General features: G+C 45.2%; 1 protein-coding gene across 2 annotated transcripts; it reads right to left on the reverse strand.

Annotated features, from left to right (window-relative positions):
- Positions 1-7,043: 7,043 nt before the first annotated feature.
- Sh3tc2 (SH3 domain and tetratricopeptide repeats 2) lies at positions 7,044-60,738 on the reverse strand. 2 transcript variants are annotated; one of them, XM_057789299.1, is made up of 17 exons: positions 60,635-60,738; positions 53,394-53,492; positions 49,256-49,383; positions 46,600-46,705; positions 44,584-44,727; positions 43,367-43,565; positions 42,405-42,478; positions 40,470-40,665; positions 31,611-31,744; positions 28,978-29,019; positions 27,166-28,854; positions 26,892-27,072; positions 14,856-15,006; positions 14,068-14,190; positions 11,104-11,254; positions 9,142-9,338; positions 7,044-7,838 (listed from the first exon to the last, which is right to left on the reverse strand). In XM_057789299.1, the coding sequence occupies exons 1-17, from the start codon at positions 60,684-60,686 to the stop codon at positions 7,647-7,649; spliced, it is 3,858 nt and encodes a 1,285-aa protein (XP_057645282.1). In that variant the 5' UTR covers positions 60,687-60,738; the 3' UTR covers positions 7,044-7,646. The 2 variants fall into 2 exon arrangements, with proteins under 2 accessions (XP_057645282.1, XP_057645283.1); XM_057789300.1 differs by lacking the exons at positions 7,044-7,838; positions 9,142-9,338; positions 11,104-11,254 and having other exon boundaries at positions 14,074-14,208.
- Positions 60,739-60,948: the final 210 nt, after the last annotated feature.

A 60,948-nucleotide genomic window follows, 5' to 3' on the forward strand; every position in this document is an offset into this window, starting at 1 on the left:
ATGTGAACATATTATGTTCACATTCAGCTCGATAAAAATCTCCGTCCATATCATCTCTGCACACTACAAGCTGAAATCATTACCATCTTGACTCAAAAATGCTATTATAAAATGGCTGTTAATGCAGCAGTAATGGGCTACACGTGTTAAAAATATATTAACTCATTTGGTTTTCACAGCAATCTCATCAACGCTTACCAATGATAAGCTTCATGACTGATGTGCAATGGAGCTGCTCAATGGCACCACTAGACAGGGTAGACAGATGAACAAGATCTTTTAAGCTTGCATTCCATGCAATTAAACGAGAGTCTAGTCTGCATGTTGGGTAATACCTACAATATGGTCCAGGTTTTGTTTCATATTCTCCCTCTATCATTTTTCTACCTGTGGTGCTGTGGACAAGAACTCGTCTTTTGTTTCTTTATATGTACCAGATGGCCGACTATACTATGCAATTAATTCCTGGGAAGATGTTAAGAGGACTCAGTGTTACAGTAAGTACAATAGATAGTACAGTGCCTGGGACATACAGGTTCAAATATAAGTTGTCCTGGAGATAATGATAGAGTCCATCAGAGGGTCCTGGCCTGCCCAGGAGCCCACAGACTCCTGGAGGTCAGTATCTGCCATTGTCGTTCTTGCTCACTAGAATATGAGCCTAACACACAAGATATGTTGAGTATTTGTTGGTTAGCTACTTAGTTGTTGACTGGCTGGCTGGCTGACTAGTTAGCTAGTTGACTAGCTGGTTAGTTGGCTGGCTGGCTAGTTGGTTGGTTGGTTGGTTGGTTGGTTGGTTGGTTGGTTGGTTGGTTGGCTGGCTGACTGGCTGGCTGACTAACTTGTTGCCTGGCTGGTTGATTAGTAGGTTAGTTGTCTGGCTGGCTGACTGGATAGCTGACTGGCTGGCTTGCTAAGCAGCCTGAATACGGTCAACTAGAATCATATTTTATTCTAGGGCCTCCTGAAAAATTTGTTTCTCCCAGCTGTGTTCTTGGGTCATCAAATTTTTGACCTGGCGACAGAATCACTGACTTGCTTTCCACCCAATGTTGCAAGCCATTGAAAACTTTCAATCTGTGGCCGTATCCCTCATGCTGTCTCTTCCAGCTCCCTGTCAGAAGCATACAAGCATAGAACAGCTTAGTTCTATGATCCTAGCAGTAGAAGGACATGGGTTCAAATCTCATCTCAACCACTTTACTACTATGGGCTTAGAAGAGCCAGTTCTGTTCTCTAAGTCTCAGGGTAACTAAAAACAATAGCATCACCATCAAAAATGTGGAGTTCCAGGAAGGGACCCTAACTAGTGTTCTGTATGACACAGAATATCCACTCCATGTCAACTGTCATTGTACACACACTTTAGTCTCAAAATGCTGTCCATCAAAAGACATACAAGAATAAAACCAGTCCTTTCTCACAAGAGACCCTATGACCAAATGACAGGTCAATACATGTCAAACTAAAAAGTAATCTAGTTAGCATATTATGTGTTTTTTTATTTCTGTATGTGTGCCTGTGTGAGAGATACAGAGAGAAACACACACACACACACATACACACACACGGGGGGGGAGAGAGAGAGAGAGAGAGAGAGAGAGAGAGAGAGAGAGAGAGAGAGAGAGAGAGAGAGAGAGAGAGAGAGAGAGAGATTTGGAGTGTTCTTGGAAACCAGTTCCCCTGGAACTGGAGTTACAGGTGGTTGTGATTTGGATATTTAAATACATTATACTGTCTTTGGGTACCCTGTATAGATAGAGTTGGAAAGACACTGCTGCCCCCTGCTGGACATCTTGATTTCCACAGAGAATGGCCAGCAACTGTCTTCTATGGAAGCTCCACGGGAAGAGGATCTACTTGATGCCCTGGCCACGAGTCAGAGGCAACCTTAGGAACAGAATGTGCAATTACACCTTTTAAACTACTTTTAAATCACAGTGCCCTCCTCTGGCGCCTTCAGACAGCCCGAGAAACCAAATAGACTGGCTGCATCACGGAGTCTTAGCCATGTGTGCCGTTCTTGGCCCTATCTCTGGCAATCTCAGTTGGACTGAGTCTCCAATCCAAAATTCCCACTCCCCTCTGCCTCCCTGGGGCAAAGACATGCCTCTGAGGTACACAAAAGTTCTCAGAGCCAGGGTGCCCAGAAGCCTCCATCTGCTCACCCACTGAGTTCAAAAGATGGGTGAGGGCTGTGGGTGCCGTGGGATATACGCTGAGAAAGATGATAACTCACAAGGCAAGACTGCCGTGGCATAGGTACAGAAGCAAGGAGTGCCCATAACACACCTATACACCGGGGGCGGGAAAAAACCAGATACACCAGGAACCTGTTTAATCCTGCTTCCCTGTAGCAGTCCCTGGAACAGAGGGCTCATACCAAGTCACCCATACATGATGCTGTACCCCAAGCTCCAGGCAGAGAAACGGACTGTTTAGAGGTGTAACACAGCTTACTCTGGTCCCCCTGTAAAGCTGTCTTTAGTCTCAAGTGTCCGCACACAATGGACCAGTGTCCCCAGCCACAGCTGGAGGGTCACGGCGCTTCTTAATGTCAAAGTTTAGGGCAGAAAGAAAGAGGTGCATAATCCAACTGCAAAGTGGCTGGAAAAGCTCAGAAAGAGAACAAATTCAAAACTTAACTTTAAAATAAACGAACCGATGGGTGGAGTCAATAGATTCCCTTTAAAAATAGCCCCATTTGTTTGTGTTCTAGATGGGGTTTCTTTGTTCCTTAGGTAATGAGCTGTCCCAACGATAGATCTGCTTCAGCCATTTCCTTGTCGATGAAATGAAGAAGGCAAACAAATCTTTATCAGCTCATCTAAAGTTTACCCTCTGTGCCAGGTACTACATGTACTGGGTACTTTTACATGTACTGTCTGACACAGTTTGGCGGCTCTTAGTTTAGAAACGTGGTTGCTGAAGGTCACACAGCCTGGAAGAAGCAGATTTGATGGGGTTGGTTAATACCACTCTAAACCCTACCCCTCACTCCACCCTTGCTTCCCTGTAAACCAGTCTCATGCTGTTTCCGAAATCTGCTTTCTGAACCACCATGTCACTCTCATCGAACTCTACCCTTTCCACAGCTTGCTCCTGTCCTCAGGGTGAAGCCCAAACATCTTCAGAGCAACTCCCAACACCTCCTGAGGGACTTCTGCTTTTGATGTTCCTCCCATTTCCCTCATTCTGCTCCAGTCTCCTAATGGACTCCTCTAGTGATGCTGCAGATCCTGAGGCTTGCACAATATGGCGCATGCCCCTTTCCTCTCTCTCTGAGCCCGGTCCCTGCTTCCCTGCTTCCCTGCTTCCCTGCCCTGAGAAGCACGGGCTTGGATGGTACTGACTCTAACCATGAGGAGGGGAGTCCTTTTTGCTACTTCTTTTTCTCAGATAGTTCAGAAAGAACCTGATCCAAGCTAGGTTGTCTTCTACGCTTTCTCATTTGTCAATTTCTCTATCTTTTGCACAGTGAAAGATTGGGCTTTAGCAAGGAACTTTCAGTAAGCTACAGGACTGGGTTTGAATTCAGTGCACTTTTTTGCTCATTTTATTTATTTTTATTATTTGTGGAATTCTGTTGAAAAGCAATACAACTCTGTGTGTGCATGTGTGTGTGTGCATGTGTGTGTGTGTGTGTGTACAACAGTCATCCTTTATAGATTTAATTTGTGAGAGCAAAGGAAATGAAGGGGGGAGGGGAAAAAGGCCAACTAAAGACCCCAAACTAAGTAGGTATCAATAACTTGACAAACGGCTCTTCAAGTGATAAGCACAGACTTAAGCGTATGTGTGGACACAATGACACACTGTAAAGGGGATTCTGAGTGGCATCTAAGCCCTTGCTTCAGAAACCTTGCAGCACTGCTGTGTGTGTCATTACCTGTGTGGCTGGGAGAATGACATTTTGTCTCAGTTTATTCACCTGTAAAAGGAAGAATAAAGTCAGGGTAAACAGAGATCTGCTTTCCTCCCACGGACGACAAGATGACATCTCCAGACCTTCAGGACAATGACAGCAGCCTGTGGGAAAGGAGCTCTCAGGGGAACTGATCTTGGAGGTCAGAGGTCAGAGCTTCAGAATCTCCCCGCAATTAACATCAGATTGAGGTTTCTTATTCTTCTGTGATCTGTTCCATTTTTCTTCCTTCACCCTTTCATATTCCCTCCCCAAATAAACTGCTGAGAATCGAGTTACATTATATACATAATAGGTATATACATGTACACACATACAAATATCTCTTTCATGACTCTTAGACATAAGAAAAGCTCAAGAATGGTAGTTGACCTCAGAATAATAGTACTATTGGACAGGGAAAGGGGCTCTTCAGGAACAATTCGGCCTTTCTTGTAAGAGATGAGGGACCTGGAGTCAGGCAGCCCACAGTAGTTTCAGGAGGTGGTCTAGGCTAACAAGGAATCTAAGCCATGGCATACGCAGATCAAACCTGCTTCCTTCTAATGCCTGTGGATAATAGGAAAAAAGAAAAGAAACAGAAACACAATTCCAGAAGAAACTACCCCTATTGCTTAAGACTTCACACACACACACACACACACATTTAACAATTGTTCGAACAAGTAACTTGTACATAATATATAGCTATTGCAATTGCCTGGTACAATGTTTTGCTTGTTTAAAAAAATGGCCGGTGTCTTAGGGTTTTTATTGCTGTGAAGGAACACCATGACCATGGCAGCTCTTCTAGGAAAAACATTTAATTGGGGTGACTTCGCTTACAATTTCAGAAGTTCAGTTCCTTATCATCATGGTGAGAAGCATGGCGGTATGCAGGCAGACATGGTGGCTGCAATAGCTGAGAGTCCTACATCTTGCAGGCAACAGGAAGTCAACTGAGACACTGGGCAGTATCCTGAGCATAGGAAACCTCAAAGCCCGCCCCCACAGTGACACACTTCCTCCAACAAGGCCAAAAGCACTCCAACAAAACGGAGCCTCCTAATAGTGCCACTCTTATGAGATCATGGGAGTCAATTACATTCAAACCACCACAGCCTGATTCTTGGGAAATATAGTTATCATTATATGTGACCTGGTTACAAGCAAATTTACTAGATTTACAGATAAATCAGAATGCACAGAGAAAAAAAAAACTTTGGCCAAAACTTAGGAGATTTAAAATCAGTATCCTGTCCTTCATGTACACATGTGCAAATGCATATGTATACGTGTAGCATTACACTAGAAACCACTGAGAAATAGCTGATGGGACAAAAAGCTTCATGTAGAGAATAGGACATGGCTGCTGAGGAGATGAATCTTAATAAGGCTTAAAATGTAACATCAAATCATATTAATTACAACAACACCCCTTTACGGTCTTCAGATCCCAGTCACCATCAAAGGCCTCAGCAGCTCTGAAACTGCTCCAGCTCTGTCCAGAGGCTAACGACCCATCAGTGGGAAAGGGGAGAGATTGTAACTTGAGTCAGATGGGGAATGACTGCGGCACAGCTTCTAGGCCAAGATAGTCTTCTTCAAATATAAGATGTGTAACTGCTCCGGAACGCGTGTGCCCTGACCATCCCTCAGGAATGTTTTTGCAAGGACTCTGCATGGGGAGATTAGACCAGCTAGCCTCAACCACAGCATTCCTCCCAGCCTAGGGAGTTTTACAGCTTGTAGCGGGAGCAAAACTGCATGTATTTCACACAAGAGTAGATCAAATCATTCCATTTCCTTTCTGGGGAAGAACACTCTAGAGTAGAGAACTGCTGACTGGGATTGAGTCCCTCAGGGGGGAAAAATGTGTTGATATATCTATAACCTTGGTAAGCAGATGTAATGGTTACTCAGTGCACCATCCCTTCCCACTCCCACCGCACAGACAACAGCATCTAGTCAACCCCCAAAGTCTAGAGACAGTGGCATGTGGTCAGTCAGTCAAATCTAGGCTACTGCGTGCAGGTGGAGAGAGTGATGGTCAGACCTCCTCAGTGTGTTGTGCTGCCGAGAGCAGGCGTGAACCTCCTGCCTCCCAATCCCTGGAGCCGCTCTCACAAAACGCATGCTACAGGAACATGTGACTCACTGAACCAGAGTTATGAGAAGCAGGAACCAAGAGTTCATGGTCAGGGAATTCGCCTGAACACTGCCTGGAACACTCCCCACACCTCAGTACACACTTGAACGGCTGGGGGAATTTGCAAGAGGTAGAGAGCTGAGCCCCAGGGGTTTCCACTCAGAAGTCTCAGGTGCAGACTCAGAATTTACACTTCGGATATCAAGCAGTTGGCATTGACACTGTGGTCAGTAGAACATAGTTTGAGCTCACTGCCTAGTTCCGAATCACCAAAGAACTCAGCTACCACGACGAGAAGTTTTAGAAAATATCTCAGTGATCCCTCCCCTACTGGCTTCTGTGTTTTTGCTGGCCACCCACTCCTTTTTTTGTGTAAGCTGATCTTCTCTGAGGAGCACCCCAAATGATTGCTATGCTCTGGCAGATGTTGTCTTATAATGGGCACAATACACAAAGCTAATGGGTACCACCTCTCAATTTGATTATGGTCTCTTTTGCTTGGTCTCCTTTGCCTTTCTGCCTTGCTCACTCTGATGATGGGAGTTATCAAGGGATGGCCTGGTCTACATGGCACCAGCTGTGGCTAGCTTCTGGCCAACAGCCAGCAACCACCAAGCCAACTCCTGCCAACAACAACCTTGTGAACCAGTTAGAAGCAGTTTCTTCTCTAACTGAACCCAAGGTGACTCCTCCCCCGGCCAACACCTTGGTTGCGGTCTTGTAAGCCATCCTGAGCCTGAAAACCCAGCAAGGTCACACACTTGGATCACTGCCCTTCAAGCACAAGGAGATGAACACTCAGTGTTGTTCCAAGTCACTTGGTGTGGTGTGTGGTTACAGATAACTCACAGAGGTGTTTTATAAAGGAACCGCTCTGAATTAATAAGGCATCTTGGTATTTGATCCATACTTCAAGCTATTCGGTTCATCTCCCCCTCCCCCATGGTAAAGAAGACAAAAGGCGTATATAAATGTAAATAGCCAATATTTAATGATATACAGTATTTACAATTAATGTATGGCATAATTCTCAAGCCTCACCCCTGGGGGAGTTTCACTTGATTCTCTGGAAGGCTGCACAAGAGCCCTGCTTCCAGGTAGAGTGGAGAATATGGGTCCCAGTTAGACCTCTGTGCCTTTCACCTGGTCCTCCTGGGGCTACATCCCTTGAGCTACAACTATGCTGAATTTCTGTGCCTACGGTCCCTATGAGCATGGAGTACTGACTCCTTTGGTTCCTCCACTGGAACTGAAGAGTCTTTCCCTGAGAACACTGATGAGGGCACCAGGATGAACCTGCTCAACCTTTCCCCCAGCACAGTGCCGGCCTTCCTCACTGTCTGCAGAGCTGGGTTGAGAGAAGGCATCTTCGAAGCTGTCTGTGTAGGAGTCACAGTGACTTGGGTAGAAATCCAGAAGTGAAGCGTGGGGCCAAGATGCTCCTCCCAGAGCCCCTCTCCTTCCAGGCGTTGCTGCTCTTCTCCATAAAATGAGGGGAAAGCTTGAACCCTCCCAGTTCAGATCTAAGAACGTGGGTCAGGAAGGCAGCATCTCTCCACAGCAAAGTGGTCAGAAAGAAAATGGATCTCTTCAGAGGGCCAGGCTCCCGCCACTGAGCCACCGTGCCCTCTCTGAGGAGCACCCCAAGGGATTGCTGTGCCACAAGGGACTCTGACAGATGTTGTCTAGCCTGTTCTTAATGGTGTCCTGCAGCTCCTCATCACCCAGCAGGACCGCAGCTGCTAGCGCCAGCAGGAAGTATTCAGTAGCATCATGAGCATCCTAATCCCACGGGGCAAAGAAGAGACAGACATATTAGCAGCACTTTCAGGGCAGGGTTAAAGTATATGCTAAGAACAGAAACACTTTTCAATTACTGCTTCCCCACATCCCAAGGCCTCATGGAAGTTCTTTATCCTGCTGTACTCTGCCTCCAGTGGCACTGTCAGTCATGGTACCCCTCCTCCTTGGGCACAGAAGTGGCGTCTTCCCCATGTCATCCAATCATGACGCAACATTGCACTGGACACAGCATTTGAATGGCGTTTGCGTGACCCAAACCCGCAGTAGGACCCAACAAGGAACACTGTCCATGTCCTTTTGGAGATGGGATGTGGCAAGGAGTGAGGCCAAGAGACACAGAGAAGTAGGAACACACGGTGTCAAGAAGGAGATGAGAGGAATCCATGAAGCTGAAGGCAAAACAGGGTCCAGACGAACCCAAAACTAAGTCTATACTTCAGCTTCCAGTTACAACTGCTTCCAGTCGTTCAAGGTTTTTCCCTTTGCAATGCCTGGAGTCCTTGGCTGATGCAACCAGGTGGCACATTCTCTGTCCCTGAGCCGCTTACCACGGCACTACAGTGTGATGGCTAAGTGGGCCTTTACTATCCTGTCCCTCTCTACACAGTAGGATGAGAAACGATGCTTCCTCACGCAAAAAGAGATGCAAAGGATGCGAAAAGAGACACCTGGTTCTCGTTATCCTGTATAATTATTTCAGGCCAGAATCACAGTTTCACCAGTAAGGTCAGCAGAGCTGCCCTGAGTCTCCCTTTGAGGTCAAAGTTAGACAAAACTCACAAGCCCCTGTATTAGAAGATTAGGGGTTATGCTGGGGTGACAAGGACCTTTGGAAGGGGGAAAAAACTTAAGGGTACAGTTTTGGGGTTAGAGTTGTGACAGGATTGCAGGCTACCAACTCACTTCCAGAAGGAAGGAACTGGGTGTTGTAGATTGAACTCCAGGAAGAGAATCAAGACAAGAACTTTCTCAGGGCTTAGAGATCCTTATATCCAAGGTTCCATACATGATTATCTCAAACATACTTTAATGCATGTGTGTTTCTTATACAAGGTAATTTCCTACAAAATGTGGGGCACTGACTTAGAACATTTGATAGACTTCTCCAGTGGGGCTTAACAGAAAAAAAAACCTCATGTCCCCAGTGAGACCACCCCTTCATTCATATCCTCTGAATGAAGACTGATCATCTCAGTCCACTGGTCCTCTCACCTTTACTCCAAGGTCCCCGTACTGTCTTTCTCAGCAAAGAGCAGCTGAACCATGGAAGACCAGTTCTTACCTTCAACTGGTAGAAAGTGAGGCGGCCCAGGCGATAATACACCTTGACATAGTATAGGGCCTCCCTGGGACTCTGCAGCCATGCTGGGCAGAGGGACAGAGTCCTCAGGTAGCAGTCTTCAGCCATCTCATACATGTTGAGAGAGAAGTACACAGTAGCCAGGCGGTGAAAAGCCACCAGCTCCTGCTTCTGATCTCCTGGGAATTACAAGAGGAAGGGGGAAGTCCTGTAGTCAGCACTGGGCATTGCTCACTCATTCAGCCCAGAAGACTTTCTGTGTCGACTAGATGTCACAGACAAGGAGCATCAGAAAGAGCACAGAGGAGGTCCCTGCCCTCGTGGGCTCAGTGTTTCAGAATGAGGAACTCCTTAAGTGATTCCACAAATAAATAGACCATTGCACCCATGGAACGTGCTACCAAGAGAGCCACAGAAATGCTGAGCTATCTGATTTCTGGAAGAAAATGTTCTCTGTGCTGCTGATACTGTAATTCAGTACTTGGGGGGGGGGTGCTTCTTAAAACCCGTGATGGGTTGTGATGAGAGGACAAGCTTAATTAAGCAATTAGGAATGGTTTCCAGTGAATAACACTGGATAACAGAGTCATTTCCACATGAAGTTTCTCCAGAAAACCCAGTCACCTCCCAGCTCCTCACCAACTCTCAGTTCTGAGGACTCTACAAAGTGCCACTCTCTTTCAGTCTAAGCTTTCATAGAAGTGGTTTTGTGTGCATTTGGGGCTTGAGGTGTCTGTTTCTGTGAGTTCATACTTTTAATAAATGACCATTTTAATACAAAGTCATTTTATTAATACGGAGAACAAAAGCTCCTCATCCAGTCCTGTCTTTTGAATGCTTGCAAGGTAGCTATTTGATGACATCTTTTAAAAAAACCTTTTAAAAAAAACTCTTAAACTTCAAAGAACCAAAAGTCAAAATTATAAAACACACACATACACAAAACAAAAAGAACCCACAATCCCAAAGAGAGAAAATTCTCTGTTCTGGGAGATGTAATTACACACACACACACACACACACACACACACACACACACCTGTGTGAGGTGAGGCCAGCCTCCTTAAGCTCCATTCCAGGAAGCAATAGAGATAGAGTACTCTGACTGAGCTGCCCAAGGTCCCTCAGGCCCTTCCTGAGGTCAGGGACAAAGCTCTGATGAAGTTTCGTACAGTTGAAGAGGAGGAAAAGGACAAGCGTCCTCTGGCTCAACAAACAGAACCCATTGCCCTCCTGCACCGGTTGACCTTGAAAATGGCTAGAAGTCCCTTCGAGAACCACGGAGGAGGTCTCCACCCACTCCAGCATCGAATCAAGGCTTCTCTGATCCACACAGCTTTTCCTGATGTGTGCACACTCAAGACTGAGTTTTTTCAATCGTTTTAATTTACCCTTCACTCCCTGCCTATTTCCACTATTTCCCACTAGCTTTCCCTGTAAGTGAAAGCTCTGTCAACTGTGTCCTGAGTTAGGTTGATGGGAACCTGACTTTCATTTGCCTTTCTGCTCAATGAGGAAAATGTGCTTTTGCCTATCAATCAATTAAAATTTGGTGCAAAGCGTCTTTATGTGATAAAGATGTTACATATGCTTAGACTAAAGTACCATTTACCTCATAGGGGAATGTTACCAACTGTGATACAATAGTTAGCATTGGCAATTGACCTCAGAATGAGGACTTGTGCCCCTTACCCCATGCTGCCATATGTTTATAGACAACCATTGCTCTTCATAACAGAATTGTAGACACTCATTTGAAACCTCTGTCGATGAGGAACAAAATTTGTGGAAATTAAATCTTGCTCAATTACAGTTTTAATTGCTGAACCTGGGATTAGAACCTCCAGAGCCTGAGTCCGGAGCTGGTGCCCGCTGCCTTACTAGCAATGCCTGCATAGTGCTTGTTCCTCCTGCACCAGGCACCTATGGGATAGAACCACCTACCTGTGAGGACACTCAGCCGGGCAGCCAGGGTGGCAAATTCCAAGGCTTTCTCATAGCTCTCCAGGCTGATCTGTAGCTCAGTCAGTTTGTTGAAGATCCGTAGCTCGGTTCTCACCGCCTTCATTCTCCTCGCTAAAGGAACGGCCCCAGCCTGAGAATCGAGACACACAGAGATCTTAATCCACAGACACACCACACTCTACAGGCCTGGCTTCTCCTGGAGTAATTGGGGTGACCACTGGGCTCCCACTGCTACCTTTTCTCAGCTGTTCTACTCTTGGTGTATTACCTAGGTATAACTAGTTTGAGAACTGGAGGCCATCGGACCTTCTATAATAGGGGGCAACTGAAAGCAGAAAGGAAGTCAGCTTCCTAATGATGAGGATAGGAGATTTTTAAAAAATGGCTAGGCAGGGCCCCCAAAAGTGAACAATTCCATTCTTGCCCTTAGCCAAAAGCAGGGCATGTCATCCTTGTCTCCCAGCCAGGATATCAGAAGGCAACTCTGACTTGTCACTTCCTGAATGAGTATCTACCTGGGGGCCATCTTAGGGGTGAAGACTTGCAGGCACCAATCCCTTCCGGTGAACAACTCTGGAATGGGATCTCTAGATTTTCATGGTGAAAATGGGTTATATCCACTCCCCAATTAGAGCCCTATCCTAAATGATTTTAAGGTCTCAGCTCTTAGGAGGGAATGGCCATTGAGAATGCTAAGCTCTGCTGAGGCCCCATTAAAGAATGGAATCTACCTCTAGCCCTGGATGAAGACTTGACATCCTAGCCTGCTCCACAAATTAGGGTATTACAAACAATTGTCTTCCCCCTTAGGAGTTAATCCATCTGAGCCGACAGTCCTCCTCACCCCAATTAGAGAGCTAATGTACTTTCCCTTCCCAGGCAGCCACCTGGGGGTCTTCCCTCAGACTGCCAAGCCTCTGCCTTGTAGTCTGTTCACTTTTCTAAATCCTAACTCAGAAGAACATAATGTTCTCTCTCTCTCTCTCTCTCTCTCTCTCTCTCTCTCTCTCTCTCTCTCTCTCTTAGCTATTGGGAAAACTTGGACTTACTTCTCCTGGGGCTCTGATCTTTCTCAATCTTTCACAAAATCAGGCCCCTCCTCCACCACCAGGCCCCTCCTCCACCACCAGGCAACTTCCCACCAGCACAACTTTCTCTCTTCTTTCCTTTCTCCTCCTGGTGCTGCCAGGATTTACAGCTTGCCTGCCTTGTTTTTCTGTTAAACTTTAATAAAGCTGTCTTTGAGCTTCTTTCTAGGTCCATTTCCACATTCTTTTATTAGCACAATTAATAACTCAAAACAGGGAACTTCAGTTTCCCCAATAACATATGGCACCCAGTGTGGGACTCCCCAAAATGTCTAATAACTCTGAGGTCCCCTGGGGAGTCATTTATAGCAACTGATATATGGAATACTTAAATGAACAGGTGTCTGAGAATCTTCAGTAAACGATGCTTTCCACTGTTTGCATAATGCTGGAAGTTTAGGCATGTCATTTCATATCTTTAAGCCTTAGTTTTCTTTTTAGTTTATTTATTTTTATTTTATGTGTATGAATGTGCGCCTGCATCTATGTGCACCACATGCATGCAGTGCCTGAATGTGCCAGAAGAGGGCATTAAATTTCCTGGAATTGGAGCTGCAGGCAGTTATGAGCCCCCATGTGGGTGCTGGGAACCAAACACAGGTCCTCTACAAGAGTAGCAAGAGCTCTTAAACACTGAGTCATTTCTCCAGTCCCAACAGACAGACAGACAGACACACATATATGCATGCATGTATGTCTTTTGAGACAGAATTTCTCAGTAGCCAGTCTAGTTCCAACTCACTCTGTAGACCAGGCCGGCCTTGAACTCACAGAGATCCGCCTGCCTCTGCCTCCCAAGTGCTGGGATATTAAAGGCATGTGCCGCCACCACCTGGCCATAATCTTTTTATAACCCACAAAATCCATATGAAAATAAGTATCTTGATGGTCAGTAATGTGTTTCTTGCTCTCCTGCCTACTCTCATTTTTCTGTCTAGTCATGTGTGGTGAAAAGCAAGCAACTGAGCAAAGACTGCACACCCAAACAAGCAAAGTTTTAGGGCCAAATATTTCCCAAACATCAGTCAGGTGACTAACAGCAATTCATGTATCTGCTAGATCTGGACATTTACTTAATTAGTATTGTTCACTCTCTTAATTTTCTTGCATCATCATTTGAAACAATAACTGTAAAATCGTGATTTGATGAGTTGGAGTTGTGCACCTTAATTGTTAAATACACTTTAATACATGCTTATTAGACACACACTAGCATGCTTTTTAGTGTCTGTGGTGGTGTGAATGAGATGTCCCCAATAAGTCTCAGGCATTTGAATATTTGGTTTCTAGTTGATGGCTGTTTGAGGATGACTAGGAGGTATGGCCTTACTGGGGGAAGTATGGCCCTGAGAGTGGACTTTGCAGTTCCCAAAGAGTCACCATTTCGAGTTTGTTGTCGCTTGTAGTTTGCAATGTGAGCTCTCAGATGTCACTGCTCCTGTGCCTGCCTGTGGTCACATTTCTCTATTATGACGTTATTCATTCCTTTGGAACCACAAGGCCAAAACAAACCCTCCTTTCTATAAGTTACTTTGGTCATTGTTTTATGCAGCAATAGAAGAGGTAGTCAGAACAATGTCTACCGTTGCATCCTTTTAGATCATCTTCCATAATGCTACCTTAGTAAGAGAACACAGATAATCTAAGAATGCTACCACTGTAAAGTGCTGTACACACAAAAGACCTAATTGAGGTTCATACCTCAAGCCAAAGAGTAACTAAGTTGATGAGCTCCTTTGCTAGGTTAAAGATGGGGTGAAGACGTGGGTGCTGGACAAGGAAGACAGAGAGGGTTCAGTGGAGCTGCCCACATCTGTGCCAGGGTCTGGCTCAGCACAGGAAGGCCATGGCTTACCCGGTAATACTCCACAGCACGATGCCTATGGCGGGTCCCATTGAAGAACACATCACCTGCTTCTTCGTAAAGCTTTAGAGCAAGGGAGGGTTCCTCTGACCTCAAGGCTGTCTGGATGGCCGCCTAGTGGGACAGAAATGGCTGTCAAAGGCAGAGAAAAGGTCATCGAGAGCTCTGTGAGACAAGCAGGGGAGCCTCCGGGTTACCTAATCAGAATTCTAGAATACCTAGTCATAGTATGGACTTGGCCTTTACCCATGAGGCTGGCAAGAAGACTCTGATGCTCTGCCTGGAAACCCCCCTATGTGGGAGGAGAACATTCTTCTGGTGGGACTTGGGGAGATCTTAGTAGCACACAGATAAACAGTCTGTGCTTCCACAGCTAAATGTTTATTCTATTATGCTTCAGGAAAACCATTAAAAATGAGTCAAGCCAGTGATTTGAGACATTATGTAAAGTTAAGTGTTTTTAAAGGGTTGGTTTGAAGTTGAATCCAAGAAAAATAAATAAATAATGGTTCAGAGGGTACATGGATTTAGCAACGGCACCCACTTAATGTATAAATGACTGAATTTGGAAATGTGGGCTGCACTCCGGCGAGGAAAGACAGCAAACCTTGGAACACATTCACAACTCCTCCAAGCTCATGTCCCTAGTTAGTAGCAGCAAATGCTCTGTGTTGGGTGCCCTCCCTCTGCTGCCACAAGCTTTCCTCTCTCAGCTCTCAGCCAGCTTAGAGTACAGCCGCCTCCCCAAGTGGCCAAGATGGGAGCACACCCCAACCCACCTGCAAGTACAGCTCCACCACTTCATCCTCCTGCATGAGGTAGTGCAGACGCCCAGCCCCCAGCCAGGCCTCGGCCGCCTTGTCTCTCTCCCCTAGGTCAACGAATATCCGCAGACTCTCCTTGATGCAGGTGAGGGACTTCCTGAGGGACCTGAGGACAGATGCGGACCTGTGAGCTGGGGAGAATCCAAGGGCTCTGAGGTCACTCAGCCCAAGAGGACTTGGGCTTCTAGAAGAGAACCAGCTTACTGCAGACCACAGGAAGAGCAGGGCCTGGTGTGAAGCTCGTCCCTGTGAACCGTGTGACCTTGAGACACTGTAGTACCTACCTGTGCCTCTGTTTCCCCATCTGTAAAAGGGGAACATAATTGTCCTGCCTTCGAAGATTAATGTTACGACTGAGAAACATAATACATCTAGAATGTTCAAACTAGTACCTATGAATTAGTAAGTTGACAAATATTTAAATAGTACGACCACCATTACTAACCTGCAACCTTTAGACTACATTGCTGTGTGTTTTTCGTGAGCACCCTAGTAGACACCAGATGTATCTTTATGAAATTAATGCCCGAGTGTCCATCATGCTAACGTGTAGTGGGAAAGATGAAATCATGAAGCTTTTGATGTTTCAATAAGAGAAATCAAAATGGACAGAATTTCTTGAAGTTGGTACTAATTCTGCTTTAAGTATTTGGAAATTCTTTAATTGCTACACTTGAATTATTTGGGGGCAAATGTGTCACGTAGACTATGCAATTTCTCCATGACAGTCATTAATGAAAAACTGGGATGTGGTTGGCATGGTGGTGCAGACCCAGAGTTAGAGAGCAAGAGGGCACACTAGGCACCCTCTATGCCACAGATATCACTTCCAGCAACAAGGAATCACGTGGGAGCTTTTAAAACAAGCACATGCAGCCAAGCTGTGCAATTCACCATGGTATGTTAAAATGTCACACTAGCTGGAGCCCTGGGCAATCTCAGACAATCTGGGTTATAACCCAGGCACCAGCATTTTGTCATAGCTCATGTGACTCTGCTGTACAGCTGGCACAGCTCTGTACCAAGTCCAATCTTTTTAGGCTCTAGAGCACTGATTCTCAACCTGTGGGTCCTGATCCCTCTGGCAAACCTCAATCTCCAAAACTATTTACATTACAATTCATAACAATGGCAAAATGACAGTAATGACGTAGCCAATGAAAATCATTTTATGGCTGGGGAGCACTACAACATGAGGGACTGTATCAAAGGGTCACAGCCTTAGGAAGGTTGGGAGCCGCTGCTCCAGAGGAAAAGAGCCCCAGAGATGGAAAATGACTTCACACGGCTGTGCAACACACCAGGAGCAGATCAAAAATCAGAGCTTCACCCACAGTTTTGAAAGTCTGAACTATCGAACTATCCTCTCTTCCCTGACTTTGGCCTCCACCGCATCAATATTAATTACCTGAGAGCTTCAGAAAACATCAGAGGCCCAGAGACACCTGGGCACAACAGTCACAATCCATAAATCTGAGTTCCTGAGACACACTCTCTTCATGGTCACATGCACCAAAGTCCAGAACACACACACACACACACACACACACACACATCTGTGAGCACGGACACAGGAAGTCACATCAAACACAGCTACCACCTGTTGGACTTCTGGTGCAGCTTGTCTCACGAAGGTTAATGTGTTTGAGGCTTGATCTTCGCCGTAGCAAAACTGAAAGGTAGTGGGGCCTAGGAGACACAACAGGACTTAATCCAAAGTAGTTGGGTCAGCGGTTACCTGGGGCCACTGCTCACAAGAGGGATTACAAAGCTTTCCTGGGACCTTCGCTAGTTCCACTGAGAGTGAGTTGTCCTGAAGAAACAGAACAGCTCTGGTTTCTTATCTCACCAAACATTCTTGCCTTTGTGAAGCCATCAGTCAAGAGGCCTTTGCCAGACCTGGAGTGAGGATGGCTCCAGGCCCTATGGCCTAGCCCGAGGTATTTTGTAATAGCAATGGAAAATGGATTAATATGCTGGCTGGCCGCAGACAACTCAACTGTCAGGCCCTTTCTCCAAGGAGGGATGCAAACACTGCCGTGACTGATGATCTCTGATCCGTTTTGGCAGGGAAGCAGCTTTGGGCCTTCTGAAAAGAATGCCCAGGCATGTGGCCCGTGTAAGAGCTAGGAAAGCGCTCTGGTTGTCCCTGCTGCCCTGCCCTTGACATAAGATGATTGGCATCCAGGAGGAACATGAGACTCTCTCAAGAATTAGAGACCTTAAGCTTGGACAACGCTGAAATCTGAGAAACTGCATGCAATGCTGTGTTGACCACTGTCCTCCCTGGTCGTGTAGGACACCCACAGTCTTTGAAAAGCCAGGGCAGCCCCAACCTTCTCTCTGCACACCTCAACAGGGCTAAAACACCCCAGGCCAGGCTCTGCCACTCTCCTCAGTCTGACTGAAAGGAATGATGAGGAAAGAACTCATAAATCTTCTCTTGATCCTATTTCCTCTTGGGTTTTACTACCACTTACAGTCCTCAAATGTCCTCGCACTGACGTTTCTGTCTCCAGATCCTCAGGGAACAAGACTTAGATTCTTAGAGGCTAACACAGAGTTAGCATTAGATTCCTTGCTAGGGAACAAAGCGATAAGCATCCTCTCTAAGAAACACCCCAGGGTAGGGGTGGGAGGTAAAACTCGAGGCTCCTGAGCGTAACGACGTCCAGACTCCACTCCAGTGTGGGATTTTCACCAAGACACACATTCATCTTTTTAACAGTCTAAATTGAGAGGTGTGCCCAGCTGCCTTGGGGCTTTTATCACACCTTACCAGCACCACCCACATGACGATATATCCAACAGCTGTGCTGGGTCACACACAGGCTTGACCTGGAATGACCCAGCATCCTAGTTCCTCTTGCCACCACCTGAAGGTGCTAGATCTGATTTGGCTTTTGAATAAAAACAGGAAAAAAAAAAAAAAAAAAAAAAAAAAACCTTGTGGGCTACTCATATGACTCTGCCTGGCCAATGTTAATCCCACTTTTTATTTTAACCATTTTTCCTGTCTCCAAGTTCACACTGGGTCTCAGAGCTGGTTTCTTCCTCTCTGTCCAAACAGGTAAACTGTGGCAAAGTGACACCAATACATCTGTATTCCCAGCCAGTGTTGTCCTACCAACCAGGTCTGGACGAACCTGCCTGACCTTCAACAGAGCCTAGCCTCCAGGGATCTAGTCTGACCTTTTCCTCTGGTAAGAGCCCTACTTTCAGAGGGCTGGCCCACTGCCAGGTGGTGGGATGTACATTTTCAATGCCCATTCTCTCAAACAGAACTTTAGATTTGCAAGGTGCTTAGCTGATATTACAAATAAACAATACCCCCCCCCAAAAAAAAAGGGCATTCCCGCTAGGCGATGGCGGCACAGGACTTTAAACCCGGCTCTCAGGTCAGCAGAGGCAGGCAGGTCTCTGTGAGTTCAAGGCCAGCCTGGTTTACAGAGTGAGTTCTAGGACAGCCAGAGATACAAAGAGAAGTCCTGTTTCAAGAAAACAAAACAAAACAAAAAATTATTTCCAAGTGTTCATTTCTAAAGCTTTACTTTGAACTCTTTGTTAATTATTAGTGGTGGTGGCAAAAATCCTGTTACCTGGGATTTATTGAGCATTTAAGCATTCCCTGGGCACTTTGCACACATAATCTCTTTAACATTACAATAGCTCCAAGAGAGCTCCAAGAGAGCAGCACAATGACTACCATACCCATCTCAGAAAAGGGAAAGCAAGGGCTAGTGAAGGAGATGGAACCAGATCTGGGTTTTATCCCTGGGACCCACACGGTAGGAGTAACCTGACTGTAAAGTTGTCCTTTGATTTTCTTATGGACACCATCACACACATGCTGTGGACATCTCTCTCTCTCTCTCTCTCTCTCTCTCTCTCTCTCTCTCTCTCTCTTTCTCTCTCTCTCTATCACACACACACAAGCAAATAAATAAAATAAGTAAATGTAATTAAAAATGGAAAAATAAGGCTCAGATAAGTAACTGTGGTCAGACAATAAACCGTGTTTAACCGGAGTCTAACCACATATTCAAGCAACCCTTATTGGACTTCTGGCTTAGCTCTCAGTTGCGGGAAAGCTTCGATTATTTTTTACCACTTAAAACAAACAAACAATAAAACCCTGAAATAAGGACCCAAATAATTGCAAACCTTGAACAAAATTTCCTTATCTGCAAAGTGGGTGGCAGTGTACCACAGCCTTGAGATCAAGTGTGGGCATAGTAAATATGACTTTTTCTTCATCTAGGATTGCAGAACAGTTACAGATTAGTCATATTGGTTATAGTGGAAACCAGATGTTAGAGGCTTTTTTTTTTTTTTTTTGCTGTTTCTGTTGTTTGTTTTGTTGTTTTTATTTTAATTCCACAGAACCAAGCAGAATAGAATAAAAGTAAAGGCTGGGAGGAGCAGACCCTAAGCTGGTATCGTCTTCCCATGTAGAGTCTCCTGGGTCTCCACAAGGGCCTGCTGCACATGAAGCTCTCCCTCTTTCTAGCTAGTGTTATGTGGAAGCACTGACCAGTTTCTCCCACTGCCTTAGCAACCGTTCATTTTCTCTTCCCTTTACTGTTCTATGAGCATAATAAGCTCGCTCGGGGACTGTGATTCTTTTATCTGATTTCCTGATCATTGTCTGAGCCATAGCAATTGATGAATAAATACTTGTTGAGTGGATCCAATAGAGCCACAAGGTCCTCCTGAGCCCTATCTGGCTCAACTCTAGAGAAAGGGGTTGGTCTGTATGGTGGTTTGAATGAGAATGCCCCCCATCACCACACACACACACACACACACACATACATAGATTCATATGTTTAAATACTTGGTCCTTGGTTGGTAAAATGGTTGGGCAAGATTGAGAGGTATGGCCTTGTTAGAGGAGTTGTGGCTTTGTTAGAGGGGTCTCTCTCTCTCTCTCTCTCTCTCTCTCTCTCTCTCTCTCTCACACACACACACACACCATTGCGATTCTGAGATGTATACAGTCAGCTGTTCCTGCCACCACGCCTTCACCCTGCTGTCATAAGCTCTAACCTTCTAAAACTAAAGCCCTATTAAATGCTGTCTTCTATAAGTTGCCTTGGTCACGGCATCTTACCACAGCGATAGAAAAGTGGCTAACACAGTCTGTATGCGTTGGATCAAGACCCAGAATGAGATTCACAAAGACTTCTCCCACCCCAAGATTCCAGTCTAGTTGTCACCTGGAAGGCAGAAAAGACATTACTCTGTGGGTACTGAAGAGTGAGCCAAACTTCTCACCACCAACTTTAAACTCCACCAAAAAGGTGGAAGAATAGGGAAACCACCTTAAATAAGAAAATCAGGAGTTTGAGATAAGCCCAATGTAGCGGAGTGGCATGCTGAATCTGGGCTACAGCGGGCAGGGACAGGGCCTGTGGAAACTAAGCCACTCTCACCCCTGGAATCCCACAAGGCTTCACTGCAGAACTGTCTGCAAGGCATCCTTATCTAGGGTGAGGACTGTTAGCAGAGAAAACAGAATACATCCAAAGTCCTTGGGTACACACACTAATGACTAAGGGCCGCAGACTCTGCCCCGGGTGCCAAGCACACCCTCCCGTCTGCTTTAGTGAGTAGCCTCCTTAGAATGCAGCCACACTCGTTTGTTTACGTCCTGCCCAGAGCTGTTTTTGCACCACAGCTGCAGAGTGGAGGAGCGCTGACAGAGAACATATGGCCCACAAAGCCCGAAAAATTTACTATCTGACTCTACTTTTTTTTAAGCTTGCTAATGTGGGATGTGGTAGCTCAGGCCCATAATCCTAGCACTTATGAAGTGGAAGCTGGAGAATAAAGGTTCAAGGTCACCCTGCTCTAGGAGATTCTGTCTCAAAAATTAAAAGACAAACAAGTTGGCCAATACTGCCATAGACTCCATTGGTACCAACCCCGTGCTGAAGGCCTCAGGCAAGGCACTAGGCCATTTTGGCTCTCTACGTCCACAGAACTTCCTGCCACATGTGGTTGCCCTGAAACAGACACACTGCTCAGAAACAGCACACGTTCAATGGAAGCTTCCTGCTAGTCCAGTATTTTCTTTATGGATGCTTACTGTAAGTTCCCAGGTGACTTCTGTCACACAGACCCCCCCATCCCTACTCCTAGATGACTTCCGTAACATTGACCCCCCCCATTCTACTCCCAGGTGATTTTCATCACACAGACCCCCCATCCCTACTCCCAGATGATTTGTGCCATGCAGATTGACACACACCCACACACACACACCGACTCCATGCCCCTTTGAAGTGTTCTCTCCTCTGAACCTGCCTTTGCTTGCTTTACCTTGAACTTGTTGAGAATGGAAATCCTTTAAGAGGAGCTGAAGAAATCAGTCCATGACAGTGGTTCTCAACCTGTGGATTGCAACATCTTTGGGGGTTGAACGACCCTCTCACAGAGGTCGCCTAAGACCACCCTGCATGTCAGATATTTACACTGTGATTCACAACAGTAGCACAATTACAGTTATGAAGTAGCAACGGAAGTAATTGTGTGGTTGGGGTCCCCACAGCTTGAGGAAGTGTATCAAAGGGCTGCAGCATTAGGGAGGTTGAGAACCACTGGTCCATGACATCAAGAGCCACTGAATAAATTCTTCCTGGGAATCAACGCCAGGAAAAATTTTGCTCTGACAGACACATCTGTTCATGTTCTTTTATTTGACAGCCAGAACCTCAGAAGGCTTTCTCCTTTCTGCTTCACCTACCAGGAAGTTTCAAAAAAAATTAAAATTGGCCACACCCAGGGGTGAGGAGACACCTGTTGTTCTGTCTTTGTTCTTTGTCCTTTTTCCTCTCTTTTACAAGCTCTCTATAGGACTGGGTGATCCATCCGTGCTAAATATGTGCAGCATTCCTGCGTGTCCTCCCAATGAAATGACTGTTTTACAAATGAACAATAACCTTCCATCTGGAGTCACTTCCTGGGACACCTGAAGTACTTCTGAATCTCTTAATGTCGCTGGTTGTGTCTGGGGAAGGGAATGTTGTTGGTTAGTGAATGTCTCCTCCAAAGAATTCAAATAAAAACCTCAAAAACATGAACCACTGAATATTTAAATTAAAAGACTGTGGGGTTGGGAAGATGACTCAGTGGCTGAGAGTGGCTGCTCTTCCAGAAGAGCAGAGTTCAGTTTCCAGCATCCACGTGACAGCGTATCACCATCTGTAACTCCAGTTCCAAGGGATCCCATGCCCTCTTCTGGTCTCAGCAGGCGCTAGGCACCTAAATTGTGTACAGACATACATGCAGGGAAATAACCGTACACATAAAACAAAAACAAATGAAATTGTGCAGACTGAAAGAACTCTGAAATGAGCTTCTAGAGCAACAGAGCAAGGACCTCAGAAAATTCAGGCCTCGAGAAAAACAATGAAAACGTGAGCAAGGAATTTTCAAAATAAGCCTTTCCCTGGAAAGTTTGTTCAAATCTCAGCTTAATTTTATTGAGATGGGGTGCTTTCTCACCTAGCCACGATCTTTCCTGCTCACCCCAGACCTGCAACAAACATCAAACCAAAGCCTCAAAGTCAGTTACTGGGAAACCCTGATGGAGGAGGGGTCGGGAAGAATTTGTATCCCCCAAGTTTTATCCCAGAGGACTGCCAGTTGCCCTGGGAATGGCCTCTGAAAGCCTATACTGCAGCGCTTATTTTTACTGGACAATACTCAGAGCTTACTCATTTAAAAGAAAACAACAACAACAACAAAATGGAAGGATAATTAAACATTGCCACTGTGTGATAAAAAGAAAATATTTGGGACAAATAGGAATCTAGGACAGAGCATGTAAATCAGTTGAAGATTCTCTTGGGTATTCGTGAGGCTCTGGGTTCAGCCCTTGGCATCACTAAAAGGAACGACATACAAGGAACTGGCAAAAGCACATAAAAGCAAAGGTGGAGGAGTATAACCGTGCCCACATGGGGCTTTGTGAAGCTCCAGCCTCTCCAGGAAGGAAGGCCAAGCTCATGTGCAGAGCTATGTGCGCTCAGAAAAAACTCCTGAGAGTGGCACAGATTAATATAGTAACCGCAGTCCTTGGGAACCCACTGAGAAAATAACTGGAAGGAAGGAAATGAAGCAGTGTGCTATAAAATATTTACTTAGGGCTGGAGAGATGGCTCAGCCATTAAAGGCTAGGCTCACAACCAAAAATATAAAATATTTACTTAACATGAGATAGGCAGTAATTTGGAAGAAATGAAAGTTGAAGAAGATATGAGACAAAATACAAGCAGCAAAATGATAAAACGGCATCTAAAGATGACCTTTGAGTGACTATTAACTATGAATGGGTTAAACACTTCAGACAGAGGCAGACACTGGCAGAATAGATATTTTAGATGACCATAGTGTATGCACACTTTAGACTCAACCCCTAACCAAGAAGCTGTCTTCAAATGATACCCACTGGCAAAAGGAAAATCACTTTTCTCCCATGAAGTCACAGTAGGTATATTAACCCTGCCGCAGGACAGGGTCTGTGCTCAGTAGGAGTTGGCCAGCACAAAACTAACTCATTGTTTTGTTTGTTTGTTTTTTGTTTGTTTTGGGTTTGGGTTTTTTTTTTGGGGGGGGAGGGTTCTTGTTTGTTTGAACCCTGTTTCATTTTGCTTTGTTCTTGTATTTTTTGAGTTATTAGTCTCTTACTTGTCTGTTTTGATGTTCATTTGCATGGGAGATTTTTGCATTCATTTTTGTTTCTTGAGAACTCAAACTTTTTTATTTTAAGAGAGAGAAAAAGAACATAAAATTGGTTAAATAGGGAGAATGACAGAATCTGGGAGGAGCTAGGGGAGGGAAAACATGATCAAAATATATATTATGAAAATTTTTTTCAATAAAACTGGGTTTGCCTCAAAAACTGCTGACTCGGCATTTCATAGTCATCCTTTCGAATAAAAATGGAAGCATTTTATAATAGACCTTTTATCATAATCCTACATATATAACTAAGGTATATATATATATATATATATATATATATATATTCCTAGAACTTAATACAGAGAATGGGATATGTAATCTTTCATATGCATGAATATTTACTGATATTTTTTAAACTGTAAACAGCTATTTCTGGGGAACTTGGGGCATAGAAACTTGCAACGGAATTCTTGGTTTTCAGTGTATTATCTTCAGTGTTGGTAAATTATCTTGTTTTTACTCTAAGTAATGATTTTATTTTAGGGAGAAAAATTCCTTATTTGGGGACCAATCATTCTCTCCTAGCACCTATTTAACACTCGGTTTCTTGTTTGTGAGTACCCCTTAAGGAGTGCTCCAAGCTGTTCTACACCTAATAGTGCATAGGACAGGATCCAAAAGAACATGTAGGATGGGCATCTGAACGTCCCTTGATGGCACTGACCCACTAAACTTGTCACTAAACACGAGAAAGCTTGCCTCCATACTCCAAGCCCCTTTGTTCTCCTTACCTAAGCCCTCAGCACCCCCACTCTCTCTTAACCATCAGAAGCAGGAAGCACACAACAGCAACACGAGGGTGGTGAGCCCATGGGCTAACCAACTCGGTTACCACTCAGCTGCCCACACAAGCACAAAGCAAGGGCCTAGCTCTAGGCTTGACACAATGTCTGCCTATAAAAATTCTGACTATACTTTGAGTAATTCAGACTCCCTCTCCCTCCCAAAAAAACCTTAGGTCTCTGACTCTTTGCCCCCTATCTAAAAGACCCACCGCTTTAAGAATCTGCCAAAAAAAAAAAAAAAAAAAAAAAAAAAAAAAAAAAAAAGGAGGAGCTAGGAACCTGGTAGCCCTTGCTATAGCTAGCTGGTCTCAGACTCAACTGAAAGATTCCTGATTCCAACTGATTCTATGAACATAGCAACCAAGACAGAGGCTTGTTAAGGGCATGTTATTAAGTCACAGCAGGACTTGCTTTCTAGACTTCTAATTCCAGAAGCTGCTAGCTTCTCGTGATTCCTAGTTCACGTCTCCTCTGTACCACCCGCGTCATCTAAGAACAGCAATTCTCTCTCCCTCCCTCCCTTCCTCTCTCCCTCTGTCATGTTTTCTCTCTCTCCACACACACCTTTAGGATCTCAATATTCTTGACAACTAAACCAGAGCTTAAAGCACAGGATGGCCGGGAGCTGGGAATAGGAATACTCTGAAGCCAAGAATACACGGTAACATGGGCATCCTCGTTTTAGCTGTTTAAAACCTGACCTTCCTGAAGCCGAGTTTCAAGATGTATATGACTATACCATTTCAAAATTTCATTGAAAGCCATTTTTCGGGTCTGTCCAGAGGCATTCGACTCCTAGGATGTTCGGAAATGGATGCAGAACAGGCTGGACAGGCCTTCCTTTGACACCCCCACCACCACCACCACATGGTGTTTGTGTTAAAATTCTCTCCCTAGCACCTAAGGCAAAGGCATTGGGGAGCTCAGAAGATGTCTGATTTTTGTGAGAGAAAGGGGAACAAAAAGAAATACAGCGAGCAGGAAGAAATACATAGAGAAAGAGAGTTCACCGTGTGCTTAACCACTGTCTGATTGCCTGCATACCCACAGTTACCACGGGGCCTGTGCTGGCTAGTTTTATGTCAACTTGAGACAAGCTAAAGTCATCTCAGAGGAGGGAGCCTCAGTTAACAAAATGCCTTTCTGTAAGTAAGCCTGTAGGACATTTCTGATTTAGTGATTGATCAAGGAAGGACCAGCCTATTATGGGTAGTACCACTTCTGGGCTGGTAGTTCTGGGCTGGTAAGAAAGCAGGCTGAGCAAGACAAAGGAAGCAAGCCAGTAAGCACCACTCCTCCACAGTCTCTACATCAGCTCCTGCCTCCAGGTCCCTGCCCTGTTTGAGCTCCTATCCTGACTCCTTCAGTGATGGACTATGGACTACAGTATGGAAGTGCAAGCCAAATAAACCCTTCCCTCCCCAACTTGCTTTTGGTTCTGTTCATCTCAACAATAGAGACCCTAACTCTGGCCGTGCCTAAAATGTAGAAGCTAACCTTGAACGAATTTCCCCTCAAATGCCTCTCTGTTCATCCCTAGGAAGCATCTCACTTCATTCTAGGAGCTGTTCAAAATGGGGAATGGAGTATCAGAACACAAATCTTACACAGAGTAAAACGAAAGGTTTTAAGACCTCTGTGGGGTTTGACGAAATGCGTCAAGGCTTGGTAGAGATGGGACCGCTGACTGCCCATCAGTAAAGGAGAACCCTGGTGGCCCTGGACCGTGATAACAGAGAGCTCGAGCAAGCGGGTGCTAAGGCGCATGGGTGAGACTGAGTATCAGGAATCTAAAGGATGCTTGGATATATTTTGGGCATATTTTTGCAAAACTAAAGATTTTTCAGAAAGCACCAACCAAGAAGTAAATAGCAAAACAAAATACTAATATCCAGTTTTCCCATAAAGCTAAGGACTAAAGGACCCTTCCGCTACCTTGTGGTCATTCTGAGGCTCCATACACGGTGAAAGTAGACGCGATTGCCTGAGTCCTGGGTACATTTTAAAGATGAGGTCCCAATTAAGCATTTTTTTACCATAAAATTTTACACCCTGCTTCATGGTATTGATTTATTTTTTGTCCTTTCTAGAATCCTAGCTGTCTTCAAGTAGTGAAGACACCCCTGAAGGGGCCAAGGTCCTCAGTATAACTGCCCTCTTTGAATTATGTACTCTCAGCCAGTCATAGGATAGCTTGTAAGAGTGACATAGTAATCATCACAAAGCCTAGCTGTATTTCGGGGACTTTAAAGCATTCATCTCTCACAGTGATAGTGTAAGATAATACCATTGTTATCCACGTCTGACTGAGGCCACAGAAGTCCCAGCAGCCAGTGCTGCAGCATGGTTAGCTGCAGAACCCACGGTTTTCCATCACAATTTCCACGTAGCATGTGCGTTAGGACTTGGCTTCTTGAAAGAAGGAACACCACTTCTCCCTAAGGCAGGGACTCACCTGGATGTATTTAGGTTCCGATAAAGCTGCCCGAGGGACTCCAGTAACCGCCCCTCCATCTCCCGGTCCCTGAGCTGCTGAGCTAGGGCCAGCCAGTGTTCATGATATGTAATGCACGCATCAGGGTTTGGGGACACCGAGCTGTAGAAATGGCAGAGGGATTTGGTGACCTGAAGCTGACCTGAACATAAAGCAGGGACATGAATGAGACAAGGGCAAAGCATGTGCCAATGCTTTTCTCCCCGACGCTTCCAGCAATATGAGACATACTCACTGTTTAAGTGCCGATGCCTTAAGCCAAACATCAATGCCATTTCGTAACAAAGGCGACTGTGGACTAGCTGTTGTCCAGACACCAGAGCTTGGCCCAACCAGAGTAACACTTGTATCAATTCCATATCTGTCTCCTTGCTGGCCTGGAGTTCAGAATACAGTCGGACAGCTTGCAGAAGGTAACCCCTGGCTGACTGCTGCATGCAGGACTTCAGGGTCAAGTGGCCGAGATTGGCCATAGACACGGCCTGGTTCCGCACATTCCCCATCTCCCGAGCCCGGATCAAAGCTCGGAGGTAACTCTTGGCTGCCCTGTTTGTCCGGCCTTCGTCTTGAAAAGCAAGTCCCAGGAGGTTATGGACCACGCCCCTTTGCGTCATGCATTCTGTCTCTCTCAAGCAACACAGTAGTGGTTCAAGGATCTCCAGAGCTCTCTTGGTCTGCCTAGCTAAGAGGTAAGCCCAGGCCAGACAGAGAGACGATTCAAAGGCTTCTTGCTCACCTAGTAGCTTCCCTAACGCCTGGGCCTGGCTCAGATAGTAGATGGAACCATCAGGAGACCTATACTGGAGGTACATTTTGGACAGGATGAGACATAAAGTCCTCTGGGTGCTCGGGTCAGTCTGATCTTCACAGGCAGCCAGGGCCTGCCTGAGGGTTGGGCAGGCCAGCGCAGAAACTTCACCCCAGCTTGAGGAAGGAACACCAAGGATCTTAGTGGCATTCTGGAGAACGAAATAGGCCTGCCAAATGGAAACAGACATCCCCCGGGGACCACGTTTCTGAACAGAGGCCACTGCAAGATGTGGAAGGTATTTTTTGTCATAGAGAAAACTCAACATGGTGACTGTAGCCTCCGAGGCAGGAGGGTGTCCAGAAAGCAACTGCAGGCGCTCGGCAAATGGCAGAACTTCCTCATGCCGGCCAAGGCTCAGGAGCAATCGGATGGCCAGGAAGCAGGACCTGGCCTCCAGAGGGCTGCTCCCCACCACAATCCCTTGGCGCAGCACATAGGCCACCACATCAAGCTCGTTCTTGGCACTGAACTCACGGTTGGGCAGGCAGGCTAGCAGGGCACCCGCCTTTTCAAGTAAGGCCGGACCTTTATGCCTTAGCCTCTGCCTCAAGTATATGGCTGCCAAATTGATGTACAAAGCAGACAGTAGGGAGAGGTCCTCAAATGCCCCATCAAGGACCCGGATGGCCTCCTCAAAGTATACCCTGGCCTGGGAAAGTTTGATCTTCCTGATGCTTAGTCGGCCCAGGAGGAAGCAGAGCCGGGCATGGGCCCACGTCATGTGGCTCATCTTGGCCCACTTTCGTGAGGTCTCTAGGTAGGCCACTAGCTCATCCTCCTCAGAGAAGCTGTAAAAGGAGGAAGTAAGGAAAGAGAAGGAGAAATCATAGAGGCTCTTAAAGTGGTCGCTGTAGCCCTCGTGATCCAGAAAAGCCAAGATGGGGGCAAAGTGCTCTGCCTCATCCTCTTCCAAACTAGTGCTCAGGTCCATGAACAGTTCCGGGTCATCGAGGTCATCAGGCTCTGGAAGGTGATAGCTGTCAGAGGAGGCTGAGAGAAGCTCTTCCTCGAGGCTGGAGTCCAGGGAACTGCTGGAGCGTCTGGAGTTTGGGGTCTGCCGCTCCTCCCAGGTCCCACCAGACCTGGCCTCCTTGAGGCCCTCAGGCTGAGATGCTGTAAGGACAGGCAGAGTTGAGCATCCCTGAGTGTCTGCAACTAGGGCAGTCAGCTCCTGGCAAGAGAATAGATGAGCTGACCTGAGGACAAGAGGTCGGGCTCAGCACGGTAGCTACTCACCGCTCAGATCATTCTGGAGATTCTGGGTGGATTCGAACTCACCTAGGTAGAGATGAAGGACAGGCCTAGTATTAGGTCAGAACACGTCACCACACCGCTGACCCCTGAGGAGCTTTTAAGTTGAGGTAAGAATAAGAATGGGCAGTCTTTACCCCCTCAACATCAGCTTCAGAGTTCCCATCGTCCCGTTTAACTCACACACTCTACAGTCGGGGCAGGTCCAAGAAGAAAATGTGGAAGCAAGAAGAAAATGTGAGCATGCAGGGGGCAGGGAAAGGGTATTAAAACAATCTGGGGAGATGCAAGGCCCAAATCTCTCAGTTGCTTTGTAGCAGAACTGGAGAGAACTATCATCACAGGGCACCTCCAACAGGCTGTGCTACAGGGTACCATTCCAGCTCCCTTCCTGTTCTCCCTCACCTTCCTGCTTCTTTACTCCATCCTCCCATCATCCACCCATTTGACAGACAGGCGTTCTGTGTGCGTGAAAAAGTGCCAAGACTGGGGACCATGAAAGCTCATGTTTAGAGGAACAGAAATGCACCTGAGGCTCCCAGTTTTGTTCCCTCAAGTAACTTGACCGGATACGTTCTATGGTTTTAAATATTTTGACTTTGAGCTAGTCGCAAGTCTAGGCAGAGAATAAAGAAGGTCCGGAACCAAGGAGGACAGTGGAAACCACAAATACAGATTTGTGGCTCACACCAAAACACAAGGAGTTGGCCCAAGTCCCAGAACTGACGTGAGCACACAGGTGAAGGATTTCAAGGGAAAAGGAAAAAGATGGGGGAGGGGGCATGTTAATAGGCATGTCAATATTTCCAGAAAGAAACACAGAAAGCAGAGAACCGAGAGAATCATAAAGGTCGGGTGGCTTATACTAGTTACCCAATGCTCCCAAAGTGGGAAAAATCTAGGTAAGAACCAAGAAGATGCATGGAGTAAAGGCAAGGGAAGCATGTTCTTGACTAAAGTGCCCCCCACTAATGGGGCCTGTGGTGGTGAAGGTCACACAGCCCTTAGAACAGCAACCGCTAGAGGGAAAAGTCCACTTTTCCCTGAGAACACAGCAGCAGTATGGTTCCCACACCTTGAAGCAGTAAACTCTAGTAGCAGCGATCCCCATCAAGCCCAGCCTTTTCCTGCTCTCCTATTGGGAGAGCTTCTGGGCTCCTCATTGCAGATACCCCAACGTGCAACTTAGAAAGGGTGAAAGGCCCCACCGCTGAAGCTGGGAGAGCGAGAGCGAGGAGTTTGACTCGGAAAGCTGTGTGCATGCCCTGGCCTCTCCAGTGCTGAAAGACACATGCCCATCTTCATGTGGCCGTTTCTCTCGGGGCCAGGACACTGAAAGTGCATGCTGAATCATCACAAGATGGGCGCAGACTCAGAGACTCACTCCTTGCCCAGGGCATTAGCCCTAAAACAGCTGACATTGACTAATAATCTGGTTCCCCTACTGGCTACCTTGAGCCTGGGGTCTACACAAGCATAAGGCATAGCCCACAGTGAGCCAAGTCGACTCCTGGTCTTTATACACGTAGTGACATGCTTCGTGGGATCTGCTTTTGGATCTTCCGGTCAATGGGCCAGCAGCAGACAGACACCTTGATCCAGGTCTGTCACCAACCACTGCTGCCCTCCCCGCTCCCTGAGCAAGTACTCCCTGATGTTCAGAGCTCTGCTTCCCCCACCAGGAGGTGCTCAGAACTTCAGTTTCCTGGCTGAGCCCGGCAGATCTGCTGCAGTGAGAGTGTTTAGCTAGGGCTGAGTGCTGATATCTGGTTTTGTACTCCTCACAAAGGCTCCTATACATGAAGAGAGCCTCAAAACCCCTCTCTCCCTGGGAACTGAACTGAAAGTGCCCTGTGGAGAATCTCTAGCTAGTGCCCTGTGGAGAATCTCTAGCTAGTGCTAAGAAATGTCAGCCGTCTAATTCAGTCACATTGAAGCGGACATTTCTCCACTGAAATGTAGGAGAAGAAGAACCCTTCCTCAGCCTTATCAGCGAGAGTAACTGTACTCCTTCATACAAAGCAGTGGGCCTTTCCCATCATTAGGAAATTGTTATCATTTATTTGTTCATTATTCATTCATTCATTCAGCATTGCCAAAAACTATGCTAGGCAAGACTGATACATCCAACAACTCAGGGTCATCTTGTATCTGGGGCAGTGTGATAAAATAGGTGGCCCTGGCTAGCAGTTGTCCTGGGTCATGTACTAATATTCTTGGGCCTCAATTTCCTAATCTACAAAACAAGGGTCAAGATCATCTCTGAGATCTCTTTCCAGTTACTCATGGGATTTCTGAATTGGTACCTAGTCAGCCCTTGACCGTTAGCCATGACTCAGGAAGTGTCCTTTCTTGGGACAAAGAGTCAGTACAGCTGACCATCCAGGGTAAAGACAAGTTGGTTTCCTGTGTCACAGTTGCGAGATAACACTATGTATGATAGCCAGAAAGCTCTGCAATCCACAGGGAAACTCTGCTAATCAAATACAAACCAAATGAATAATGATTGCAGCCCCAAACTCCTAAACAGGGTTAGAATGTAGAGAGCCCTGGCTATGGACTTCTTTCTAGCCTTTAGAAAGCCTGTGCTTTCTCCGGGTCTGAGGAGAAACACTCACTAAGCCGGTAGACAGAAGCGATGTCAGTGTGAGCAAGCGCACGTAAGAAGCCGGAACACTCAGCCTTCCGGTCACTTCCTGGGGCCCAGAGAGAACATCTTTCCTCCTCACTGAAAAAGGCAGAGTTCTTGCTCCTGGATGAGGCAGAAAATAGACACAGGTTAGTGCTGGGCTTCCCCACCTCCCTCTCTCCACAAAAGGATGTGGTAAAGCTTAGGGAAGCGGGCTCGTCCATGGTTGGCACCAACTCCTCACTGGTGCAAGCTGTGCTTCGCTGCGGGAGAAGAAAGGGAAGTTGTACGGTGGTAAGTGGGTAAAGCAGAGGTGGAAACGCCACTTCTATTAAAATTCCATCTCCCCCGAGAAAGAAACTCCTGTCCCTCAAACTCTAACGGCATCAGTTTGAAAGAGGAGTGACAGGAATTGGAACCTGAAAGGTTCTTTTCTCTGTTTATTTCCAGGAAGTCAGGCACAAATGGTACCTATCTAGAAGAACAGCGAAGAAAACTCCCCTGTGATCAGAAGGACCCCTACCCTGTTGTTAAGATTTGACTCCATGACAGAACAGCACTATGGGCCACTAGGAAAGGAAAGAACTTGCTAAGGGCCAGGGAGGGTGGAGAAGAGGAATTACTGGGGGACAGAGGGAGTGGGGCTGGAAAAGCAACTATATCCTGAAGATCTCTTTGAGCACAGTCTATGTGTGACCTACCTGTAAGGTCTCATTTGCTTCTTAGAGGTTACTTTGAACACTACAAATGCCTGACAGGGCACGTCCCTTATTTAGCCAACAACTCGTTATAAACTTCATATTAACAGAGAGCATACACCAAGAAGCCAACCCTGCCCAAATGACTCCCCAAAATACATACGACTGGGATGTAAAGAGCCCCATTCTTTGTATCACACCATTCTTTCAGAGCCTGCTCTGGCTGTCTTCCAACCTTGAGAGCACATCTTTCTCCTTCTGCTACCATCCACTGCACATGCCTGCTCGGTTTCCTGTATTAAACCTAAAAATCCCAGCAGATGCCTCTGAACTCCAATGTCCACAGAATCATTGTGCCCAAACAGAACAAAAACACAGAAAAATTATATATATATATATATATATACTATTATATGTATATAAATCATATATATATATATATATATATATATATATAGAGAGAGAGAGAGAGAGAGAGAGAAAGAGAGAGAGAGTACCAAACAATTTAAAACCAAATTCTTCGAAACCCCCAAATGCACAGCAGCTAATATGCTTGAAGGATGTTACCACACTGTCATTTAATCTCCACAGTTGCTCTTTAGGCAAGGACTAGTCTTGCAGATAAAAACCTTACAGATTAAAAAGAATTAGAATTGATGATTGAGAAGCTAAAGAGTCAGGGCAGGGATCTAGAGGGACTGGGAAGAGTGGCTGTGATCAGGACCTTGCTGTCTGTCCCCGTAGCCCAGGCAAGAGCAGCTGGAAAGCAGGCAACAGGCCAGCGGCTGCAGGACAGCTCAAGGTCGCTCCCTCCTCCCTGGCAGACTGCACTAGAGCCCTGCTCTGACACCTGGTTCACAGTTCTCCCCCACAGGTGTGAGCCCCACTCTTGGCCTGGTCTCCAGAGTCCTCCTATTAACCTCAATTTTCAGCCTCAGAAGAGCATACGACTAAAACCTTGGGGTGAGATATGAATATCTCCAAGGGGTCTAGAGCTATGGCTCAGCGGTTAAGAGTGCATACTCTCTCCATACAATCTCAGTCCAGTTCTCAGCACCCACCTTGGGTGGCTCACAACCACCTGTAACTCTAGTTCCAGGGAATCCAATACCCTCATCTAGCTCCACGAGTACCAGCATGCACATGGTGCACATATGTTCACGCAGGCTCACACATGTATGCATAAAAAAAAAATAAAGGCTGGGAATGGTGGCACACACCTTTAATCCCAGCATTTAGGAGATAGAGGCAGACAGATCTTTGTGAGTTCAAGGCTAACTTGGTCTACAAAGTGAGTTCCAGGACAGCCAAGGCTGTTATACAGAGAAACTCTGTCTCGAGAAACCATCACAAAAAAAAGAAAAAAAAAAGGAAAAGAAAATGTTTGGGGGGCTGGAGAGATAACTACTCGTTAAGAGCACTGAAACTGACTCTTCTTCCTGAGGACCCAGGTTCAATTCCCAGCACCCACATGGCAGCTCATAACTATCTGTAACTCCACTTCTAGGGGATCCTACACCGTCCCACAGACACACATGCAGAAAAAACACCAGTGCACATAAAATAATAAATCATTAAAAAAAATAAATAAATTTTAAAATATATGTTATGTGTCTATATTATATATGTTTATATATTATATGTGTTTGTATATTGTATGTGTTTATGTATATGTGTGTATATATATAGTTTTTGTAGATGCTGTAAATGTTACAACATATTCTGAATTTATCTGATCATTTATATTCATAACAACTCTTTGTAAATTGTTTTTAATCCATGTTTGCTGATGAATATGACTCAGGAACATGTTCAGAACTATACAGTTGGAGGGTGGTAAAGCCAAGACTAAAAGTGGTGTCTTGTCCGACAGCATCCATGTCCATTGCCTCAGAGCTGATCTGCCAGCACCCTGACTTCCTGGACTTTAAAGAGAATCCAAGAGACAGAGCAGCCTATATATTATGGGTTTCTAAACACAGAAATGGGGCTAGTGAACATGGCAAAGCACCCAATGGCATGGCATGTGTTCCTAGGTTACTCTACCCCACACACATTCAAAACCTGGAAGACCCAAGAAAAGGAAACTAGTTTAACAACCCCTTAAAGTTTAAAAGAGGAAGGAGAAATCTCAGGGATGCAGGATATAAGGATGAGAGGAGATAGCAGGTGTCTCAGAGACTCTTGCAGTTTAGCTGAGTTATAATCACCCTCCCTCACTAGCCAGGGACAGGAAACTTGATCTTGACTCTGTGGATGAGGGAGTTGGACATAAGCTCTTTCCTAAAGCCCAGTCTAGAAACACAGCAGTTTCCTTACATGGGACTGCAAAACGTCTTAACACCTGCCATTCTGGTCATACCGTCCACCTCTGTGAGTCCTGCAGCCCCAGTGCCTACACCATTGGAGGGTGTGGCATCCTAGCGGACAGGTGTGATGCAGACACTGCAGAAACTGCAACGTTACAGGACCTGGACCATGAGCTGCTCAGATTTCAAGAGAAGCAAATGTAGAGACGTCTCCTGGCAAGGAGGTGTTCTTTGCTGCCAGATTCATGCAAGGTCCATGTTTAAAAAAAAAAAAAATGTTGAACACAATTCACGTAACAAAAATGCAAACCATGAAATATAAATTATGAAATAAAACCAGAAGAATCCCAAGGTTAATAAATACTGCTAAATTAGAAGCCACGGTCATTTGAAGTCTGATTTACAGTAAGCCTGGTTAAAACAAAGAAACAAGAAATGAAGAGGTATGACTATGAAGGCTGAATGGTTTTCGGAGCCACAGCCCTCGGAGGCAAAAGCCACTCTGTAAATGGAAAGCAGAGACGTGCACGTTAAGGGTGGCAAAGATGAGTCAGATGGCAGCTCAGTTGTAGCAGAAGAGAAAGTTAGAAAAACTGAAGAATCCCCCAGGATGTGGCCTCCAGTGACAAAAAGGTGATGAAAAAAAAAACTGACTCAGCAAGATTGATGAAAGACAAGTTCAACATACTTCCGCCAGGATTCCAGGAGAGAGGCTAAAAGATTGAGAGGGGGCAATATTCAAAAAGAGAAGATTCCAGAATTGGAGAAAGACATGATGAGTCTTCAAACTAAGGAAGCACAGCAAGTCCTGGGCAAAGCAAATAAAAATAACACTTTAAACAAAGAATCCATTTCTTAGAGGTCTTTCCAAGTATCGACTTCTTGTTTGTTTGTTTGTTTATTCTTACTTATGGGTTCAACTATCCACAATTTAAGTATTCGATTTAATGACATAAAGGAAATATAAATGATGGCCAGGCAGGGGTGATGCACGCCTTTAATCCCAGCACTCCAGAGACAGAGGCCAGCGGATCTCTGAATTCAAGGCTAGCCTGGTCTACAGAGAAAGTTCCAGGACAGTCAGGACTACATGGAGAAACTCTGTCTCGAAAAAGTAAAGCCAAGCCCTCCCCCAAGAAAAAAAAAGAAAAGAAAAATATATAAATGGCAAGAACACACACATATGAAATAAACCAAAGGAAAAAGAAAATAATTAAGGCAAATGTTATAATCAACAGTGCAGAAAACAAAGATAGCCAGCAAAAGAAAGCATGGTTTTCTGAAAACACTAATAAAACAGACAAAGCCTCAACATGATGTGTTTGTATTTTTTTTCTTGCTACTTTTACACACATACATTCTTTGAAGATGCTATTCTCTGCCTAGGCAAATTATCATTCAAGAGTATTTCATTCAAACAAGGGCTCAGGACTGGCGGTCTTGCAAGTTGAGGAATCGTGCTGGAAGTAACTGCCAGAGAGTGAGCATTAGCAGACAGCAGGGGTTAATCTGCTATCAACACCTGATAGGCACTGCTCTCACCTTGGCAAACGGTAAAACGCCAAGTTCTGAGAGGAAAAAAGACTGCCTACCCGCCAAGAAACAGCCGTGACACTAAGCATAATGTTGAGCAGCAAAAGTCGATGTCACGAGAAATAGAATTATAAACAGAAAAAGCTATAAAGTGTAAGAGAGAACACAACAAAAGGTACAATTTTTAATACTATGACATTCTGAGTTCTCTCCTACTCTCTTTTTGCTGGTTCTGAGCAACTGGTTTATCAGTCTCGCTTACTTTTTTTAGTTTAGATATCTGGGTGCATTTCCTGTTGGTTGCACTTTGTTAAAATGGACTATACCACAATGGGAACATAATGTTGAAGAAGGAGGAGGAGGAGAAAAATGAGGAGGAGAAGAAGGAGGAGAGGGAAAAAAAAGAGGAGAAGAAGAAGAAGAAGAAGAAGAAGAAGAAGAAGAAGAAGAAGAAGAAGAAGAAGAAGAAGAAGAAGAAGAAGAAGGAGAAGACAACAAAGTGCAAAGTGCTTGCCATAGAAGGCACCTGTTCCCTTGCTCAGGGAGGCTGTGGAGACCCCGCCCAGTGCACTCTCACTAAGGTCCAGTCTGCAAAGACAAAGGTCAATGTGAAAGAAAATGTTTCTCCCCATTTCCAAGCAAAGCGATGGTCCAGAACTGAGTTATCCTCAAATAGAGGATCCACTGGTTTAAAAAGGCTGAGAAGCCAGAGGCTCTGCTCAAGCCCAGGTGACCCTTGAAGAGCAGATCAACTGGATTTGACAGTAAGAAGGAAAGTGCCTAATTTTGGTCACCTGTTACCTTAAACACGCAACAGGAAATTAAAACCAAATATTAAAATGATTGGTTGATTTCCTCCCTGAGGAACAACCCAAGGGATCACACTCACCAGACATTAGGCTTAGCTCCATATGAGATGTCATTTAGGCAATTATTTATCACTAATGATTTTTTAAAGACACGGTCTTGCTCTGTAGCCCTGGCTATCCCAGAACCTCCTTTGTAGACCAAGCTGACCTAGAACTCACTGAGATCCCCCTGCTTCTGCCTCCACCTATGCCTCTGCCTCTGTCCCCCAAGTGCTGAGGTTAAAGTGTGTGCCACCACACCCCACTTAGTGATTTTCTTCTTGAAAAAAAAAAAAAACTAGTTCCAGGATAGGCTCCAAAGCTACAGAAAAACCCTGTCTCAAAAAATCAAAAAAAAAAAAAAAATCTACCCAGATATTTTGACTTTTGATCAATTTAACCAAAATGAACCAGGCCCATTATTTTAACCTACAAATTATGGTGACTAAATTATTTCTTCTCTTCCTCCCTCCATCCTCAGCCATCTGAGATGGACCTCACACTGTGATTCTAGCCACTCCAACACCAACCAAAGTGCCTGAAATCATTCTGAGTTCATGCATCACTCTCAAGTCCAGACTTGAATAAAAAGAAGAGGGAGAAGAAGAGGAGTTCAGTAGATGGATGAAACGGAAACTCTTCTGAGCCTCAAGATGTTCTAATGCTCTTTGATTTGGACAGTTTAAAAAGTAACCTGTGCTCTGGTTTCTCCTGGTTCTATGTCTAGGACTTGTAAAGCTCATGCCTCTTTCCTTTGCTTCTCCCTCACATCTCTTCCCAGGCACCAATCAAAGGCTTCCTTTCCTCACACCTGACAGTTAGCCAAAGGAAGCAGCCGATGCATTTTTGGTATCTTTCAGATAAACCCACTGGATGGAGTACCCCACACACTACACCTGACACCCACATCCAGCTGGAAAAAGCCAAGTCAGTCATTGACACAATTCCATAATGGTAATTGGGGTTCCCTCTTCAGAGGGAAGTGGTAAGAACAGGAACTAGAAATTGGCCAATTTGCCTAAATAGGAAAGAAAGAAAGAAAGAAAGAAAGAAAGAAAGAAAGAAAGAAAGAAAGAAAGAAAGAAAGAAAGAAAGAAAGAAAGAAAGAAATCTCAAAGAAAAGTAGCCAGTTTCTTTCCTGGCTAAAATCAAATTTCCTTGGGTTCTTGGCAGTATTTTGGCAGTATTGTTCCTGCTAGAGACCAGGGATGCAAGAATTGTTTGGAGGTATTGACCCTTGATCTTGTTTTTAAGTAATTTTAGGGTTACTTATTCAGAGTAGGGAATTACAGTAGCAATAAAGGCCCATTAAGAAAAAAAGAAAAAAGAAAACTTCTGGAACTACAGAGATGGTTCAGTGGTTAAGAGCACTGCCTGTTCTTCCAGAGATGCTGAGTTCAACTCCCAGCAACCACATGGTGGCTTACAAGAATCTGTAATGAGATCTGGTGCCCTTTTCTGGCCTGCAGGCATATATGCAGACAGCACACTGTATATCATTAGATAGATAGATAGATAGATAGATAGATAGATAGATAGATAGATAGATAGATAGATGAATAAATAAATATTTTTAAAAAACAAAAAAGAAAAGGAAAGAAAAAACTTCTGAGTACTGCTGCAGAGATGGCTCAGCCATTTAAGAGCACTCGATACTTCTCCAGGTGGCCAGGTTTGATTCCCACCATCCATACGTTGGCTCAAACCATCTGTAACTCCAATTCTAGGAGCTCCAATGGCATCTTCTTCCCCCCACAGTCCCAAGGGATGGACATGTTATACAGACATACATGCAGGCAAAACACCCAACCGCATAAAATAAAATCATAAAAGTTAAAGATTAAAAAGAAAAATAAACTTCTGGTCAAAAGAATCCAGCCTCTGGTCTAGTGTTCCAGTGGGGCCAGGTGGATCACCTGGCCATGGGAGTATTACCCCAAGGAAGGCAGGTTCTGTTTACATCATGCTGAAGAGATAGGCAGAAGAATTTATCCTTTAATGAGAAACTGTCCTTTTTCCTTTTCAGAATCCCCGCCCCTTATGCAGAAGTGCATCAGGTTCAACCATGCAACATCTTTAAGTCTGTCCACTTTTTAAATTTATCCAGAAAAGTTTAACTTCTTTTCTTCTGTCTGTCTCTTTTCTAAGTATGCTTTCCCTTAGGATTTTGGTTTCCTTACCCTTTCTCCAAAGTTCCCCTCCCTTCCTCCACGTGGCTGACTTCCATGCTGGCTGAAATATTACAGGCTTTCCCCTATTCTATCCTCCTCCTCTCAGCAGCGGTTGAGATTTATAACTTGCCTTCCCTGGGTTCTGCATTCTTTCAAATGCAAATAAGATTGTTCTTGAACTTGAATAAGTATAAAATAAAATAGATGCTTGCTGCAAGTTTTATAGGCTGGTTTTCTAGCTGTCATTACCGTGAACCTTGGTGGCTGTCATTAAAATCTTGCCAAAAGAAACCACATCCGTTTGCTTCCTTGGACAAGCATCCCTTGGCCCTGTGGTGAAAGCACCAGCCAAAGGCAATTTGGAAAACAACCCTGGGGAAACATGATTCTCCACACATGGGCAACTGGGTATGCATACAGACATGTGCACAGACACATGCACACGCCGACGCCATAAAACTCCTATGCATTTATGTTCCCATCTTTTATGGGACACTAGGAAGAGTGTGATGTAAGCAAACACTGCTGTCTTTTTCAGAAACCCTTCACAAATAAACAGACACAATCCAAGAGCGACACCCTGTGGCATTGACAGGCACACTGCCCAGGGATAACACAGGAACTTCAGCAGTGTGCTGATGTGAGGCCAGATTGCTCAGCTGTCACACCTCTGATCATGACCCACCCAAACAGACAGGGCAGTACTGCCTGTCTCTGCCCTTCCCAAGACAGGGGGTTGGATCGACTGGCCACCTGTTGCTAATTGATCAGAAGCATAGGTCTGCTCCTCAGAACCAGCCCTTCCAGAATCAAGACAGAGAGGAGGAGAAGGTGCCTCTGGTTTTCCTTGCCAGGGCTGACTTCACAAGTTCAAATTTTAGCCTGAACACCAAGTGTGTGAACATCTCCAAGGAACCTGCCTCCCTGACCTACAAGGAATGTCATTGACTAAGCCAGTAAGTAATCTTCTGCTTAGGTTCATCCTTCGACTGGACATGGTAAGTGATGGGATCCAGAACCTGGTGCTGTACCCTTGGTGCAGAGCCTTTGGTCTTGAGGCTCTGCTTCTCCACTTGAACACAGCGAGGCCTCAAAGAACATCTATTGAAATGAACTGAGATGATTCTTTTTCTGATTGTGCCTCCTTCCTAGAACTTCCTGTGTCCACCTTGGATGTCAGAAGGAGACCCTCTGGTTCCACATCCAGGGTACCCCCTCCACCCTCTGCAAAGCTGCTCAGAAAAGAAGGGAGCACTGGGGAAGGCATTCGGGGCATCAAACATACTCACACTGGGGAGCAGGAATCTGGATCTATGCTCCTGGTGGGGACAAAGCCCACTTCTCCTGAGGTCACTGACTTCCCAATGAACCACTGCAGCCCGGGGATAACAAAGCCAAGGATCTCAATGCTTTCTCCCTGGAGGAAGCTCAGTTCATCCTTTTCCTCTTGTTTGTAATCCATCAGGGCCTTGCATCGTCCTCTACCTATAGAAAACAACATACAGGTCAACTAGAAAGATATATAGGAGTGAACCTTCCCCTGTCTATCAGTGTGATACAGGCTAGAGTATCCCAACCTTAATGAATTTTAATAATTTAGTCAGATCACACACACACCAAAATCAAACTTGTACGAATGGCCAGGGTTAGTAGGTTTTGCATTTTGCCAAACTAGAACAATACAAAAATAAACTACAATCCAAATGCTTTACACTATAATTTTTTAAAAAGAAAAGGCACAAGTATAAGAAAGGTATTCTCAGAATACAGAATATGCAAGCCTTTAAACTAGATAAGCTTATAGGAAACTGGAATGTTCTTTGTATTATCCTCAATGGATTCTGCCACCGTCGTACATATCATCGCCATGCTTGGCACAAGACCCCAGAGTAGTGCTTAAGAAGCTTTACAGCAGAAGATGCCAACATCTTCTTCCAGCTGCTTCAGCCACTGTGACACCTGATGCTTCTCAATGCTAGAGTCAAACGCAAAGTGCACCATGCCTGGTACCTATTGGACTCTCCGAAGATGCTACTGCACATCGTTGGCAGAACAGAGTGCTACAGGGAAGCCAGGGGGATTGGGACTATCCTTAAAGCTGTAGTGATTACCAACTTTGATAAATGGCTCACCTAGGATCCAATAACAATGCTTTTGTGAGTATGATACTGTCTAGTTTGCAAAGCACATTTCCATTCTCAGGTTTTCCTGGGGGCTGAATGCCAGGCAGAGTACCCAGAAGAATTCCCTCTTCGTGGATGAGAAAGCGGGAAGCAGCATTGAGTGATGGGTCTAAGGGGCTAACCTGCAGTCAGGCTTCCCAGCTACCTCTCCTGTACATCTGCTTAGTTCTTGGGACAGCATTTGGCTTGATTACAGCACTTCTTTATTGAGAAGGTAGAAGCCCAGTGAAGGCAGGGAGTGCCGGTGTGAGGTTGTATGAACCATAACAGATTCCAAAGCCCCATAGTTCTGACTGTACACAGGTTATGTTTCTTCAAATGCTAATACCTTTGCTTATTGTTAATTACTGCACAGTTCTAATACTTTGATTCTGTGACTCCTCCCTAGTTGTTTTAAGTGTCATTAGGGTTTAGAACTTGTAAAACTATTTTTTATAACTAGAGATACATAATAGGAAATGTACTAGAATATAGGGAGTCGCAAGGATACAGTTTCAGCAGTGTATTTTAGACATTTTGTTATCTAGTTAGCACATAAACAGCAGTGTGTGTGTGTGTAGACAGAGATTAGCTGACATGTGGTGTGTGTACAGGTAGGTGTGTGCATAGTCAATTATCTATTTATCCAGTGTTTCCTGGGCACTCACTATGTCCTAGGCACTCAGAGTCCCCCTAAATCACACTATGCTATGGAAAATCAGAAAATGTTTGGGTAAAGAGTTGGAAACTGGTGGCCCGCAGGTCACATTTGACTCAAAATTGTTTCATTTGGCCCATGCAAGCCTTTTTTTTCTACCGATCTATCTTTAAATCTCTCTCACCCACTCCATTCCCTAACATCCCTCCCCCAGCCCTCTCCATATATGTGTGTTTTGCCTGTTCATGCAGTCAGGCATCTGTTTCCTCAGCCCTGGCCAGAATCTCCACTTCACAAGCAAAGACCCCAAGCATGCAGATAGTAACCGGCTTCCCACATCCCATCGGTGAGACCAGGAGGAAGGACAAGGTCATCGGCCTAACAATACTCTCTTTATTTCATACCAATATGACAGGAGCCTGTCCAGTCTCTCTTTCTGGGAAGATCACAGATTCCTGGGTAATTCTTTAGGAACCATCTGCCAGTGGAAACACAGAGTTTTAAGATGTTATAACATTGAACAGAATAATCCCGTAGAAAAATGACGGTGGTGTTATTGCTATTTAATCTTATTTTAATGGCAGCAAACTTAGAGCTTACGTTACACTGTGAAAAATGAAAGTTTGGGATGTTTCCTAGCTCTGCAGTTCTCCTGCCAGTTAAATAACTTACCAACACCTTTAGTATCCTCACTGCCAATTCTGCCAGGATCAAGCAGAATGTGTAAGATGTGAAAAAAAAAATGGTATCGCTCTATAATCTCAAGTTTACCGTATCCTCCAGTGGGAAGAACATGCCTGAGGAGATAATCTAAAATGGAAGTTTCTGGGTCCAACACCAAGAGAATCAGAGGAGGGTCAGGGAGCAGAGTTCACAGTAACACCCTCAGGTGACACTGGTATAAGTGGCCTTAGTCCGTGCATTGAAAAGCACTTCAAGAGGCTAGGGAGATGGCTCAGTGGCTAAGAGCACGCACTGCTCTTCCAGAGGACTTGGGTTCAATTCCCAGCACCCACATGGCTGCTCACAATTGTATGTAGCTTCAATTTCCGGGGATCTGGCACCATCCCCGACATGCACGCAGGCAAGACACCAATGCACATAAAATAAAAATAAATTTAAAAACAGAAAAGCACCTCAATGGAGGTCATACATTTCATCCTATATACTATGTTCATCTAAAACTTAGAGTTTCTTCCACTTGCATCAAATAATACAATCAAAAAAACCAGGATATTAAAAAGTCACCCCAATTGTGTCCTCTTCCAGGCACCAGGAATACTATAGCTAAAAGGATATCTATTCTATCCTGCTCAAGCTTTGGTCTGCTCCAGGACCCTCCCCCAGGGAGTGGGCAGCTACTCACTGATGGAAAGGGACAGACAGGGGCTCCAGGGCTGACACAGGCACCAGACCCCTCTGACCCGTCACTAAAGACACACTTTCCCACTCAGATTCGCCTTCAGGGAGCACGGAGATCAGCTCATTCTTGCACAACGTCAAATATTCCCCTTCCTTCTCATCTGGCTGAGCCACGGAGCAGGTGGCTCTGCAGAAGAAGTGGCCTGCAAAGAATGAGAAAAAAAAAAAACCTTTCAAGGAGTAGCCGGAAATGGGAGCCACTTAGAAGCAGAGCCCAGACAACTTTCTTCCCCTGAGTAAAGTCCACTGTCCAGGAGGAGGCACAGGGCCTTGAGCTGTGACCCGAGGAGTAAGAACAGCCACTGACAGGGAGTTCCCTTAAAATCGATACTAACAGAGCTGAGCAATGTGGGAGAATACGGCTTAACTGGGCTTTACCTCAAAAAATAGAGATGAAGTAACCCCCCCCCCCATCCTGGAAATATGTGTGCATTTACTAAACTCTGGCTGTCTTTGCAACCCTGGGCTTCATTCAGAGGCACTAAGGGGAAGGAAATCAGTTTAGATGGATGTGATGACTGCATGAACTTTGCATTGGTACAACACAGATTCCATCAAAGGGGTTTGCAATGGGATTGGAAAGAGAATCGCTTTTGTAAAACTATCATGAACCAATCTGGCTTTCGATATGTATTAAGTTATCAGACTTGATCCACTGCCAGTCTGATGGCATCTGCCCTTGTGAAAAGGTGCTTCAGCTGGCTTCTCGGCATTCTGCTATTGAATTTCATGAAATAGTTTGGGATTTCCAAGATTTATAAATTTACTTTACAATCAAATTACATCATGTGTTTATAGAACCATCTCTCAATCCTGGAGATCATTAGAATTACATGGGAAACTTTATTTTTAAGATGTCAATCAATGCCAGGGTCCCCACCTCCAAGAACTCTACCAGCTTGGGTAGAGCCTGGCAGCCTAATCTCCAAACCTCCAATCTGCCTGAATATGAATCAGTGAGACCAACTAACACAACTGTCTTATGACGCCAGGACCAGGCTGAGAAGGATGTTTGAAGTTTCCTTACAACAGATAGGTTGGCTAATATATGTTTTCATCTTTCAAAGATTTTTTGCCTCTTTTGGGTTCTTAATTATCTGAGGGACTCCAATAACAAACATCTCAATGAGGCTCCCACCCCAAATCCCATGCCAGACTCACCTTCCTGCAGCAAGAGGCCCAGGTATATGTTCTCCAAGTGACTGTCATCTACAGACACTTGGATCTCTGTATCATCCACCAGCCTGCAGTTGAGCCAGTACTTGTGGTCAAAGAAGAGCTGCTCCAGACATGTGGACACGTAGCCTAGAGGTCAAACCCACACAGCTGAACAAGAGGAGTTCTTCCCTGAGCAACCACCAAAGAGAAAGCAGGTTCCATCCTGCCTTCAGACCCAAAGTCACCATTCAAGTGGAGCAAAGTGCTAAGTAGACACCTTTCTAGAATGAACTGATTCTTGTCAACATCCACTAGGAAATACAAGTTGAGTTTAAGTCGTGTTTGCCATTCTAAGCATTTCATGGCCTTCATAAGTGCATATTTATCTTTTTAAATCTTTCTACATTTATTAATTTTCTGTTTGTCTATCTGTGTATATGTGTATATGTGTGCTGCGGGGGGGGGAGGGTAAGCAAATACACTCGTATACCACAGTACATGAGTGGAGACCAAAGAACAGCTTGCAGAATCAGTTTTTCTCCACCATGTGGGTTTCTGGGTGGAGCTCAGGTTATCTGGTATGTGTCTTCACCACTGAGTCATTTCATTGGCCCTCAGTTATTTTTTCTAAATCAACAATGGAGGTCTTCCAGTTTGCTGTGCCAACTCCGAGGGTTCCTAGACTCCCCTTCAAGTTCTAACCTGAAGCTCAAATTTCTGTACTCTGATGCTTCGGAGGCTGAGGAGGCTGTGACAGCCCACGGAGTCAAAATCCCATTCCACCATCTTTTCTGACTCTGCCCTCCCATACAGTCTAGGATGCTCTGCCTTGTTACAAGCAGAAATGGCCGGGGATGTGGGACAGTGGTTAGAGTGCTCACCTAGCATGAGCAAAGCTCTGGGTTTGAGTCTCAGAATTGAAAAAAGAGAGAGAAAGGAGGGAGAGAAAGAAAATTCAAAACTATGTAAATTATTTAAAAAATTATTATTATTATGTCAATATTCTCCTAAATATGAATTACTCATATTGAAATTTTGCTTCTTTTGAGTCTTCTTCCCTATTCCTATAATGCAATAACCTGTCATTCTCCACCTTCATTGTCTACTATGAAAGTCTTCTTAAACTTGGAAGTTCACAACCTAGGAGTGTGGTAAAACTGCAGAGACTAGTTAGCATGTCTGAGTTAGAGCCTGGATTTCTGAGCCTGTAACACCAGCACACTCCAGGGAGTGAACAAACTGATCCACAAAGTCTCAATGCCAACCATCTGTAATGGTCATAAGCACTCCATCCCAGAGAGCAGGAAAATCACCGTGAATATAAGACAAGGTTCCCCCTCCAGCCAAGGGTCACTTTAACCCTTAGCCCAGCTCATCATTGCCCTCTAGGTACAACTGCAGGAAACCCAGTGTTCTCTGTAAGGCAGCAAATGTTCAACAATTAGGTGACTTGGCTTTGAAGCCATCAGTTCCTGTCAGATGTCTTTTGTCCTGGGACAGAGGATGAAACACTGCCCACTACAGTGGCAATGTCACTGTGTCCTGACATCTGTAACTTTCTAGAAAACTCTAAAGACTGGGGCCACTTCCCATTAGGGTCTCCGATCTCTTTCTCTGACTCTTACAAACACACAGGACAAAGTGTCTTCAAGCTTTAGTATTTTGAGCGGCTTCCCACTCTTCCTCAGGAATACTCGTCTTTCTTTTTAAGGAACTCAACATCTATCTCACTGCTTCCAACTCGGTAGCTCATCAAATGGGTTGCCCAGTTATGCAATTTTTTTAAAAAAAGCTCTCCCTGGACGTAGGAAAATAAGTTTCTTCACATGACATTTTAGAGTAATAGTTAATATTTATTTTAGAATTAGCTTTAGAGATTTTATGATATTTCAAAAGGCCAACCATCCATCTCAGGGCTGCATCTCCTTTAACACTCAGAGACCAACCAGTCCCCTGATGTCAGGCTCAAGAGCTGACTAGATTGAGAAGCATGTTCTCCTCTACCTACCCAGGGCATACCTAAGTTCAGATAGGTGGAAAACTTCCAGATTTCTTCCACGGTCTTGAAGGTGATGAGAAACTGGTCCTTCTGGGACTGGACGCTCACCAGCCTTGCAGAGAGGTCCTGAGCAAGAGCAACAAGTCAGCCTGTGGTAAGAGTCCTTTAAGGGGGTCACGTGAGGACTCAGCATTAATCACCAGCAAATGAGCGGCTACTAAGCAGGATGCTGTAAACCATCTCTCAAGGACTGGTCTACGTTATGTTTACTGCTGATGAATGCCATTCTTTCGTATCTTTCACATTTGGATGATTTTACAATCTTATTGCCCTAAACAGCCCTGGGATAACTACTTCAATAGAAAAATCTTTATGCACATCCTTGCTTGTACACAATTCTAAGAAGCACAGTTGCCAGTGGAGAATATGTGCATTGTCTATTCAAAAAATGCAGCACCCAACAACCTCCAAAAATATTTGCCAATTTGTTTGCATAAGAAGAACAAGAAGAGGCTTGGAAGCTCCTTGCTGTCTAAAATGGAACAAAGTAGGCTTGAACCCGTGGCACTTGCTTCCCCTCTGACCGTCCCACCCCAAGGTCAGAAACTGCTAGACCCGGTCCTTAGGGAGTCTACAGAGAAGAGGATCCAAAAGAAGAGCCCCAAGCCCAGTGGGAATCTGCAACCTGTCAACACCAGAGACTCAGAGGCCACAGGTCCTGAGTGGGTATAGACCTCGAGGGCAAGCAGAGCTGCTGGGTTAAAAAAAAAAAAAAAAAAAAAAAAACTTATAGTGAATTTGCTCAATGTCAGACCTTTGTAAGGCCAATCTTCGCAACATTTCATTCAGCTACCACAATAAGTACCTGAAAAGAGTGCAATAGTGGTATTTAGTCCACTCTAAGACAGGTTTTTGTAACATCTAACTGCTTCTTAAATAAAGACGAGGAAGTGTGTCACCCCACCTGACGGACCAGGTGCACTTTCAGATGTACACGAAATAAGGATGATGTTATGATTAATAGTATCGTGAAGCTAATAGCATCACTCCAGTTTTGTAAACAAAAATGATGAGGACACGGAGAGGTGAGGTAAATTGCCTAGGGTCACCTACAGTGAGCTATAGAGCCCTGATTAGCTCTGGGATACAGCCAGCTTCTGACCTCAGTCTCCACCCCTCAACATACTCAGCTCAAATACGATATAACCTAAGGGACAGCTCTTGCCATCAAACCTGCCCACCGCAAAGGTGGTTTGAATCAAAGGGAAATTCACTAAAGCCATGGGCAGCAGGTGTCTTTACTTCCTGAATTCCAGGGGTTAAAATAGAATAAAATAAAATTTAGAAGCCCAGGGCAAGAGAAATGGCTCAGTAGGTAAAACCACTTGTTGCTCGAGCATTAGGACATGAGTTTAGTTGACATCACCCATGTAAGAAAAGTCAGGTGTCATCCCTGCACCTGTAACCCAGTACTGAGGGGTGGGGGCAGAGACTGGAGGAATGCTGGGGCTTGCTGGCCATCAGCCTGGTTCTGGTGTGAGTGAAACTCCATCTCAAAGGAAGAGAGAGAAGAGTGACAGAGCAAGACACCTAATGTCCCCCTCCAGCCTCCTCGAATGCACAAGCACGGTGGCCTGCAAGGAGCATGCGCATCCTCACACATATGCATACATGCACATGCGCATACACACACATACACATGCACACACATGCACCACAATCACACACAGGGACACACGTTTCTTTTTAACTTTTAGCTATTGATTATGGAGCAGGTACCATGACCATGTACCTGCTTTCTCTACAGGTATAACCTTGCTTTCTCCTAAAATAAACTGCCACTGTCACTCTGTTACATGAGAGCCACAGTGCTTTTCTTCTTTCAATTTGTACCAGATTAAGAAGGAAATAAAAATAATAAGACATATTAGTTTATCATGTAAAGCAATGCTTTCTTTCCCCACCACTGACAGCAACAAATTTGTAATATCAAATATAACTTAACTAGTAAACATTTATCTACTATGAAAATCCACTTATTTCATTGTTTCTCTCATCCGAACATTTATAGTTATGGTTTTTTTCATTGGCAATATTATTACTTTAAAAATATGTGCTTGGCCAGGCAATGGTGGCACACACCTTTAATCCCAGCACTCAGGAGGCAGAAGCAGACAGATCTCTGAGAGTTCAAGGCCAGTTTGGTCTACAGAGTGAGATCCAAGACAGCCAGGGCTACTCAGAGAAACCCTGTCTTCTGAAGAAAAAAAGAAATGTGTTCAATGTTTACCAGGACCCAAGGAAAAGGAGAAAATGAACAGTTACTTGTGACACAGAGATTGAACATGGAGTGATGGGGATAGAATCTTCTGGAGACAAAGATAAGTGAATTGTGCACTTTAAATCACAATGGGAAAATACATGAATGTTGTACCCTAGTAACAAAACAAAATTCAAATGTATCACGTTATGGGGGAGGTATACTTCTGAGGCGGTTGCTATAAACATCCCCATTCTGCATTAGTGCAAGTAACTTGACCAAATTTGGGGGCCAGGAGGAGGGTTCCTCTGGTTTAGGCCACTCATTACTGTTCGACAGCCAGCTGTTTTTTGGGGGACATACTTTGTCCGTGCTATTAGGAACCCGAGATCCGAGAGCCAGTCACCCCAGCTCACCTTAAACAGTGCACAGACTTCATGGTCTTCATTCTCCAGGGCCCAAAGCCGCCTCCGTGCAGCCTCCTGCAAGGGTGCATTGACACAGCTCCTGGAGCGACTCTTCACACAGAATGAGAGCACCAGGTCTGCAAGAGAACAGAGAGAGATGCAAGGCTGCTCACACAGTGAACGAGAACAGAGAGGCAAGGCTGCACACACAGTGAACGAGAACAGAGATGCAAGGCTGCACACACAGTCAACAAGAACAGAGATGCAAGGCTGCTCACACAGTGAACGAGAATTGAGATGCAAGGCTTCACATACAGTGAACAAGAGCAGAGATGCAAGGCTTCACACACAGGGAACGAGAATAGAGATGCAAGACTGCACACATAGTGAACAAGAATAGAGATGCAAGGCTGCACACACAGTGAACGAGAGGAAAGGAGAGAACGTTTCGCCCACGAGCCCTAAATTGCTATCCTCCGCTCATGAGAGATCAGAGTAAGCTAAAGGATCCTCCATGTTCCCTTTTCAAGTGTCCTCCCTGGAGACAGGGAAAGACACTGAAGGCCAGCAGGGTTCTGGAGAGGTGCACAGTGGTCACTTCTGCTGACACAGGTGCTGACACAGAACCAGCCAGGATGGACATTGCTTCCAGCAGATGATGTGTGCATGTTCCAAATGAAGACTACAATATCCAAACTGAAGGGAATGCATTTATACCCAAATTTATTTTCATTAAACATATTTCTGTTTTAATTTATTTTTATTTTGTGTGCATTGCTGTTTTGCCTGCATATGTCTGTATGAGGCTGTCATATCTTGGAGTTACAAACAGTTGTGAGCTGCCATGTGGGTGCTGGGAGTTGAACCTGAATCCTCTGGAAGAGCGGTGCTCTTGACCACTGAGCCATCTCTCCTGTCCCTACACACAAATGTACAATAGGCAATAAATATTATCTTATGAGCTGTTTGCACACATTTTCCCAACCTGTTTTTCATGCTCCAGAACTAACATTTCTTATGACAACCAGGGAGACACTAAGAGTCAATCTTTGATTTCTTCAGAGATCACAGTCATTTAACAAACACTCCTTGAAGCCTCCTGGAAGTCTGTTTAGATGTGCTCATACAGCAAAAAACAAGGTTAGCTCCTGCTCCCATGAGTGACGCTTGGATGGAATTGGCCTGCCAGGCAATTCTCATAGAGAAAAGAACTAAGGAGGGAGGAAAATGCAATGGAATCAAGAAATAGTTATATGCATTTGAATATGTGAAGAAGCCACACAGGATGCTACAAAGGACAATTTGCTACAGAAATTGTCCTTTCAGAAATGATTTCTTCAGATATGAAGTACCAAGTTTGTTAATAATATGCTAACAGGAGAAACAGAAGCATTGGGCTGGGTTCACAGAAACCGGCTCCTCATTCCAATTTGACTTAAGCCAGGTTATAGAGATGGCCCTTATCCTGCAGGTGGAGTCCACAGGGCAGTCTGAATGCCCACGTGGAAAAGGCCCATTTGCAACCCAGAGGTGCTGAAAGTACTGTCCTGGCTGCAGGACATTCAAATGACCTGCATCTAGGTAAGAGGCCATTTCTTTCGCTCAGATCCTCTCTGATCCGTGTTCCCCTCCAGTCTACCCAAGTCCCTCTCCATATCCAGCCATTCTCCCCAGCCTCCATCTGGCAGTCTTTCTTCATGTTAACCCCTAGGATGAATGACAGCACAAACAAGCCAAGGAAGGATTTTCAGAACCTCAGTTTCAGGGATTAGCTCTGCTCTCAAGCCCGTACCACCCTGAGCAGTTAACCACCTCTGTATGCTTGATAGTTCTGTTAGGAAAAAAGATTGTTTTGATAAGACCCATAACAGGGCTTTGAAAGGGACCTTTCCAATGAGCTATGCATGTAACTCTTTTCTTAGTTCCTGGCCCATATTAAATGTTTAATACATGTGAAGCTTTTGGACCATCCCTCAGTCCCAATACCCCAGCAATTCTGATCACCAATGTCCTCATCTGCTGATACTATTAAACTTGACAATAGCTGATACTGATGGTTTCTGTTCTGCTAAACTCCATCTCTCCTGCCTTCCAAAACCTAATGCAAACTCCCTCTTAGCACCTCTTCCATAATCACTGCTGCCCACTGGTGGTACCCCCAGTGTGACTCTTCTTATGATGTGTGAACCCATGTATACAAAATGGAGAGACCCTGATTTGAATAAACTATTCCTTAAGACCTTAGTTGATACTGAGAGCAGAATCTCTGAGCAGATGGGATCCTGTAATACCCCAAATCACCACACAGGGCAGTAAGTCCAGTTCACTCTAGTGCAGACTGCAGCAGGCTGGGTCCTATTTTAATCTTTCTGGAAGCCAGGCCAAGAATGTACTGATTCTGTCTGGGATTGGCCTGCATAAAGCAAGATTAGAAGCTAGCACCAAGTCTCCCACTTCCACATCATGACTACCTTCCTGCAAGCTCAGCCTAGAGATTCGGTTTCATCTAATGATACTCATTGGAAAGTTATCAACTTTCACACACTAGTAAGACAATATACTGACTCCAGTGTGGTTCTGGAGCAGCCAAAGGCAAAGGCAAAGGGTTTTCTGGGACAGCCCAAGCTTACAGATGTCAATCAGGTGAATGACCCAAGAGCAAGAGTTTCCTCCTTACTGCTGAGATGGCTCAGTGGATAAGGCACTTGCTAAGCCAGATAGCCTGAATGTGATCCTGAGACACACATAGTGAAAGGAGAGAACCAATTCCTGAGTCTTGATGTGTGTGCCCACACACATACAAACACACACATAAGTAAACGTGATTTAAAACATTTAATTAAACACTAACATTTGGACACAATTTTCAAAGGGGAATAGACATAACCTGGTTTGATAATTATGCAATATCAATTTACACCATTTACATACTTAAAGATACCAAAATGTAACTCTCCCACAAATCTTCTGTAACAAGGGACTGTATATTTTTGGAAGAGTGTGGACCGTGATGGTTTCAAACAGGACAAAGGTGATGGCTATTCTTCGTTGTCAACACAGCTACATCTGTCATTAACTAAACCCCAAGCAGCTGGGAACACCTGTGAGGAATTTTTCTTAATTAAACCATCCAACGTGGGAAGACCCACCTTGAATTTGGATCTTTTGCGGTGGGAAAATCCACCTTAAATCAGAGCCACACCTTCTGGCAGCATCCTGTATAAAGGACATGGACAAAGGAAGCTTTAGCTCCCTGGCTGCTTGCCCTTGCTCTCACCAGCAAGTCCATTCCTTCGCTGGCATTAGAGTCTACTTCTTCAGGATTCCAGTGTATACTGCGGACAGCTGAGACTTTCAGACTCATAGACTGAATAATTGCTAGATTCTTGGACATTGTGTTAGCACAGTCATTGTTGAACTAGCTGGACCACAGCCTATAAGACACTCTAACGAATCCCCTTTCTATATCCTATCAGTTCTGGTCCTTTGTAGAACCTTGACGACAAGAGTTCAAGCCTCTTCCTTGTCATGTAGTAAATGACAGTCGAGTCGCCGTCCCTTCTGAGATTCTGCTTCCCACCTTCCCACCCAAGTCCCTATTGTTCAGATACTTTTACTCAGCCAATCTCATTCTACACACTCAGGTCTTCATTTGACTATTCATTTGTTTAGGAAATATTTGCTCAGAGCCTCGACTATGAAGAGACTATGAGTGTTATATAGAACAGAAACAGGTCCTCCACATACTCATTCCTCAACCTGTGTCTCCGCCATACATCTTCTAGACATTTATGTACTGCATACATATAAATGCACATGTTGAATGCACATATTTTTTTCAGTTTAATCCTGCCCCTATATCACCTTAGAAATCTAATAAATAAGCTGTTTCTCTAACCCAGAAATTATATGCGGAGTTCCTGACACATGCTAGATTCTAAAAAGCTTTAACTAACAGTCTGGGAGGTTTGTGTGTGTGACAGTATGATAAAGACACACTCACAAGATGATAAAGACACACTCACAAAGATACACATGGAGGTAACAAGGGCAACAGGAGTGAGGGTCTACAGAGGGAGAGATGAAGAAGCTTCTGAAATAACCAAAGGTATTTTTTTAATTGAACTTATCTTTGTGATTCCGATACCTTGAGTCATGTTCTGTGGCAGAAAACATTTTCCCTTGTTTTCAAGTGAGGCTGCGTCCTCACTTGATCCGGGTGGATCCTTGGAAGGAACTTCTTTATCTGCAGAGAATAAAGCAAAAGATCAGCTCTAAGAGTATACACAAGTCCTAAGTATGGACTGGAGGGGCCTACCAAGTACCAGTGGTTAAACCAAGACTAGGGCCTTAAGAGAACTATTGTCGCCATTGCCTTATAATTGCTTTGTAGCCAGCTGTTATCAAAGAACCACATGTATGCTATCTCAATCCTGCAGCAGTCTGGGAGCACCCATCTCATTAAATATTCCCACCCAGAGGTCAAACCCAGTTCCAGGGTGCAGTCCACTGACGGTGCTCCAGGTGTGTGGAGCCTACGCAGATCATTCTGGCTCTAACTGCAGCAAGGCCTAGGTCCATGCATAGGCATGGGAGGACTGGAGCCAAGTGAGAAAGAATGATACCATTAGAGAGATGGCTGAGGAACGGATGTAGCTCCCCATGCTGTCCACCTAGCTGCCCACAAGGCAGGGTCCTGTCTAAAATCTCTCTTCCCAGCTCTCAAAATAGTTCCTATTCCTGTTCCTGCTGAAACGGAGCAAAGGGTGTAGGCCGAAGCTGTCAGAAGAGTGCCTGCCTTACATGAACAAGGTTCGGGGCTCCATCATAAGCAGCCCTACTCTCGCCACCAAAATAACAGAGTTCAAAGGAAGACTGTGGGTGGATAGATTGATGAGATGGTTCAGTAGACAAAGGCCATCAAGCCTGATAATCTGATTTCAATCCCCAGGAAAGAACTGATCCTGAAACTTATCTTCTGATCTCTTCTCTCTCTCTCTCTCTCTCTCTCTCTCTCTCTCTCTCTCTCTCTCTCTCTCTCTCACACACACACACACACACACTCTCTCTCTCTCTCTCTCTCTCTCTCTCTCTTTCACACACACACACACACACAGATATAAATAAGTGCTAAAGGGGAATGCAGATTGAAACACAGGGTGGGGACCAGGGTGAGGCTGGAGGAATCGTATTTTGATTGCTTACGGTTGAAAAGGGAGCAGAGAGTGCAGCTAAGAAGCACGAGGAAGTAGAAAGGGCAGAGAAATTCGCCCATTGCTATAGATGCAAAGGTGTGTCCAGCCACCACCCCTGGGCCACTTACAGCCCAGGGTAGTTCTTTTGTGCTATAGTACCCTGAATCACGCTCAGAGCTTGGACAGCACCGAGAATACATAGCCTATGACAGGTCTTTCTTCCGTGGAAAACACAAAAAGTTGGATAGCCCTCCAGGACTGGCGTCTTTCATGGTATTCTCCAAATACAGAGGAGCTCAAATCTTTAACACATTAATTTTGACAGATGGACTTTGTCCTCTCAGCCACAAAAATTCTCAAGAACTAAACCACTGGACCAGAACCATGCAGCATAAGCTCCTCCTAGGGTAAAAAGGTGGACAATCTTGTTTCTACTACTCTTTCCAAGTCATTTACTCTTCACAGTTGCCTGTAAAATTTAGGTCAGAGGTGTCCAAGCCCACTGAGTCTTGCCATCTGGACCTGCAGTTTAATGGCATGGCCCAAGCATGCAACAAGACTCAAGCAGTCACAATCACCTTAGCTAGTGCCAAACTTTAGCCCTCATACTGTTGTCAAAAGGCTTTGTCCCTCTCTACTGTGGGCCTCTATGGTGACATCTTGATCCCGGGGTCTCTCTACCTTTCTTCATGGTGGGAGCAGTTAGCACCATTGATGGACAGTAGGAACAAAATGGATTTCAGCTTGAGTCGGCAGAAGGGAGTGCCAGGTATCTGTGCAGAAAACCCTGCAAAGCTAGCGTTAGTAGGCAATCTGGTAGAAATGAGATGAGGCCATCAGAATCATTCTGCAGTTCTGCCCCCAGGAGTCAGAAGTAACTGGGGGGTGGGGCACTAGCTGGAAATCACGAGACCTCTCCATGGACTGGGCAGAAGACATTGGATGAGGCATTTGACCTGTCCATTTCTGGGGTCTTTAATTTCTCCAGTTATGAAAGAAGGGGTTGACCAGATCAGAACTTCTGAACCCTGGCTATTTATTTGGGTCATCCAGGCTAGGTTTAATATTTCATACATACATACATATATATGCGCATTACATATGTATATGTTGTGATGTATGTGTATATTAAAGCTATATGTTAAACATATATAAATATATTGATGCTTAGGCTGCATCAATATGGATTCTTACTTTTGTGATCTACAGGGCAGCTACAGGGGGTCACGGGTACTTTTGTTTTAAATTCCCTTATGATCACATCAGTTTAAAGCAGGGTTCTGAACCATAGGCGCAAATCAGTGCTTCTTTGCTGTGGGATAATACTCTTGTACACTCTAAAGATTTGTCTTGTATTAGTTTAATAAAACACTGATTGGCTAGTAGCCAAGCAGAAAATATAAGCAGGCCAACCAGACTAGAAGAATTCTGGGAAGAAGAAAAGACAAAGGGTGAGTTGCCAGTCAGACACAGAGGAAGCAAGGTGAAAATTCCTTACTGAGTAAAGATACCAAGCCACATGGCGAAGCATAAATAAAAATTATGGGTCAATTTAGGTTGTAAGAGCTAGTTAATAATAATCCTTAGCTAATAGGCCAAATACTTTATAATTAATATAAGCCTCTGAGTGTTTATTTGGTACTGAATGGCTATGGGGCAGGGCAGGACAGAAACTTCCATCTATACTTTTTATATGCAGTGATGGCCTAATTGGATTGTTCCTGGGTATTCTGCTCAGTGCTGAACCCCGAGGTTTTGCGTTTCTAGCGTTTCTAAATGGTGTTCCCATCACTGGCCCAAGAAGCATGTACCGAGTGTTGGCTGCTCTTTTATCTTATGACAAACTTAACCACAAAGTAAACTCACAAACATCTTCTTTTCCCCCCCTCCTTTAGAGTGAACTTTTAGTTTTAACTGCTTAATGCCATTTGGAAGTCAAAATGTTTTATTTACCCCAAAATGCTTATCTTTATTTTGAAAACTGGAAGATTTATCGCCCAGGGCTTTCATTCCCAAACAATCAGCAGAGGTGAGTGGCCACAGTCCCAGGGAAGTGCCAGCTGTTCAGTCACCACAGCCCAGCCTACCCGGTCACTCTGTGTCCTTGCACAGAAAAAGATCTGACGGCAACCCCCCGTGAAGTGAGCCTTCCTTCAGGAAGGAAAGTCCAAGGCAATGCCCCTGGTATGGAACACAGATTTCATGGTCTGTAAAGGAGATGTGAGGTTTGGAACATGAGCCCAAGTGTTTGTTCCCCAGCCCCAGAGGTAGGGAGGATGGGACATTTTAAAAGATGTCTCTAAAAATAAACTTGCACAAACTGGCTGACTATCTGTATAATTTAAGTTGTTAATGGTTTTCTAAGCAGGATTGAAAAAGAGCTATTCTTCTCCCACACCAAAATAATAATAATAATGCATAGATTATAATGCATTAAATTCAAGAATTTTTGCTAATCAAAAGGTGTAAGTAAAAGAGTGCTGCACAGCTGGCAGAGTAAAAGAAAACATTAACACTGCAGACAGTCATCAAAGAACTTGAACCTAGAGTACAAGAAAGTGCATGAGAAACCTTCAAGGGGGCACTGGAGAGATGGCTTCTCAGTTGAACATATCGTTTTATTCCTAGCACCCACACGGTGGGTCACAATCATCCATAACTCCAGTTACAGGGGACCCAATGCCTTCTTCTGACCTCCCCAGGCACCAAGCATGCGTGCGGTGCACATACACACATGCAAGCAAAATACATAAAATAAAATGAACAACTCTAAAGCTCTTTTAATCTGCAAGAAACAAGCATGCAGGGTAGCGATGAGCTTCGTATACGTGTATGGTAGTAAAAGTCAACCTGCACGTGCTGGGCAGATGAGTGGCCAAGCTTGGTAAATAGAGCAGGGCCAGGAGGGATGAGCACTTTGTCGCAGGCAGAGGTGGAATGGATGGGGAGCTATGGGACATTCTCAGCAGTGCATTGGCTCAATGAAAGTGATCGCTCTGCTCAGAGAAGCACAGGAGAGACACAGAAGGAACCGGAAGGCTCAGGCCAGGTGGAAGGCCACTAGAAAGGCAGGAGAGGGAGTGGGAGACTGGACTGTAATTTTAACAGTGGAAAGTGAGAGAGCAGAGTGAAGGACACTGTGCCTTAAAGTAAGAGAGAGAGAAGGCCTCTTGACTTGCAAAAATACTGACACTAAATATGAGGGAGAAAGAAACATCACAAAAAATGAATATTGGGCAGTTTAGGCATAGAAATGAGTGGTGATTTTACCAAAGTCACACCGTAACTTAGCAGAGGTCATCCAAATCCCTGGGGACAGACTTGGTTATTTCTACTATAGTAACTGACCTTGGAACTCTAAGGTCAAAAGGTCTCTGAGTTGTGGGAGTCAGATTGGAAGGAGCCATCCAGGGGGCCCTAACTGTGGACGCAACTTTTTTGTTTATTAAAAAGGAGAAAGAAAAGAAGCAGTTCTGATGGCACAAAATGATAAAGTGGATGGAACTCATTATTCCAACACTCTGTGCCATCACTGTGTTCAAATTCAGAGGGGTGCCCTGTTGATTGCTGTGCGCGCTCCCCTCCTCGTGTAATTCTATCAGTGAGTCAGTCTTAATAGAAAGGCTGAAAAGAGAGTGATGGTGTCTACAAAAAAAATCCTCCCCTCCATCTTCTATGTAAGAATTTCTGCCAGTTCTCTACAAAGGGGTGTTGGGGATAAGGGACAAGAGCTAGGCGTTTCTGCCATGACTTTCTTTGTGATCTGAAGTGGGCACTTGTTGGTGATTAAGAGCAAGAGACCCAAAGGGGAGCAGTCAGAGGCCTGGCAACTGGCCAGGACCCACCCTCTCACCACATGCTAGTGGGAGAATTCTGTAGAAAGCAGAAGACTCAACCAGAGGAGCTGCAGGAAGGGTCTACAGAGGAACAGAGCTTGCGGAGGCAGCCCAAGCCTGCTTCCGTTACTGCTACACCATGGCAAACCTGGGCAGCCACCCAGGGTCCCACATCATCTCGAACCTTCTCCCTTGCCTCCCCTATACACAAGGACACATGGTTTGGTCTTCATTGTTATCTCCCACATACACAGACCCAATAGCAACAGCAGCCAAAGAAACTAGAACACAGACCTCTCTCCGGTAGAGAATAGCAAATTAGAGAAGAGGTGTGGCCCGTATTAGCTAACAGCAGAAGAGCCAGCCAACACTGAGAGTCACATCTATGAGACACACTGTCCAATCTAATCCCTTCCCAAAGTCCTTGCAATTGGCACCACCACTCGATGCAGCCCACAGTCAGATAACTGCTAGCCGAAGGTCCCAGAGACTTCCCTAAGGTCGTGCAAAAGTTGTTGTCCAGAGAAGGATCTCAGACTCTGTGACATTTCCCTAGGATATGCTGGGAGGCTAGGATGGAAATATTTACACCATCTGGCCTCAGATGCATCCCTAGCGACTTCCCTCAGGAAAAGGCTGGTGGGTGGAGAACAATACAGGGAGAATGACTGGAAGACTGCGACAGAATAAATAGTAAGCTGGCTCCTGGTGAAACAGTAAATCCAGGGGCTGCCAGGGTCTGTGCTGGAAAAAAAAAAAGCAAAAGGGTGAAACTGAGGGACGACAATGTCATCAAACTTCAAGGACGCCTTCGGTATCAGTCCGAGTTTTGCGCCACTGAGCTCGTCCCAAATGGAACCCCGTCAAACAGCGGCGGAGTTCCTTCCACTGAAGCTAAGGGTCAGTGTCAGGGGCCTCAGACTTTCTAGAGGATTCCATGGACCCCAGAGAACGTGATATTTGAGGGTCACAGAAATAGTAACAAGGCCTGACATCTATTAGGCGTGAATAACCATGTGCTGAACTGTTTTCTATTTTGAATGTATAGATTTGAGCCCCCAGAAATTTGGAGAAACAAAATATGTCACAGCCTTTTGTGATATTTGGAGTTTGTCTACGTATAGTTTTGGGTGGGGTTCTTGGTGTCCCTTGTCTAGGAAGAAGTCCTTGCTATAAGTGTCAAAATGTATAGACCAGGACTTCTGGCTTACTTGGGGTTCACTTTAAAAAATCTCAAGTCCTTTGAGGAGCCCAAGTCACAGACCATAGAAGAAAGCAATAATTCAGAGGAAAAGCCCTTAGCTAGCGGAACCTCCCAGCTATATTCACCAGAACCATGGTGATGCTCACCAGAACCTTGGTGGTGCTCACCAGAACCTTGGTGCTCACCTGAACCATGGTGGTGCTCACCAGAACTATGTGGTGCTCACCAGAACCTTGGTGGTGCTCACCAGAATCATGGTGATGCTCACCAGAACTTTGGTGCTCACCAGAACCATAGTGGTGCTCACCAGAACCACGGTAGCTCTCCAGAAAGAAACGTGACCCTAATAAAGGTGCAGACCGATGCCTTAGAGCGGCGTCCCTCCATCTCCCAAGTGAGTCCTCTCCCGGTCCAACTCCACCCTTTTCCCCTAGAGCCACAACCGATCCGGATGGACATCCTACAGTGTGACCACAGGGCTTCCTTCAGCTGCTAAGCTATACAAAGCTGCAGGAGCTCCTCAGCAGTATGACCAACTGCCCTGGTTCGCTGTGGAGATCTGGGTTTTAGAGCTGACCACATCCCAAGAATGCCCTCAGTCTCAGGCAAACCAGGAAGACTGGTCACCTGGTGTCCAGATTGCTGGACAGCTTCTTAGCATAACTTTCCATGACCTCGACTCCATAGGCCAGGCCACCGTCGTAGGTAAGAGGAGGAAAACAGCCCTGTTTCCTCCGCAGGAGAAGCCCTGATGAAAATAGCGCTGAGTGACCCAAAACAAATTTATGACCGTTCATGGGCCACAGAGGAACTCACTGTGGAGCCTTCTTCCTGTCCTAGGGAATCTTGGGAAGAAAGGAAGGAAGGGCTTAGTCACACTCTAGGAGTGGCTGCCAAGAGCAGCCCTCACTCCCTGTTCACAAAGCGCAGACCCGGCACAGAACCTACTTCTCAGGTAAAGTAGAATTTCCCAGACTTCATTGCCTTTTTGCACCCAGAATGGGAAACACCAAACTAGAAGGGGATGCGAGGCAGGCAGCCAGAAAGTACAGCCATCTCCCAATCTTTGGAAGGAGAGTTTCTCCAAAACACCAACTTCCCTGGACCAGCACTCTAGCTTAAGACCCAGGCCAGATCCCCTTAGGAAACTCACCTGGGCCCCAGGGCAGACTCCGCTCCCCAGGGATACAGAAGCAGCCACCCATGTGTGCACCATCCTCCCTGGGCCAAGGCCCCTGGGAACGCCAGTCAGGAGAAACTTGGGAACCTCCCATCAGAGGCCCTCCTCCCGCCTCCTCCCTGGCACGCGAGGGACCGAGGCTGCTCAAAGCACAATGCAGCCTTTGATATCCGGCCTGCAGTGGGGAGGCCAGGGAAGGTGGGAGGGGCCACACAGCCTGCAGGCCAGATAGTCCTTGCTGTCAGGCCTTGGCCTGGGGAGCAGCTCCTCCCTGCCTTTCGACAGAT

Source organism: Chionomys nivalis, chromosome 14, assembly GCF_950005125.1.
Source record: "Chionomys nivalis chromosome 14, mChiNiv1.1, whole genome shotgun sequence".
NCBI lineage: Eukaryota > Metazoa > Chordata > Mammalia > Rodentia > Cricetidae > Chionomys > Chionomys nivalis.

Excerpts from the sequence above, each read along its gene's own strand:
- Sh3tc2 (XM_057789299.1), bottom strand. The coding sequence starts at position 60,686 with ATGGGTGGCTGCTTCTGTATCCCTGGGGAGCGGAGTCTGCCCTGGGGC. Across the intron at positions 28,855-28,977 it reads TCTCCAGAATGATCTGAGCG|CATCTCAGCCTGAGGGCCTC; the intron begins GTGAGTAGCTAC and ends CTGTCCTTACAG. Across the intron at positions 14,191-14,855 it reads TGGTGGAGCTGTACTTGCAG|GCGGCCATCCAGACAGCCTT; the intron begins GTGGGTTGGGGT and ends CTGTCCCACTAG.